Source organism: Arachis ipaensis, chromosome B5 (genome assembly GCF_059453495.1).
Source record: "Arachis ipaensis isolate K30076 ecotype BB chromosome B5, ASM5945349v1, whole genome shotgun sequence".
NCBI classification, from domain to species: domain Eukaryota; kingdom Viridiplantae; phylum Streptophyta; class Magnoliopsida; order Fabales; family Fabaceae; genus Arachis; species Arachis ipaensis.
In genome coordinates this window covers 123,735,871-123,807,959 of record NC_142440.1, presented here as the reverse complement: position 1 = coordinate 123,807,959, position 72,089 = coordinate 123,735,871, and the positions used below count along the sequence as shown (strand labels likewise).

Sequence of the window (72,089 nt, the reverse complement as noted above, 5' to 3'; positions counted from 1 at the left end):
TTACATTTAGATTTTGAGCTTTCAACCACAACAAACCTAGGATTGTGTTACCAACCACTAACCATCTCCCTCTTACTCTTAAAGCCACAAAGAGCTCTAAGCTGACCATCTGTCTCAAGTAAACCATATTCAAGTGGGAGAGTAAAGGTCAAGGATAAGAATTTTACCCACTTGAATGTTGTATTGGATGGTAATGGCTTTGGGGGAGAGGTCTCCAACAACTTTGGCAAGGTGATTTCAAGCTCCATTCCCTTGTGCTATTCCTTGACAACTTCCACCTCTTTGCAAGCTTCTTCAACTTCAACCTCTTCCTCTTGGTAGCTTTCTTCCAATTCAAACTCTTCTTCATGGCTTACCAAGGGCATGGGGGGTTGTGCTTCTTCTTCTTTAATCGACATCTCTTGATCAACCTCTTCAAAGTCTTCAACCATGATATGCCTTGGAAGTTGTACACCCTCCTCAACATCAACATCAAACACCTTGGAAGGAGGCTCTATGACTTGACTCTCCCATGGAGGTTCCGCATCTCCTAAGTCTGCAACCACTTCCTCTTCTGGGATAATTTCGGCTTTCTCCACTTGCTCTAATACAAAATCAGACTCCTCCTTGATGTCTTCCCCTTCATGACAACTTTCCTCAAGGGTCTCTACTACCTCCACCTTTAGGGACTCCTCTAGCCTCTTATGAAGTACTCCTTCATCTTTAAGGGTCTCTGCTACCACCACCTTTAGGGCCTCCTTTAGCTTTTTATGAAGTATGAATTCACGAAGACGATCCCTTCTCTCTTGTTCCATGTCAATAGCATAATTGGGATCACCTTGCTTTTGGATTGATGGACGTGGGTATTCTTGCACAGAGGGTGGTGGTGCACTAAAGCTTGAGGGTTGAATATTAGAGGTAGAGGGTTGGTTCCTACGGGATATTAGATATTGGAGTTTAGAGGTGATACCAATGAGATTAGAGATAAGTGTGTTGTTATCCAATGGAGGTTGGGGTAGATATGAGGGTTCATTTGTTGGGAGAAAGGGCTCATAATACGGAGGTGGTTCTTCTTGATAAGGATATGGAAATGGCGTATATTGAGATGGTGATTCTTGAGAGTAATTGTGTTGGGATTGGGGTGGTTCTAGGTATGGCTCATAAGGTTCTTGGTATGGCGAGTAAGGATTAGGGTCATATGGGGGTGTTTGGTGGTAAGGAGCTTGTGAGTATGGTGGTTCAAAGCTATGTTGAGGAGGGGGTTCATACGCGTATGATGGTGGTTGTTGATAATCAGAAGGGTGCTCACCATAGCCGTTATCTTGGTATGCTTCTTGGACTGGCTCTTGGTCATAGTATGTTGGTGGAGGTTGTTGCCAAGAGGGTTGATCAAATTCTTGTGGCTCCTCCCATCTTTGATTCTCCCATCCTTGATGCATATTTTCATTGTAATCTCCTCTTCCTGCAACATAATTATAACCAAACTCATAGCCAAAGGGGTGAGAATTCATAGTAGCTAAAGAAAATAAAAACAAAAACTAGTAAAAATAAGCAACTAAGTCCTAAAACTAACAAAAACTGACAAATAAGCAAAAAGCAAATATTTACAATAACCAATAATAAGGCACACGTTTGCAATTCCCTGGCAACGGCGCCATTTTGACGAACGGATTTTTGTCGGTAAATAATTCACAATAAATTCTTGTTGCAAGTATAGTTTCTAAACTAACAATAATCCTTTCATACAAAAATTTGGTTGTCACTTAAGCAAACCCAATAAAAATAAACCGAAGTATTTAAACCTCAGGTCGTCTCTCAAAAAATTGCAGGGAAGTGTGTTATTATTGGTTATGGGTTTTTCTGAGAATTTTTAGAGTTGGAGAATGGGAAAATAAATAATTATAATTTAAAGCAATGAAAATAAACAAGAGGTTTTATGTAATTAAAATAAAAAGCCTTAGCTGGGAGAAGATTAATTGGAATTTCTATCCTTGTTGGATTTTCCAAGTTTAATAGTAATAGGTTGTTGTTTCTACTTAGTTAACCCTTAAAAAGTCAAGTAGGAAGCCAACTTCTATTCATAAATCCCAATCCTCTCCCTTGGGAAGGATTAGCATTAGTGGCCAGAGAGCCAGCCAACAACTTCCAATTATAACTAACACTTGAGTCTTCCAACTCAAGGGTCTCCAAATATTAATCAACTCCAAAGTCAAGTTGGAAGCCTACTCCATTGACATGGATGCCAATTTCGCATACATGTAAAGGGAGTAGAAAGAAGACATAATAATTGGATTGAATTGAGATAATCATGCAAATAAAGAAATTAAATAGAAAAAATACTCTTTGCATTAATAAATTAACAAGAGAAGAGAATAAATTAAAGTAATAGAATAAATAAAAGTATAAGAAAAACTAAATTAAAGGAACATTGAACCTGGAATTGAGAAGAAGCAAACCTAAAACTAAGAGAAATCCTAAAACCTAGAGAGAGGAGAGAGCCTCTCTCTCTCTAGACAAATACATCTAAAACCTAAAATTATGTGAATGAGAAGTGTGAATGAATGTGTGTATGGATTTCCCCACTCTGTAGCCTCTAATCTGTGTTTTCTGGGTCGAAAACTGGGTCAAAAACAACCCAGAAATCACTGGGGCGAATTTTGATACGCTGAATTTTTGCAGATGCACGTGTGCACGTCTCTTATCTTTAAAGCAACTATGGCAAATTATATATCGTTACGAAGCCCCGGATGTTAGTTTTCCAACACAACTAGAACCACCTTATTTGGACCTCTGTATCTCAAGTTATGATCAATTTAGTACGAAGAGGTCAGGTTGGCAGGTTTGCAATTCCTTCAGTTTCTCGCATTCCTTCCCCTTTTGCATGCTTCCTTCCCATCTTATATGCCATTCCTGCCTTGTAATCCCTAAAAACACTTAACACACATATCACGACATCGAATGGTAATAAGAGAGGATCAAACATAGCAAATTTAAGGCCAAAGAAGCATGTTTTCAATCATAGCACAAAATTAGGAAGGAAAATGTAAAACATGCGATTTCTATGAATAAGTGTGAGAATAGTGGATAAAATCCACTCAATTAAGTACAAGATGTACTACAAAATAGTGGTGCATCAGTGAGTTTCGATAAGCCCACAGTACTTGGCTTAAAGTCTCATGCCACGTTCGAGGCTTATTCCCGATATGCTTTTTGATCAAATTTATCAGAATTTTATTTGCTGCCTCTACTTGCCCATTAGCCTGCGCAAAATAAGGAGTTGAAGTAACCATATTGATACTCCTTGACGCTGCAAAATTTTTAATTCGTTGACCAATAAATATCGTTCCTTGATCAGTACTTAATGTTTGAGGAATTCCAAATCGATGGATAATATGTTCCTCAATAAAGTCTATTATTTCTCCTAGAACCAATTTCTATTAAGGAAATTGCTTTAACCCATTTTGTGAAATAATCAATTGCTACCAAGGTAAACTTGTGTTGTTTTGATGAATGAGGGTGAATTAACCCAATTAAATCCAAAGCCCAACCCCTAAATGGCCATGGTTTTATTATCGAATGTAATTATGATGCTGGGATTTGCTTTATCGAGCCATGTTTCTGGCATTCTTGACATGCCTTTGCATAATCGATGCAATCTTTTATCATGGATGGCCAGTATACATGATTGCGATATAACACCCATCTCATTTTCTTTCCAGCCTGATGGGTACCGCATATCCCATTGTGGACTTCACCTAAAGCAATATTTTGGTCATTTTGGCCTAAGCATCTCAATAAACTCCCATCGAGCCCTTTCTTACACAACTCATCAGCCATTAAGACAAAATTTATTGCTTGTAATTTCATCTTTCTACTGACTGGAATATTAGAATCCTTCAAATACTAAGCAATAGGCTTCCTCCAATCAGTATCTTCCCATTTGTCCATGCACAAAACTTCTCTTTCACTTGCAGGTACTAAAATCTGATGAATACTGGTCAACCTCTTAAGAGTTCCTGGACCGATTTTATATCTCGAAGCAATTTGGGCTAGTTCGTTAGCAATTTCATTATGAATCCTTGGAATGTTAACCAAAGAAACTTTTCGAAAAGAGGTTAACAACTCCCAAGCAGTTGTCAAATACTTCTGCAACCTCTCATTATTGCACTTAAATTCCTTCGATAACTGCTTCAAAACCAACTGGAATCCCCTAATATCTGGACTTCTAAAACTCCTTTATTAATTAATATTTCGAGGCCCAAAATCAAAGCTTCGTACTTTGCCTCATTATTCGAACAAGGATATTTTAATTCGAATAGAAATTTTGATGGAACCCCCTCTGGTGAAACAATTAGAATTCCAACTCCCGCACCATCTTTGTGCTTCGATCCATCAAAATATAACTTCCAATAATCAACTTCAACATCAATTACAATTGTCCCCTGGTCATTCAGATCTTTCGAATTATCCACAAGAAAATCTGCAATGACTTGACCTTTTACAGCCTTGGTTGGGACATATTGTAAATCAAACTTCGTTAATGCCAGCATCCATTTTCCTAAACGCCCTCGTAACATTGGAAAACTCAACATATATTTGATGAGATCGGTTTGTGCTATAACCTTCACCGATTTAGCCACCATATAACATTTTAATTTCATACAGGCATAATATAAAGAAAAACATAATTTTTCTATCAGGGAATACCTCGTCTCGATATCAGTTAGAACTCGACTAATGTAATAAATGGCCCGTTCATGCCCATTTCCATCATCTTGGGCTAACATACACCCAATTGTGCTCTCAGAAGCTGTAATATATAATTTCAAAGGCTCATGTGGACGAACATTTGCCATAATCGGAGCCTTAGACAAATAACCCTTAATCAAATTAAACGCTAATTGATGCTCCTCTGTCCATTCAAACTGTGAGTCCTGCTTTAACTTTACCAAGGGGACAAACACCTGAGTTCGATAAAAAAGATTTGAAATGAATCTTCGAAGATAATTCACCTTGCCCAAAAAGGACTGCACTTCTTTTTTCGATTTGGGTGCAGATAATGCCAATATTGCATCTACTTTATTTTTATCAATTGCAATTCCTTTTTTATGAACAATGAAGCCTAAAAAATTTCCAGCCGATACACCAAAAGCACATTTTAAAGGATTCATTTTTAATCCTTTCTTCCTCATGGTACCAAATGCTTTTCTCAAGTGGTCGATGTGTTGACTCACCGAAATCGATTTGAGCATGATGTCATCAATATAAACTTCCTTAAATTTTCCAATAAAATCATGGAAAATAGCATTTATTGCTCGCTGATATGTTGCACCAGCATTATTCAAACCAAAAGGCATAACTACCCACTCATAAGTGCCTAACGCCCCAAGACAACAAAAAGCAGTTTTGGACACGTCATCTTCCGCAATGAAGATCTGGTTATATCCTGAATAACCGTCCATAAAACTAAGTATTTCATTCCCTGCTGCAGAATCAATTAACATATCTGCAATTGGCGTAAAGTATTCATCTTTTGGAGTAGCATTATTCAAATCTCGAAAATCAATGCATACTCTTAACTTCCCGTTTTTCTTCATCACTGGGACAATATTCGAAACCCACTCAACATAGCGTGCAGTTCGAATAAACTTTGCCTTAATCAGGCGCTCTATTTCTTCTTTAATTTTTTTCATTGATTTCTGGAGCAAAACGTCTTGGAGTTTGCTTCACAGGTCTAGCATTCGGTTTTAATGCTAATCGATGTTCCACAAGTGAACGATCGAGAACAGGCATCTCATGATAATCCCAAGCAATGATCTTTAAACTCATGTAAAAGATTAAAGAGTTCAATTCAAAAAGGATCAAACAGATCTTTACATATATATGTAATTCGAACATCGTCAAGAGTCCCTAGGTTAACTTCTTCTAAAGGATCTTGAGATTCAAACCCTTTATAATGATCATCATCTTTCACTGAATATTTTTCAAAACCCAATGGTTCCAAATCATAGATGTAGTCAATTGTGAAATCAATAATATTATTAGAAATAGAAGATACTGAATTATTTATTTCATTAACATTACTTCGATTCTCAACACAATGCGCTTCTGCTATCAAGTCAGCCATTGGATTCAAAGCTTTACTTTTATTACATATAGTTGAAATATCTAAATCAGAACAAGACTCGACTGAAGTAATCGAGCTAATACAATGATAATAAAAAAAACTAACAACCCTATATGATTCAACTTCATCAGAAGAACCATCTTTATTTTCTACAAGATGAGAATTACTTAAATAATTACGTAAAGTTACCAGGTAATCGAAAACTCCCTCAACCTGGTCCATAGGTCAACCTTCAATAGATCTTCAAGACAGATAGTCCCAACCAATTGGTTCAAACCCCAACTCTGGGTAATGCAACTTTACCGAGAGGCCTTCCGAAGACAGGTAACAACCTTCACAATTATAAGAATTTAGTGTCCAGTCAACATTCAGAGGTTTTAATTTAGGATTGTACATCCTGAAATTAACATGCAGTTGTTCGATATAAAGGTTCGAGTCTACTTTGATGACTTTAGGTTTGCCATCCTTTGACCAAAGAAGCACGCTTTGATGCACAATAGAAGGTACAGCCCCTACACCATGAATCCAGTCTCGCCCCAACAAAGCGTTATAACTTGCCTTTGATGGAACCACCACAAACACAATGTTTCGTTCGGATGAACCAACCTTCACAGTCAGAGTAACCAACTCTTTTGTGGGAGTTGAAGCCCCGCTAAATTTTGTCACAACAATATTTGTGGGGACCAAACCATCAAGATGCTTCCCCACCTTCATTAGCATCCTCTCGGGCAAAAGGCTGATTGTCGCCCCACCATCAATCAAAACCTTGTTTACCTTGATCCCACTCAAGGTGGTGGTTATATGTAGTGGGCAGAGTTGTGACATTTATTTCTCAGTAGGCCGAAGAAAATACCCCGGTTCATCTTCGATTCGGATAAAAGAAAAAGCTTCCTCGTCCTCCATGTCATAATCTTTATCTGGATCACCTTCATATTCACCCAGATATTCTATTGGAATGATCGAAATCGTTCCAATCATGTCATCATCTCCTTCATCAAAATATTCTTCATCAACATCAACTTATTTGTTTTTGTCAACTCCTGAAAATTAGCTATCGCTTTGCCTTTTTCCATCTTAGCGGGGGATGGAATTCCTTTTGGACAAGTCTCTCCATTAGAAGGAAAGACAAGTCTAGAATGCACAGAGGGAGTTGCCCCCTTGCTTACTTCCACCTGAGGTTTTTTACTTTGATTGGAATTTCTCCTACCTCCTCTGCCTCTCGGATACCCTCTGGCCCGACCACGATAATAGGGGTACTGATTTCGAGGAGGACCCCAATGTCCCCATTATGGATTACGTCGATACAGAAGATCACTTTTCTGAAACTCCTGACAGTTTCGAATCCACTGAACACCTATGGCCTGAGATCGGCTTAAAGGTGCAGCAGTACTTTGTTGAGGGGTCTTAGAACACTAACCCTCGATGCGCCAAATTGGTTGCCTCTGGCGCGCCTGCTCTTCTCTGTGAGCTAATCTTTTCTTCATTCTCTCTTTCTCAAAGATTGCCGCTGCTTCGGCATCAAGCACAACATTTCACCGTGGACACAAGGATACATCATGGTTTTTAATTTTTTGTTGAACCAGAAAGTCCAACAAACCAACCCTTGCCCTGGGATACACAGATCTCACTTGTGACTCAAAATCATCAAGAGCCACATCAAAATCATATGACATGCCAACCATGTTTACCCCAAAGCACGGCTCAATAAAGCTGGCATCAACATCGAAGGGATCGACATCAACCTCCATTTCTTTCTTGCCGTCATTGAATTTCAACCTTCCTTCCATTATCGCTTCCTGAATTAAATCCCTAAAACGAACACAACTGTTAGTCGAATGACTTGTTGCTTGGTGAAACTTGTAATAAGGTTTTCCTTTTAAATCTTTTACCGAAAGTAAGGTTCTACCCTCAGGCAATATTAACTGTTTATCTTTAAGCAACACATCAAAAATTTGATCAGATTTCGAGATATCAAAACTATATTTCTTTCCACTTTTCAGTTTTGAATCATTTGACTTTTCATTACTAGGAAGCTTTTTGAGCAAAGAACAAACATAAGGAGGGCCTTTCTTAAGTTTGAACAAATCGACCTCTGTTTCGAAATCAATTTCTTCCTATGAGGACTCCATAGTCACATAGGCAACTTTTTCTTTTCGAGTAAAAGGTTTACTCTTCGATCATTGCTCACTCCTATACATCTCCTTCTCCTTTTTCATAAGTTCGGTCTGACGAACCTTTTCAGCCAAATGGGCTAAATCAAGGATATGCACATTAAGCAACTTCCTGCGCATATAGAAACCTAACCCCATGGTTGCTATTTTCACCACTTCACTCTCAGGTAATGAAACATAGCATCTGCTCTTAGCATTCTTGAAACGTATCATGTAATCATCAATAGTTTCACCATCTTCGCGTTTCAAGGCTACTAGATCAGTAACTGCCGTATTCATTTCCCCTCGATAGAACTGAGCGTGAAAAGCAGTTTCTAACTGATTCCATGTTGTCACCGAATTTGGTCTAAGATTCGAAAACCAAGTAAATGCATTCCTCGTTAACGAAGAAGGAAAAAACTTCATTTTCAAATTTTCATCATTGGCTAAGTTTCCGATTTCAACCAAATATCGGGCAACATGTTCAGTAGTTGATTTCCCAACTTTCCCAGCAAACTTTGTGATTATCTTTGGATTTTTCACCCCTCTTGGCAATTCAGCCATTTGAACAACTTGGGGAAAAGCATACACAAAGTGGGGTCGATTCATAAAATCAACATTCAGACCAACCCGATTAAGAACTTCTTCCACAATTCTGGTGATCTGATAATGTTCACCGCCATGATTAGCATGTAATCTGGCTAGAAAGTCATCAGCATTTTGCCTACGAGGAACTGTATGAGGATTTTCTCCATTAAAAACATTATTTTCATTTTGAAATTCATTCTCGAATCCTTCATTGTTTCCTCTGGCATTATGCCCTTCACCCTCATCATAATCAACAATTCGAGCAATTCGTTCGACTTGTCTAGTAAGGCGTTCAAATTTTGATTCGTGATCAGCCATCATAGGGTTCAGAATTGTAGTCATTTGTTGAGTCAATAAATTGACTAAGTCATGATGACTTTTCTCTACTTGTTGTCGATATACTGCCATTGAATTAGCAGCATTCGAAATAGAGCCCACATTATAATCACGAGAATACTCAGAATGCTGTTGTAGGTTTTAAATGTTATTCACTCCACTTGTATTTCCAAAACGAATAGGTGGAACAAAACCACCCACGGGTGGGGTATAACCAGGAGGAAGACCGTATGGAGGCCAACCAGCAGTTAGTGGAGGCTGGAATGGTGGCAAAGTGCCACGTGGACGAATGTTTCGTATAACGTTTTCAGTTTGAACAGTCGTAACTGCCATATTTTTAGTTCCAATTGCAGCTTCCGAACGTGAAATCACGACTGCTTGTTGCATAGACACTGGTATGCTATCAATAGTGGATGAACCACTATTCACATTTGATATTTCATCAGCCATGTGAATAATCTTTCCACTCCGTAATCGCATACACTGGATGACACCACAAAAATACTTATTTGACACACTTCGAATTTTTAAAACTGTCCCACCGGGTATGCCGATTTGTTTTGTCGATTTTTTTGCAAATCGATGGTGGTTCGATATCTAATGGTCTGGGAGCAAAACCTAGTCCTCTTTGCAGGTACCAGTTTTCTAAAAATGCATCAAAGTGTCTTCGATTAGATGGAAATTGGGAATAAAGATAAATAAAAAATTTATTATTCAAAGAAAGAGATAAAAAGATAAAGTTTTCAAAAAGGAAATATGCTAAAAACGGAAAGGTTTGCGTTGAAATTAAAAGAAAATAGTAAAATGCCTTCGATTAAATCAAAGGACTTTAACATGAAAAATCTAAAATGTAGGAATGTAAGTTGAACAACAAAAATAAAGAATACTTGCAAGATAAATTTACTTGAAGAAATAAAGTTTACAGAAAGATAAATTAAAAGAATGAAAATATGGAAGGAACCCTACAGAAAAGTTACTCGATCGCAGACTCAAGAATTCGTGCTTGAGTGTTTTTCTGAGTTAAAGTTCCAACCACTAATCCCTAAGACCTCCTGGTATTTATAATCTACTTTTGGTAACTGGCAATTAATTACAATTAATTACAAAATCACAACTTTGAATGTGTTCTCCTTGGTAACCGTTCCCGCCTAAACGTTTTCAATGATTTTCTCGTGTGACAGAAGCCTCTAACTTCTCCACTACCATAATTACTCGAATCACTTATTCGAGTAACTCATTTCGATTACTTGACTCGAGTACCTTGTTCGATTTGACTTGCTCGATTTATCGAAAGGCCTTGAAATCGAATCCGTGTCGAGAACCTCCGTCTAATGCTTGCGCGTGTGTCTTTTCGAAAACTGCTTATGTCTTCGACTGTTTTACCACTTCGAACAATTTACTTTCATCGAAAATATTTTTTTCGATCAACAGTAACAATAACTAATTATTGTTACGAAAAAACTATAATTTGTAACAAATTTAAATTTGATACAAATTTTTTCTTACAAATGTTCCATTTTCTTGTAGTGGCCAATCTACTAAAAACCTGCTCAAAAACCTTTCTAACTTAAGTATCGGAGTCTCTTGAGGAATCACCCCCTACCTCCTCACGAGAAACTCAGACGATGACACCTCATCACTAGCACAAGTCGGACGTTTCCTCAAAAGGAGTCTGAATCTCATGTTCAGGTCCAAATCACCGTCTCAAATAACTCTCAAAACAAGGAGCATACAATTGTGAAGGATCTAAGTTCAAATCACATCTTCAACAAACACTACTTAGAGTTTGGTAAAAATATAATAGGTTTGAAGAAAAATTTAGATTTGAAATATAAAATTTATCTTGTAATCATATAAAAAATCTTAACATAGAATTTTTATGGAGATCTTTGACAAACATTACATGCTCTAAATGAGTAAGAGGTAATGTGTTTACATAAATTTGAAAGATACAAAAAGTTATTTTATAAAGCTTCAATTGCAATAATCTACTTTTAAAGAGCTTTGGTTTTTCTTCTTGTGTGTAACACAAGTGTATAGAAAGAGTTATGTACCTCTTCCTTGTTCTTGAAATTGAGATTGTTTTGAGTTCGATGAAAATTTAGAACCTGTATCTCTAAAGGTTTGATCAAAACTGTATACATAATTGGAGAAAATAGAGTTAACTGTATCAAGTATTCATTTTTGTGAAAAAAGGGTGAAGTATTTCTTTCTTATTATTGAAGTTCGGATTGTTTTAAGATTCACTTAGAGCCAGTATCATTAAGAATTAAGACTTGATACAATATCCAAGACAAGAGTAATTCATATGTATATAAAGTGCTTGTTGTTGGAGCGATTAGTTAATAACTGATTTAGGTTTGTCTAACTACCTTGGCTAACTACAGGAGCCCCGTCAACCATCGGGCCTTCCAGTTCGACTGTGGCTGATGTCGGCCAACACCTACTTGACAGCTCTGACTGCCTGTCGATCTCCTGGTCGGTCGATCGCTGACCAAGCTCGGCTAGTTGCAATTATTGGCAGTAATGAATAATTGCATGGTAAATAAAGAAAAAAAATATAAAAAATAAAATATCATTTTTATCTTCTAATGTTTAAGATAAATTTTAAATTTGTCTCAAACATTTAAACGTTAAATTTAAGTACCTAAAATTTTAAATTCGTCACTATGTTAAATTCGTCACTGTGTTCAGATATTGTCAATTCTTTTAACAATTTTGTAGCAGAAATGTAAACGTGAATATTATAATACACTGTGAAGAATTGATCTCATATTAATGTTAGCGAACAATAGAAAATTAAACAAATAAAAGAAAAATAATATTAGAATATGTGAGAATAAAATGTAATTAGGATTTTATATTGCTAGTATACTTTAAAATATTATGGATTTAAATAGGATGTTTGAAAATTTATATTACTAGTGTATTTTTATTTGATTGATGGTTGTTAATGTTGTTCAAAATGATCGTTATTTACCAAACACTCCCCGACAGACAAAAACGATATTTTACTCAAATATAAAACTAAATCTTTATTTTCACGCAACATGATTGGACATATAATGATAATTTGTTGTTTTATTTATATTGGAAATTTGCAACTCTTGGTATAGGCAAACGGCACAAAGCAAAGGAATCTTCAACTTCTAGAACCTTATATGTATATAATAACTTACACTTCTCTAAAACTTCGAATAACATAAACTTGTGATTGCAAATAAAAGAGAGAACTATGGGTAGGAATAATAATGTACCTTATGCACTACTAGTAATATTGATGATCGGAGTGATTATTTGTTCTACCGTTGCTGACTTTTCTGACGCTATTCGTCAACGACCTCGGGCTAAGCAACCACAACCTTGGCTTCCAACTTATCATGATGTGTCTGATATGAATGTATGTTTCAGAAACTGTTATAAACACTATGAGAAAGACGAAAAAGGGAAGATGAACTGCTATGATAAATGCTTTGAACTAAAACAGTGTGTCAATTTTTGTGAAGTATTCTATAAGGACAAGAAAAAGCTCGATTCATGCAAAAAAGGCTGCAGGGTCTAACTAGTACCCTAGTAACGGTAGGTATATATAAGTTTATTGTGAATCTTTTGAGTTTATATTACCTTACATAAATATTTATTGGGTGGCATGTATTAATGTCTATGTTATGGTAGTATGGTAGCTAGCTACTATTTTTAAAAAGTGTTACTATAATTAAAATAATATTTTTTTATTATTTAACAACGTTTTTTAATTTAAAAATAAAAGAAAAAATATTACCGAGATGTAAAATAAATGTGATTATTTTACTTCTAATAATAACAACTAGTATATGTTTCCGTATTCTGTAGGGGATAATACATAAAATTATATAAAAAAATTTATTAAAAAATTAAATAAAATATATGTAATAATTATTATTATAAATATTTTACAAAGTCATAATTAAAATCAAACTAATATTAAAAATAATTAGTATTTATTTTAATCAATTTGAATTTGTTGAGCGATCATCACACTCGTCCGCTTAAACAACTATTATGAGTTAGAATCTTGTCTTGTGTGTGTAGCAATTCATTGGCTAGCGGTAAACCCTTAATAAATGGAGCATCAATACGTGGTTAGATTTGACAAGAGTACCCCAAATACGCGGGTACCCAACCCGTCCATACCCAGTTGGGGAGGGTAATAACTTGACCCGAGTCGGGGCTGATTTTGCTCAGGACAGGACATGGTCGGGTTTAGGGTGTACCCACCCTAGATATATACATATAAACACTTTTTAGTAATTAGGATTTGCCTCAAATCACAGATTCAGTGATTCACAGTTTCAGTCCATACCCTATAGCCATGCAAGAGAAACTCGGTCATTCTCACCCAGAGTCTTTTTCTTCTCGGCTTCTTCACAAAAATCCTCAAAGCTCCCGTCATTGTCGTTGCTGAGCCCATCGATATCGCCGCCTACCCCTTCACAGCTCATGTCGTCATTGCTGCTTATCCCGTTACCGTCGCTATTGAGCCCGTCGCCACCTTTTCTCCTACCGAGTCCCTTTTTTCTAGGTAAATTCCTCTCTCTGAGTCTGTTAAGTTCTTCTCTTCTTCTTCTTCCACAAACTCATCACTTAGTCGCCGTCGCTATGAGCCTGGGCGTTGCCCTAGCAGTTTCATCTGAGTTTGTCACCGAATAAAATAGAATTTTTATTCAAGTTGGACCAATTGAAAATAGGCATGCAAGAGATCATTTTTGCATATAATTTCTAAATTTTCTCATCCAAATTTGATTTATATGGTTGAGTATTTTAGAATAGCGATCATCGTGGTTTTGTTGCGACACTAATGTGATAAAAGTTGCGATAATTTTATAACTTATATATGAGACAGACCAGATTATTAAAGTAATCAGGGAAATAACATTCAGATGTGCGCATAAAATTTATAAGATGTGATTATCTCAGGAAAATATATATATATATATATATATATATATATATATATATATATATATATATATATATCCCAAATGAAAGATTGTTAGGAAATTATTATTTCTTAATATATTTATGGGCAATACATATATTAATTATAATCGCAAATTAAGTAATTTCACATTAAATGACTTATATAACGGTGATGTCATTTATTGTCATAAATATTGAATTAAATAAGTCATTATTACTTTTGATTTAGATAAATGAGATTAAAATCATAGATACTATTTTATTTGAGTTTTAGGGTTTAATGAGTATCACACTCAAATATAAATAATGACTTCAGTATTTTGGTCTCCAACACATCAAACTCGCTTCCGTAACTCTTTTTCTACAGTAAAATTGTGATTAAGCTCTATCAGGGATACAGAAGATTTTGGTTGACAAAGATCAAAGAACCATAAGAGCCAAGCTATCTAATCTCAAACATGCTCTCGAATGAAGGAACGCTTCCGCGCTCTCAGTTATATTTCTTAATGATTTAACATTGATGATCTTGAAGTTGATAAATCCTAAAATTTTCAGATAAAATATAATTTTTATTCAATCAAATAATGATAAAAAAATTTATTGAATTAAATTATACTAATGTGATCATTGGATGATAAAGAATGCTAAAATAATAAATAAATAATATTTTAAAAGTATAAAAATATTAAATTGTCATTTCAATTTACTTTTTTAATCAACGACAATGAATATCTTAAATTAATTTAATTTTTACAAAAAATTATATACCTAAAATTATTTCATTTTTTCAAAAATCTTTTGAACATACAATGGTTCAATGAGAGGTTGACTATTGATAATTGAATATAATATTTTTAAATTTATATTTTCAATAAAAAGATATACCATAGTTCTATCCATCCTAAATAATTCTATATTCACTATTACTTATCCATCTAAATAATTCTAATATTGATAGAATATTATTTTTAGATGCAAAAAATTTAAAATATATTTATTCTATTTCAAAAATCAATATTCATATTTAACTTAAAATTTCAACCAATATGACAAAAAATATTACATTTTTTAGTTAAAAAAGTAAAATATTTATAAATATATTTTTGTGCTTTAGCTTTAAATTTTTTTAAAAAATTTAACAAGTTAATGGAATCAAATCATATTTCTATAACATATATAAGAATGTATATTACACATAAATAAAAAATGTTAGGTGTAATAAGAATAAATACATAAATTAAAGTAAAATTTAGAAAAATAAAAACTAATAAAATATTAAAGGAAAGAAATATAAATAGAAGAGAAACAAAATTATTAGACGGTAGAAAAATAATTTAATAAATTTTATGTGTATATAAAAGAGGAATAAAAAGAATATATACAATACCTTATTTAATTTAGCAAGATTTATGAGAATAAACACATAGAATAAGAGAATAAAAAATAATAATAATAAGAAATTAAATAATATCTTAATTAATATAAAAAAATAATAATAAAATAATGATAATCCATCAAAATCTTAATTTTTAATATAATTAATTAATAACAATATAATTAATCTACCATAATATTAATCTAATTTTTTAATATACTTAATTCTAATTAAGTAATCAAATAAATTGAATATATATATATATATATATATATATATATATATATATATATATATATATATATATTAGGGATAAAACGTCACTTTAAAATGAGATTATTATTATTATTATTATTATTATTATTATTATTATTATTATTATTATTAATGACATATAAAAATTAAAATTGTATTAATGCATTAATTGAAATACATTATTAAAATAAAAAGTTACAAAAATTAAAATAACTGAAATTTATTAACTTTAATTAGTTAAATTAGCATAAAATAAGAAGGAGATGATTAATCAAATTAAATAAATTAAAAAATATTACTGATCAAAGAAAATATCACGATAATTATATTACTAATTGAAAAAAATTAAGTCAATCAATTCAAATTTTTATTTAAAATAGACAATTAAAGATCACTAAGAATAAAAATGAATGGAATATAATAAAAAATAATTTTGGTAGTATAAATAATTAAATTAAATTATTATATATAACTTTTATTTTTTATCTTATTATAATTTAAGTTAACATTAATGGTAAAAAATAATTTTAAATAACGCCAATTTGTATTTTACAACATAATTTAAATACCATTCATCATTTTTTATTTTGTGATTAATCAATAATTTTTAAATTTTTTAGTTAAGTCTTCTTATTTTATGGTGGATAAATTTTCTCTATAAAACATAAATTTGTGATAAATTATTACAATCATAATTAATTAATAAAATAAAAAAATTATAAAAAATCAAATAAAAAATAAAAAATAGAGTAAAAATTTATTTTGAAACTAAAACTTTGTCAATTGTGCTAGACATTCTAAAAATTTGTATCTTATTATATAATCAATTTTGTTACTCACTTCAACTTCATTATCCCTTTGTATCAAAAAAGTATATAATGTCACACACTTATTTCAAAAAAGATGAAAATCTTCAAATACATTGTATAATGTATAATTTAAGAACAATAAGACAAAATAATATCTTAAATTTTATAATAGTATTTAAAATTTTCAATTATGATAATACAAAGAGTTTAAATCTACCAAATGAATTCAATAGTTACTCTTTGCACATCTTATTTAAATTTTAATTTTAATTTGTATCTTCCTTTTTTCTCCTAATATAAATTATTTTTGACAAAAAATAGGAAAAAAATCTTAGACTAAAAAAATATTCTATCAAAAAATTATTATAAGGAGATTTATAATTAGAGAAGAAAATAATAAAAGCTTTAATAATAATAAAAAAAGAAATGAAGCTCATATTAAAGAATGTTAGAAAAGAAATAATAAAGTTTATATTAATAATAGTAATAATAATGCTGAAGAATGATGTTACTGCTTTAGGCTTCTAGCCTCCGCCTTTTGCCATCGTTTTTTTTTTTCTGTCTTTGCTTTTTAATTTAAACCACACTTCGTACAACTAAACCAGCAAGTGCACTGGGTCGTCCAAGTAATACCTGAGCGAGTCAGGGTCGATCCCACGAGGACTATGGTTTGAAGCAAGCTATGATTATCTTGTAGGTCTTAGTCAAGCAGATCAAGAAGTTATTGGATTTGTTTAAATGCAGTTTGATTGTTTGGAATGTTAATCTTAAATCTTAGATGGTTAAGGGTTGGAGTTGCTTTGTCCTTCTGGATTAACTCTGGTCTTACTGTCTTCTTCAATTGTGAATGATTTCTTCTATGGCAGGTTGTATGTGATTGACGCTGGTTTGAGCAGCCGCCAATACTCCTCCAGATCTAAACCCCAGGGTTAGTGTGGATCCATTCTCCTTAATGATCCTACTCAAAACACCACAGACAAGGTCGAATCTTCTGGATCAGAGAATGCTGCGCCTTTGGGTTCTAGCCTCTACCACAGAGACCATAATCTTCCCGTAAATCGGCTGAACTGGTGTCTTGAGAAGTCTCCAACGAAGTCGTGGATTAGCTGTCTAAGAGATCTATAATCAAGCTGGTGGTTCAATGCTTTCCACTAAAGTATTCACACGAACCCAAGTAGACACAGATGGTTGTCAGGCATGCGGTCCTAGTATGATGAATGGAGCTGGGTGTCATGGACCATCCCATTCACCATGTTGAAGAACGAATATACATCTTAGAATTAAATCAAATATGGATTGAAGAGAAACAATAATACTTTTATTAATTCATATAACTCAGCAGGGCTCCTCCCCTCAACCTAGGAGGTTTAGAAACTCATACTGATAGGAATTACAATGATAGAAATGAAAATATGGTGAAAACCACCGAAGATCATGTAAAATATCCCTTAAATACTAAACTAATGACTAAGGATTACATAAGAAAGGGTAAAACAGTATTTTAGTGCTAAAATCCACTTCTGGGGCCCACTTGGTGAGTGTTTGGACTGAGCTTTGGTGAGATCCATGTGCTATAAGGCCTCTAGGCCGTTGAACACTGGCTAGGGGATCCTCTTTGGGTGTTTGGACGCTGGTCTCTTCTCTTTGGGCACTGGACGCCTGGAAGGGGGCAGGAGGCTGGTGTTGGACACTAGTTTTGGGCCTTCTAATCTAAAGTAAAGTATAAACTATTATCCATTGTTGGAAAGCTCTGGAAGTCAACTTTCCATAGCCGTTGAGAATGCTCCATTTGAATTTCTGTAGCTCTAGAAAATCTCTTCCGAATGCAAGGAGGTCAGATCCGGACAGCATCTGTAGTGCTTTTTCTGTCTCTGAATCAAACTTTTGCTCCAACTCCTCAATTTCAGCCAGAACATACCTGAAATTGTACAAAAATACACAAACTCAAAGTAGAATCAAAAAATATGAATTTAACACTAAAACCTATAAAAACTTAATAAAAATTAAACAAAATATGCTAAAAACTATATGAAAATGATGCCAAAAAGTGTATAAAATATCCGCTCATCATTACCCTTTGCACATCTTATTTAAATTTAAATTTTAATTTGTATCTTCTTTTTTTCTCCTAATATAAATTATTTTTGACAAAACATAGGAAAAAAATATTCTATCAAAAAATTATTATAAGGGAATTTATAATTAGAAAAGAAAATAATAAAAGCATTAATAATAATAATAAAAAGAAATGAAGCTCATATTAAATAATGTTAGAAAAGAAATAATAAATTTTATATTAATAATAATAATAATAATAACGCTGAAGAATGATGTTGCTGCTTTAGGCTTCTAGTCTCTGTCTTTGGCCATCATTTTTTTTCTGTCTTTGCTTTTTTATTTAAATTATCATGTCATAAAAAAAATAAAGAACAATTCAAGAAAATGAAAACAGCAAGATCAATAGTAAATATACAAATCAAAATACATAGGAGAAAAATAAACTATTATATGATAGAATTAATATGAGTATATTTCATCATTAAATAAATAAAGCTAACGCAAAATAAAATTACACGTAAAGAGAAAAAAAAGAAAAAAAGAGTTAAAATATCCAAAGTGATAAAAAGATTATTTGTACAATTTTATTCTGTCATGTTTAGGGTTTAGGGTTTAGAATTTGTGTGTATTATTATTAGAAAGGATAAGAGAAAGTAGTAGAGAAAAGGTTTGTGTGTATTCAAGTTGTGTAGAATGCTACAATATAGAAGGATATTTATAGGTGTTAAGAGAATCGAAATAATAAAGATGTAATATCCTATAATAAATATTCAGATATGTTAAATAGTGTTAATTGATCCTAATTATACTCTAAAATCTCCCCTCAAACTCAACTGGCAACTTGAGTTTGAAACTTATTTGAAATAACTAAATAAAAAATATATAAACTGATAAAACGGGTGCTAATGGAACTACCTGAAGAAAGAGCAGACAGAACTGTCGGAAGAAAGCACAGACGAAACTGCCGAAAGAAAACGCAGACGGAACTGCCACAAGGAAGCGCAGACGGAACTGCCGGAAGGAAGCGCAGACGAAATATCAAAAGGGAACACAGATGGAACTGCCAGAAGAGAATGTAGACAAAACTGCCACAAGAGTGGCCAACTGCAAAAAAAAATTGCTGAAAAGATGGCAAACTGCCGAAAAACTACTGAAAAGTGACAAAACGCGAAGAGATGACAAACTATCGGAAGGTGACGAAAAGCATATAGTTTCTCTATGAGAACAAGTAAGTAGTGGATGAGATAATCGGTGAGGTCAGAAATGCATCAAAGCATTAACCAAAGAGAAGGAAAAAAAATGGCACGGAAGAAAAGTATGAAAAGTACGGTGATTTTACCAGAAGAAAATCAACTTAACCTCCTCAAGGAGGATACCGTGGCTCTAATACCATGTTAGAACGGGGAGAGAAAGCAATAGGAAAAAGGTTTGTGAGTATTCAACTTATATAGAATGATACAATATAGAAGGGTATTTATAGGTGATAAGAGAATCGAAATAATAAAGACGTAATATCCTATAATAAATATTCAGATATATTAAATAATACTAATTGATCTAATTGATTTTAATTATACTCTAATAATTATATTCAGTTAATTGATATACATAATATTAAATTATGTGATACTTAAATATCTAATCAAATAAATTAGTTGATATAATTAATCCACATAATGAATTATATTTAATGAGTTAAAAGAAATAAATCAAAAAATACTTTCAAAAACATGCCACATCAATTTTATCATTAAGTGCAAAAATCCAATTTTTATATAACAGAATAGATTGTATAGCTATTAGAGCTATCATAACCATAGGTAGTATAGACACCACCTATTTATTATGATAAATTTTTCAACTCTTTATAATATGTTAATAGATAAATGAATTATCAAGTAATATTCTAAGAATTAGACAGGTTGGTAGAACCACCTCTCTAATTTAAATGTTGATAAGAAAAATCAGTTGACCACAAATTGGTTAAAAATAATACACCATTTGAATCTTGGTTGAAAATCTTTGAATCTTTAATTTGGTAGCTTAGCGATTTTTGGACTTATTTTCCATTATAAAAAATATTTTATTTTGGTTTCAAGTTTAATTTCAATTAGACTATTAACCTTATTATATACGAAGATGATTAAGAGGAAGATTTAAAATTTTTAATTATTTTTTTCTAAAATTTTTAGATTGGTAAAAAGCCAATCTGAACAATTATTTATAACTAACAAGACTAGAAAATGATATTTAAGATTTTAAATTGAGTTCTAATTCAATTTTATTCAAAAAGAATAATTATAAAGGATCATGAATAAGATTTTTCTAAAAAAAAGATTATTTATATTAAAATTATTAAAAAGATTGGTTTATATATTATTTAGAGAGAAAAACTAAAAATAAAAATTGAAATGACAACATCTCCTTTAATTCTATTCTTATTAAATTTTGGGTAGCAAAGAGTATAGAAAGATAAAGATGTGTAATGTTATTTTTCTTGCTTTATTATATTGCATGTTGTTGTAATATATATACACTACTATTATCTTTTTCCAGTTCATCATATCTACAATCATATCTAACAAATTTTTTTAAATATGTGAAATATTCTAACAAAATAAAAAATATATGCTAAACTCATACACTTTAGAAGAATAGAATAAACATATGATAAAATAAGAAGAGTGCAGAATTATTGATCATTTTATCTGGGCCTTTTTTTATGGAGTGCTCTTGGGCTAAATGGTTTAATACTTCTCCACTAGCTGGAGGATGATATATGTAAAAATTTCTCAATTTAGATAGATTAGCCTAAAAAGAATGTGTTGAAAGAGGATTGGTAAATATATCCATCAATTGTCGCAAGATAGAACCGGAAGTAACTTCATCACTTCGGCTTGATCCTTTTGACGAACGAGATTGCAATCCACTTCCAAGTGCTTGGTCCTTTCATGAAACACATGATTGGCAGTAATGTGTAAGGCACTTTGATAATCACAAAACAAAACAGGTGGACGATCACAAGACGCACGAAGATATTGTAACAAATTCAAAATCCATAAAAGTTTGCAATTAGTATTAGCCAATGCGCGGTACTCAGTCTCGATAGAAGAACGAGCAATAGTAGTTTTCTTCTTAGTCTTCCAAGATACTAAAGAATCCCCCCAAAAGAAATAGTAACTGAATGGCGAGTATCTGGGAAACCCGTGATGATTGGATTTTTGATGGTATAGAATTTCACTAATGAAATCTCGTTGTAAAGTATAGTTTCTAAACCAACAATAATCCTTTCATACAAAAGATTGTTTGTCACTAAAACAAACCCCTAAATTTATAAACCGAAGTATTGAACCTCGGGTCGTTCTCCCTAGGAATTACAATAAAGTGCCTTGTTATTGGTCATGAGTTATTTTGGGGTTTTGGATAAGAAGCATGAAAAGTAAATGGCAATGAAAATAAACTAACAACTATAAAAGGCTCTTGGTAAGGTGTGAGAACTAGAAGTCCTATCCTAGTTATCCTTCTCAATTGTGATGAGAAATGTTCATTGCTACCACTTAGTTAACCCTTACTAATTGAAGGAAAGTCAAGTGGATGAATTGACTTGAGCCACAAGTTCTAGCCAACTCCCAAGGAAAGACTAGCTTTAGTGCACTCTAAACCAATTAGCAATCTCTCCAATTACCAATCAACAAAGGAATTAGATAACTCAAGTGTCACTAATTACTCTACCTAGGCCAAGAGGAACAAAATCTATACTATATCTAGAAGAGGCATTTCAACAAACACATAAAAGGCAATAAAAGTAAACAACATAAATTGCAAGAATTAAAGAGAGATCTAACTACAAAGGCAAGAGATCAACAATAGAAAAGCAAAGAAGAACAATTATTATGAATTACCTCTTATTGAATTGAAAGAAAATGGAAGGAACAATAGTAGATCTACAACAAAGTATAAGAACAACATAAAGAAAATTACAATAAAAGAATGGAAGAAGAATGAATGTAACAACAAAGAATTGAGAGGTAGAAGGAGATGAAAGCATGAATTAAAAATCTAGATCTAAGAATTAAACCTAATCCTAATCCTAATTCTAGAGAGAAGAGGGAGCTTCTCTCTCTAGAAACTAACTCTAACTACTAAACTAAGCTAATGATTAAAAGTATGATTGGATTCCCCATTGCTCTTCAATCCTTGGCTTTAAATAGCATCTTTGGCGCCAAAGTTGGTTGGGATTGGGCCCCACAACCCTTGAGAATTCGTTGGTCACGTTTTCATTAAAAATCATAAACCAGCACCGACGCGTACGCGCACAGCACGCGTACGCGTCCATGGGGTGATTCGCAGGTGCGCGCGCGCGTCCATGGGCGAGTTCAACTTCTTTGAATTTTCATGATTTCTCCACTTTGCATGCTTTCCTCTTCACTCCTTTGATCCATTCCTAGCCTTTTCAATCTAAAATCACTAACAAACATATCAAGGTATCTAGTGGAATCAAAGGGAGATTAAAACCATCAAATTAAGGGTCTAAAAGCATGTTTTCACATCTAAGCACAAATAAGGAGACAATCACAAAACCATGCTATTTCATTGAATAAATATGGGTAAAAGGTGATAAAATCTCTTAAAATCAATACAGGATAAACCGTCAAAACGGGGTTTGTCAACCTCCCCACACTTAAACCAAGCATGTCCTCATGCTCAAACCAAGAATTAAGCAAAGGGCATGGCATTTATTCAATGGAACTAATTAAATGCAATCTACCTATATGCAACTATCTAAATGAATGCAATTGCTTGGTCAAAATAAATCAATTCCCAAGAAGTATATATGCACAAGGGCTAAGGACTAGCAAGCCTAATCCACAATTGAATTGAGTTATTAAATATTTTTACAAACTTGCATGAAAAGAGATGATCATAGGTGAAAACATGTAATTGAGCATCAAACCCTCACCGGTAGTGTTTGCACTCTATTCGCTCAAGTGTTTAGGGTTGATTCTCTCAATTCTCTCCTAATCATGCTTTCCAAGATTTGTTTTTCATCTAACAATCAACATATATCTTATGCATGCATACAATTATCATGAGGTCTTTTCTTTAGGTTGTAATGGGGTTAGGGTCAAGGTATGATACATATTTGGTCAAGTGAGCTTAAAATTTGAATCTTTGATAAGCTTAAACTTCCCACCTAGCCTATGTCATCCTATACAATTAAGCTCTAACCTAACTACCCATTTTCTTCCTCACTTTGTCACATACTCATGCATTTTCTTTTCATTTCACAACTCATATGCATTGATCTTATTGAGCTTCACTTTGGGGCATTTTGTCCCCTTTTTATTTCTTTCTTTTTCGTTTTCTTTCTTTTTCCATTTTTTTCTTTTCTTTTCCATATTGTTTTTCTTTTTCTTTTGTTCTTTTGTTTTTCTCATTTTTTTTTCTTTCTATATACAAGAGCATCAATGCATAAGATTTTACATTTGATCAATACATGAGTATGTACCCAATTCCCAATATTTCCAACAACATTACAAAACTACCCTTTTATTCACCCAATGTCCCAAGGTTCCCACACTTGAATGATACTCACACACACTAGCCTAAGCTAATCAAAGATCCAAATTGAGGACATTTATTGTTTTTCGCTTTAAGGCTAGTAATGTGCTAAATTAAAGAATAGGTGGGTTAAGCGTAGGCTCAAATTTGGCTAACAAAGGAAGATTGAAGGTAAGGCCATTTGGGTGAGTGAGCTAATGAAATGATGGCCTCAATCATATAAATGCATGAATACACCAAATAATGGACATAAAGAATCAAACAAATCAAAGATCACAATCATAGAAAGAGAATAATGCACACAAGAAGGAAAATAAGTGGTTATAAGATGTAACCACACCGTTAGGCTCAAATCTCACAAGCTTGTGTTCTTAGCTCAAAACATGTTCCACAATATATATAATTCAAGCAAGTTCTATGAAAATTTTTCACTCAAATCAATTGAGATGCCCTATAGATAGAAATCTTTGAAAAATTTCATTATTTTGACTAAGCTTATTGCGTATACATATGCAAAAATAAGAAAATGAAAGTAAAAATCCTAAAAACCTAAAATGAAATGCAAAAGTGTTGGGATTAGAAATTTGTCACCCAAGATTGCCGATCGGTCGGACGACCTCCCCACACTTAAAAGTTTGCACCGTCCTCGGTGCACTCAAAAATGAGCAAGGGGGTACGACGACTCTCCGGATTGCTATGTGTTCTTTCTTCCGCTTCCATGGTTGCTTGTGGTGCATTCGTTATGAAAAACAAAAATATAACACCATAAGATGAAAAGATATAAAAGCAAGGAAGCATACATTGTTGGAATGAGGTAAATCACTAGAATGAGGTGAGTGAATTAGTGTGACATTAAGAAATATTAGGTGTGTGAATTCTAAATTGCGCGGTTTAGAATACACATTAGCATAAAGAGCTATGTCACAAAAGAAGCATGCACGTCACTTATCCTAGTGTGCTTGAGATGCTTTAAGTAAGCTTGTAAGGTAAGACAAGCATTAGAGAAGCATGAAAGCATTCAAGTCAAACATATGGATGGATATAATCATGAAATACAATGCATTAAGGTAAATGCTCAACATTATCCATCAAGAGATTGCCTAATCAAAGAATACGGTTCAAATCACATGGTGGCTAGCTACAACATGCAATTCAAAAGAGTTATAAGCTCGAAGACAATTCTCATCACTTGGTATTTTTCAAAAGGTAAGCATGAAGAACTCAAAACCAAGTAACAAAATATACCTCAATCATAGAATCCAACAAAGATTATCTAAAAACATTCATGCTAAAATAGCATTTAGGCAATAAGGGATATAGCAATGTATAGTAAACAAAGTCAATACTCCAACACTTATGATGAAAAGAGAGAGAATAAAATGAAAACTAAACTAAAAACTAGCTAATCAACTAACCAACTAACTAATTAACTAACTAACTAACTAACAACCAACTAAAATAAATGGTTATCGATGGTGTTTGGAAGTGTTGGATGAGGGGTAGGAGGAGGGAAGAAGAAAGGAAAAAGGGAGAAATGGAAGGAGGAGAAGAAAAGAAATGGATGGAAGAAAGGGCATCCACACGCACGCACGCATGGAGCGCGCGCGTCGTTGGCTTATTCCGAGAGTGACGCGTACGCGTCATGTGCGCGAGCGCGCAAATAGGTTTGTGCCAAAGGCACAACGTCGGCGCGGCGCAGGCACAACTCTCTGGAAAATGTATGGAGGTTGGAACTTCTCAATCCACGCGTACGCACGCATGGCGCGCGCGCGTGGATGGTCGAAAATGCTGGAAGTGCGCGTACGCGCCATGTACGCGTACGCGCCATGTACGCGTACGCGTGGATGGTGCTCTGTTTTTCAAAAAAAAATTTTCTATGTTTTTGCACCAATCCAAGCATTCCAAACCTCCAAACAGCTACCAAAACACCATAAAACCTTATTTAACATACTAAACTACCAATTAAACTCAACTATCTAAACAAAATATGAAATTAGACTAATTCTACCAATATATACAAAAGAGAAAATGAAAGGATTTTACCATGGTGGGTTGTCTCCCACCTAGCACTTTTGTTTATTGTCCTTAAGTTGGACTTATGGGGAGCTCCTCATCAAGGTGGCTTGTGCTTGTATTCATCTTGGAACTTCCACCAATGCTTGGACTTCCAATAAGCTCCATCATTCAAGATTAATATCTCCAAGCTTTGATGGAGTTCTTCACAAACCATGGGCTCCCAATGTTGATCCTCATGTGTTCCCGGATCCCATATTTTGTCTTCACACCCATCTCCAAGTTGATTATCATTAATCCATGTGGGTGGTGAGCAAGGTGAATTCTCAACAAAGTGACCAAACATCCTTCTAGACCCATGTACTCTAGTTATACACCAACCTTTGCTATCAAGCTTTGGACACGTGACCATAATGAACCTAGAATGATGCTTCCAACCCCTAACCATCTCCTTTTTACTCTTAAAGCCACTAATTTTTCTAAGTTGATCATCCGTCTCAAGCAAACCATATTCAAGGGGAATAACAAAGCTTAAGTATAAGGAATTTACCCACTTGAATGAGAGAATGGATGGTGGTGGCTCGGGGAGAGGTATCTCCAATGTGCTTGCAAGCTCTACTCCCTTATTTGCTTCCTTGTCAATCTCCACCTCTTCATAAACTTCTTCATTTTCAATCCTTTGTTCATCAACTTCCTCTAACTCTTCAACATCACTCAAGTCATAAATGGGAGGTTGAGAGAAATCTACCTCCACATCACTTTTAAATTCATTGGGAGAAGGTTCTTCAAATTCAAAGGATTCTTCACCAAGAAGATTAGATGCATGATCTTCATCACCAAGGGAACTCAATTCTTGCTTCATTCTCTCAAAGTCTTCATATAGAATATGCCTCGGAGGTTGTGCACATTCCTCCTCAACATCAAATTTACTCTTCTCGGAGGGATTTTCTTTGATTTTAGCTTCCCATGGAAGTTCCGCATCTCCTAAGTCTTTAACCACTTCTTCCTCTTCTTCAATGGTCCTAGGTTCCTCCAATTGTTCTAACACAAAGTAGCATTCCTCCTTTTCCACCGGAGTTTCCAATCTTTCCTTCATGCTATGCTCTTTAATTGGTTCTCCACATGTGACCATGGGAGTGCTTTGAGTGCTCAAGCATTGGGAGGCTAAAATGCTTACTACCTTGGTCAAGGTAGCCATAAATTCTAGTGTCTCCCTTTGCATTTCTCCTTGCCCTTGAAGTATAAGGCTAAGGGTTTCATCCATTGAGAATTGGGGTGGATAAGAGGGTTCATTGTCTTGGAGAAAGAGTTCATTATAGGAAGGTGGTTCTTCTTGGTAAGGTGGTGGTGTGTATTGAGGTGGTTCTTGGGAGTAGTAATCTTGGAATTGTGGTTCCATGTATGGCTCATATGGTTCAAAAGGAGGTTGGTATGGTGGGTAAGGATCATGGTCATATGGAGGTGTTTGTTGAAAATAGGCTTGTGAGTGTGGTTGAGGGTCATGTTGAGGATATGACTCATAGGCATATGGTGGTGGTTCTTGAAAATCACAAGGAGATCCACCATAGCCATTTGATTGATATGCATCAAAGAATGGCTCTTCCTCATAGTGCATTGGTGGGGGTTGTTGCCATGATGATTGATCATAAGCATATGGCTCTTCCCACCTTTGATTGTCCCATCCTTGATACACATCTCCATTATAGTCCTCATCACCTACAACATAGTTGTAATCACACTCATAGCCAATATGAGAATTCATAATGGAAAGAGAAAACAAAAATCAAAAGATAATGGAAAATAAGAGAAATAAAATTCTACAACTAGCAAATAAAGCAAAAAGCAAGATATTCACACTATTCACATATATACAATAACCAATAACATAACACCATTGCAATTCCCCGGCAACGGCGCCATTTTGATGATTGGATTTTTGATGGTATAGAATTTCACTAATGAAATCTCGTTGTAAAGTATAGTTTCTAAACCAACAATAATCCTTTCATACAAAAGATTGTTTGTCACTAAAACAAACCCCTAAATTTATAAACCGAAGTATTGAACCTCGGGTCGTTCTCCCTAGGAATTACAATAAAGTGCCTTGTTATTGGTCATGAGTTATTTTGGGGTTTTGGATAAGAAGCATGAAAAGTAAATGGCAATGAAAATAAACTAACAACTATAAAAGGCTCTTGGTAAGGTGTGAGAACTAGAAGTCCTATCCTAGTTATCCTTCTCAATTGTGATGAGAATTGTTCATTGCTACCACTTAGTTAACCCTTACTAATTGAAGGAAAGTCAAGTGGATGAATTGACTTGAGCCACAAGTTCTAGCCAACTCCCAAGGAAAGACTAGCTTTAGTGCACTCTAAACCAATTAGCAATCTCTCCAATTACCAATCAACAAAGGAATTAGATAACTCAAGTGTCACTAATTACTCTACCTAGGCCAAGAGGAACAAAATCTATACTATATCTAGAAGAGGCATTTCAACAAACACATAAAAGGCAATAAAAGTAAACAACATAAATTGCAAGAATTAAAGAGAGATCTAACTACAAAGGCAAGAGATCAACAATAGAAAAGCAAAGAAGAAAAATTATTATGAATTACCTCTTATTGAATTGAAAGAAAATAGAAGGAACAATAGTAGATCTACAACAAAGTATAAGAACAACATAAAGAAAATTACAATAAAAGAATGGAAGAAGAATGAATGTAACAACAAAGAATTGAGAGGTAGAAGGAGATGAAAGCATGAATTAAAAATCTAGATCTAAGAATTAAACCTAATCCTAATCCTAATTCTAGAGAGAAGAGGGAGCTTCTCTCTCTAGAAACTAACTCTAACTACTAAACTAAGCTAATGATTAAAAGTATGATTGAATTCCCCATTGCTCTTCAATCCTTGGCTTTAAATAGCATCTTTGGCGCCAAAGTTGGTTGGGATTGGGCCCCACAACCCTTGAGAATTCGTTGGTCACGTTTTAAAAATCATAAACCAGCACCGACGCGTACGCGCACAGCACGCGTACGCGTCCATGGGTTGATTCGCAGGTGCGCGCAAGCGCCAGGTGCGCGCGCGCGTCCATGGGCGAGTTCAACTTCTTTGACTTTTCATGATTTCTCCACTTTGCATGCTTTCCTCTTCACTCCTTTGATCCATTCCTAGCCTTTTCAATCTAAAATCACTAACAAACATATCAAGGTATCTAGTGGAATCAAAGGGAGATTAAAACCATCAAATTAAGGGTCTAAAAGCATGTTTTCACATCTAAGCACAAATAAGGAGACAATCACAAAACTATGCTATTTCATTGAATAAATATGGGTAAAAGGTGATAAAATCTCTTAAAATCAATACAGGATAAACCGTCAAAACGGGGTTTGTCAACCTCCCCACACTTAAACCAAGCATGTCCTCATGCTCAAACCAAGAATTAAGCAAAGGGCATGGCATTTATTCAATGGAACTAATTAAATGCAATCTACCTATATGCAACTATCTAAATGAATGCAATTGCTTGGTCAAAATAAATCAATTCCCAAGAAGTATATATGCACAAGGGCTAAGGACTAGCAAGCCTAATCCACAATTGAATTGAGTTATTAAATATTTTTACAAACTTGCATGAAAAGAGATGATCATAGGTGAAAACATGTAATTGAGCATCAAACCCTCACCGGTAGTGTTTGCACTCTATTCGCTCAAGTGTTTAGGGTTGATTCTCTCAATTCTCTCCTAATCATGCTTTCCAAGATTTGTTTTTCATCTAACAATCAACATATATCTTATGCATGCATACAATTATCATGAGGTCTTTTCTTTAGGTTGTAATGGGGTTAGGGTCAAGGTATGATACATATTTGGTCAAGTGAGCTTAAAATTTGAATCTTTGATAAGCTTAAACTTCCCACCTAGCCTATGTCATCCTATACAATTAAGCTCTAACCTAACTACCCATTTTCTTCCTCACTTTGTCACATACTCATGCATTTTCTTTTCATTTCACAACTCATATGCATTGATCTTATTGAGCTTCACTTTGGGGCATTTTGTCCCCTTTTTATTTCTTTCTTTTTCGTTTTCTTTCTTTTTCCATTTTTTTCTTTTCTTTTCCATATTGTTTTTCTTTTTCTTTTGTTCTTTTGTTTTTCTCATTTTTTTTTCTTTCTATATACAAGAGCATCAATGCATAAGGTTTTACATTTGATCAATACATGAGTATGTACCCAATTCCCAATATTTCCAACAACATTACAAAACTACCCTTTTATTCACCCAATGTCCCAAGGTTCCCACACTTGAATGATACTCACACACACTAGCCTAAGCTAATCAAAGATCCAAATTGAGGACATTTATTGTTTTTCGCTTTAAGGCTAGTAATGTGCTAAATTAAAGAATAGGTGGGTTAAGCGTAGGCTCAAATTTGGCTAACAAAGGAAGATTGAAGGTAAGGCCATTTGGGTGAGTGAGCTAATGAAATGATGGCCTCAATCATATAAATGCATGAATACACCAAATAATGGACATAAAGAATCAAACAAATCAAAGATCACAATCATAGAAAGAGAATAATGCACACAAGAAGGAAAATAAGTGGTTATAAGATGTAACCACACCGTTAGGCTCAAATCTCACAAGCTTGTGTTCTTAGCTCAAAACATGTTCCACAATATATATAATTCAAGCAAGTTCTATGAAAATTTTTCACTCAAATCAATTGAGATGCCCTATAGATAGAAATCTTTGAAAAATTTCATTATTTTGACTAAGCTTATTGTGTATACATATGCAAAAATAAGAAAATGAAAGTAAAAATCCTAAAAACCTAAAATGAAATGCAAAAGTGTTGGGATTAGAAATTTGTCACCCAAGATTGCCGATCGGTCGGACGACCTCCCCACACTTAAAAGTTTGCACCGTCCTCGGTGCACTCAAAAATGAGCAAGGGGGTACGATGACTCTCCGGATTGCTATGTGTTCTTTCTTCCGCTTCCATGGTTGCTTGTGGTGCATTCGTTATGAAAAACAAAAATATAACACCATAAGATGAAAAGATATAAAAGCAAGGAAGCATACATTGTTGGAATGAGGTAAATCACTAGAATGAGGTGAGTGAATTAGTGTGACATTAAGAAATATTAGGTGTGTGAATTCTAAATTGCGCGGTTTAGAATACACATTAGCATAAAGAGCTATGTCACAAAAGAAGCATGCACGTCACTTATCCTAGTGTGCTTGAGATGCTTTAAGTAAGCTTGTAAGGTAAGACAAGCATTAGAGAAGCATGAAAGCATTCAAGTCAAACATATGGATGGATATAATCATGAAATACAATGCATTAAGGTAAATGCTCAACATTATCCATCAAGAGATTGCCTAATCAAAGAATACGGTTCAAATCACATGGTGGCTAGCTACAACATGCAATTCAAAAGAGTTATAAGCTCGAAGACAATTCTCATCACTTGGTATTTTTCAAAAGGTAAGCATGAAGAACTCAAAACCAAGTAACAAAATATACCTCAATCATAGAATCCAACAAAGATTATCTAAAAACATTCATGCTAAAATAGCATTTAGGCAATAAGGGATATAGCAATGTATAGTAAACAAAGTCAATACTCCAACACTTATGATGAAAAGAGAGAGAATAAAATGAAAACTAAACTAAAAACTAGCTAATCAACTAACCAACTAACTAATTAACTAACTAACTAACTAACAACCAACTAAAATAAATGGTTATCGATGGTGTTTGGAAGTGTTGGATGAGGGGTAGGAGGAGGGAAGAAGAAAGGAAAAAGGGAGAAATGGAAGGAGGAGAAGAAAAGAAATGGATGGAAGAAAGGGCATCCACACGCACGCACGCATGGAGCGCGCGCGTCGTTGGCTTATTCCGAGAGTGACGCGTACGCGTCATGTGCGCGAGCGCGCAAATAGGTTTGTGCCAAAGGCACAACGTCGGCGCGGCGCAGGCACAACTCTCTGGAAAATGTATGGAGGTTGGAACTTCTCAATCCACGCGTACGCACGCATGGCGCGCGCGCGTGGATGGTCGAAAATGCTGGAAGTGCGCGTACGCGCCATGTACGCGTACGCGCCATGTACGCGTACGCGTGGATGGTGCTCTGTTTTTCAAAAAAAAATTTTCTATGTTTTTGCACCAATCCAAGCATTCCAAACCTCCAAACAGCTACCAAAACACCATAAAACCTTATTTAACATACTAAACTACCAATTAAACTCAACTATCTAAACAAAATATGAAATTAGACTAATTCTACCAATATATACAAAAGAGAAAATGAAAGGATTTTACCATGGTGGGTTGTCTCCCACCTAGCACTTTTGTTTATTGTCCTTAAGTTGGACTTATGGGGAGCTCCTCATCAAGGTGGCTTGTGCTTGTATTCATCTTGGAACTTCCACCAATGCTTGGACTTCCAATAAGCTCCATCATTCAAGATTAATATCTCCAAGCTTTGATGGAGTTCTTCACAAACCATGGGCTCCCAATGTTGATCCTCATGTGTTCCCGGATCCCATATTTTGTCTTCACACCCATCTCCAAGTTGATTATCATTAATCCATGTGGGTGGTGAGCAAGGTGAATTCTCAACAAAGTGACCAAACATCCTTCTAGACCCATGTACTCTAGTTATACACCAACCTTTGCTATCAAGCTTTGGACACGTGACCATAATGAACCTAGAATGATGCTTCCAACCCCTAACCATCTCCTTTTTACTCTTAAAGCCACTAATTTTTCTAAGTTGATCATCCGTCTCAAGCAAACCATATTCAAGGGGAATAACAAAGCTTAAGTATAAGGAATTTACCCACTTGAATGAGAGAATGGATGGTGGTGGCTCGGGGAGAGGTATCTCCAATGTGCTTGCAAGCTCTACTCCCTTATTTGCTTCCTTGTCAATCTCCACCTCTTCATAAACTTCTTCATTTTCAATCCTTTGTTCATCAACTTCCTCTAACTCTTCAACATCACTCAAGTCATAAATGGGAGGTTGAGAGAAATCTACCTCCACATCACTTTTAAATTCATTGGGAGAAGGTTCTTCAAATTCAAAGGATTCTTCACCAAGAAGATTGGATGCATGATCTTCATTACCAAGGGAACTCAATTCTTGCTTCATTCTCTCAAAGTCTTCATATAGAATATGCCTCGGAGGTTGTGCACATTCCTCTTCAACATCAAATTTACTCTTCTCGGAGGGATTTTCTTTGATTTTAGCTTCCCATGGAAGTTCCGCATCTCCTAAGTCTTCAACCACTTCTTCCTCTTCTTCAATGGTCCTAGGTTCCTCCAATTGTTCTAACACAAAGTAGCATTCCTCCTTTTCCACCGGAGTTTCCAATCTTTCCTTCATGCTATGCTCTTTAATTGGTTCTCCACATGTGACCATGGGAGTGCTTTGAGTGCTCAAGCATTGTGAGGCTAAAATGCTTACTACCTTGGTCAAGGTAGCCATAAATTCTAGTGTCTCCCTTTGCATTTCTCCTTGCCCTTGAAGTATAAGGCTAAGGGTTTCATCCATTGAGAATTGGGGTGGATAAGAGGGTTCATTGTCTTGGAGAAAGAGTTCATTATAGGAAGGTGGTTCTTCTTGGTAAGGTGGTGGTGTGTATTGAGGTGGTTCTTGGGAGTAGTAATCTTGGAATTGTGGTTCCATGTATGGCTCATATGGTTCAAAAGGAGGTTGGTATGGTGGGTAAGGATCATGGTCATATGGAGGTGTTTGTTGAAAATAGGCTTGTGAGTGTGGTTGAGGGTCATGTTGAGGATATGACTCATAGGCATATGGTGGTGGTTCTTGAAAATCACAAGGAGATCCACCATAGCCATTTGATTGATATGCATCAAAGAATGGCTCTTCCTCATAGTGCATTGGTGGGGGTTGTTGCCATGATGATTGATCATAAGCATATGGCTCTTCCCACCTTTGATTGTCCCATCCTTGATACACATCTCCATTATAGTCCTCATCACCTACAACATAGTTGTAATCACACTCATAGCCAAAATGAGAATTCATAATGGAAAGAGAAAACAAAAATCAAAAGATAATGGAAAATAAGAGAAATAAAATTCTACAACTAGCAAATAAAGCAAAAAGCAAGATATTCACACTATTCACATATATACAATAACCAATAACATAACACCATTGCAATTCCCCGGCAACGGCGCCATTTTGATGATTGGATTTTTGATGGTATAGAATTTCACTAATGAAATCTCGTTGTAAAGTATAGTTTCTAAACCAACAATAATCCTTTCATACAAAAGATTGTTTGTCACTAAAACAAACCCCTAAATTTATAAACCGAAGTATTGAACCTCGGGTCGTTCTCCCTAGGAATTACAATAAAGTGCCTTGTTATTGGTCATGAGTTATTTTGGGGTTTTGGATAAGAAGCATGAAAAGTAAATGGCAATGAAAATAAACTAACAACTATAAAAGGCTCTTGGTAAGGTGTGAGAACTAGAAGTCCTATCCTAGTTATCCTTCTCAATTGTGATGAGAAATGTTCATTGCTACCACTTAGTTAACCCTTACTAATTGAAGGAAAGTCAAGTGGATGAATTGACTTGAGCCACAAGTTCTAGCCAACTCCCAAGGAAAGACTAGCTTTAGTGCACTCTAAACCAATTAGCAATCTCTCCAATTACCAATCAACAAAGGAATTAGATAACTCAAGTGTCACTAATTACTCTACCTAGGCCAAGAGGAACAAAATCTATACTATATCTAGAAGAGGCATTTCAACAAACACATAAAAGGCAATAAAAGTAAACAACATAAATTGCAAGAATTAAAGAGAGATCTAACTACAAAGGCAAGAGATCAACAATAGAAAAGCAAAGAAGAACAATTATTATGAATTACCTCTTATTGAATTGAAAGAAAATGGAAGGAACAATAGTAGATCTACAACAAAGTATAAGAACAACATAAAGAAAATTACAATAAAAGAATGGAAGAAGAATGAATGTAACAACAAAGAATTGAGAGGTAGAAGGAGATGAAAGCATGAATTAAAAATCTAGATCTAAGAATTAAACCTAATCTTAATCCTAATTCTAGAGAGAAGAGGGAGCTTCTCTCTCTAGAAACTAACTCTAACTACTAAACTAAGCTAATGATTAAAAGTATGATTGGATTCCCCATTGCTCTTCAATCCTTGGCTTTAAATAGCATCTTTGGCGCCAAAGTTGGTTGGGATTGGGCCCAACAACCCTTGAGAATTCGTTGGTCACGTTTTCATTAAAAATCATAAACCAGCACCGACGCGTACGCGCACAGCACGCGTACGCGTCCATGGGGTGATTCGCAGGTGCGCGCAAGCGCCAGGTGCGCGCGCGCGTCCATGGGCGAGTTCAACTTCTTTGACTTTTCATGATTTCTCCACTTTGCATGCTTTCCTCTTCACTCCTTTGATCCATTCCTAGCCTTTTCAATCTAAAATCACTAACAAACATATCAAGGTATCTAGTGGAATCAAAGGGAGATTAAAACCATCAAATTAAGGGTCTAAAAGCATGTTTTCACATCTAAGCACAAATAAGGAGACAATCACAAAACCATGCTATTTCATTGAATAAATATGGGTAAAAGGTGATAAAATCTCTTAAAATCAATACAGGATAAACCGTCAAAACGGGGTTTGTCAACCCGCCCAATTAGAATCACTAAAGCCATATATCTGAAGACTTAAGAATCTGGGAAAGAAAAGACATTTTTCTGAATTATTTTTTAGATATTTGGCACTCGAAGAGTTGTTGTATAATGAACCAGAGTAGCGGCGGCCATGAATTGGCTAAGTTATTAGGTCACATAGATGATATCCGGGCGAGTCGTGGTGAGATAAATCAACCAACCCACGAGACACCGATAAATAAATGGATCAGATAAAGGAGGATTATTATCTTGGTAAAGTCTAGTAGTACTATCCATAGGGACAGTAGCGAATTTCGCACCCAGAAGCCCATAATCGTTCAAAAGGTCTAAGTAGTATTTGTTTTGTGATAAATAAATCTTCTGGAAAGAATGAGCTACCTCAATACTTAAGAATTACTTCAATGCACCAAGATCTTTAATTTTGAAATTAGAATCCAAAATTTTTTTTATGGCTACTATCTTAGAAAAGGAACTTCTAATAATCACAATATCATCAACATAAACCAGTATAATGCAAACATTAGTGTCCAGAATTTTGAAGAACAAACTCTAATATAAAATTTTTTACTGATATCCATAAGAAACAAGAAGAAGAGAGAGTTTCTAATATAACATTATATTAGATTGTCTTAATCCATATAATGATTGGAGCAATATGCAATACTAATTCGACTGAGAAGATTTGAGGGCATGAGGTAGAGCGATATAGACAATTTCTGTCAAATCTCTATGGAGGAAGGCGTTGTTAACATCAAGTTGCTAAATCGGCTATCCCTTAATCGAAGCTAGCGCAAGAACAATTCTGATGGTTGCGGGTTTCACTATCGGTGAGAATGTCTCAAAAACTTTACCCTTTTTGTCTGTGTGAAATCATTAGTCACTAAGTGAGCCTTATAGCATTCAATACTACCATCATGTTGTCATTTAATCTTGTAAATCCACTTACACCTAATAGGTTTCACAGTCGGAGGACACTCAACTAGAGCTTAGGTCATGTTCAACTCAAGTGCAGCAATCTCCTCTGTCATAGATTTTACTAGTGAAAAACCTTAACAGCATCTCAAAAAGTCTTCGGTTCATAATCAAAGTATAAGGATGAGAGAAATTTCTGATGTGAAGGAGAAAAAGAAGCAAAAGAGAAAACTAAAGACAAAGGGTACCTTGAGCGTGAGGATGAATAAATTTGAAGGGTAAGAAAAGTATTACAGACATAATCAGAGATATGAGTGGAGGGCCAGGTTTGACAATGGTTGCACCGGATAATGTGGCTGGATGGAGGTTCAGTGGCTAGTGGCGATGACTCAATGGGATGAGGGGTTATATGAGAGTTAGAAAGAGAGGATGAGGGAAAGGCCATCAGTGAAGAGGAAGAACAAGAGTCACCGGAAACAGAGGAGGAAGGGGTTTAAGAACAAGGTGAAAAAGATGGGAATGAAATAGAATGGGAGAAAGAGGATAAAGGGAATTTAGAAGAGAGAGGGAATTTGGTGATTCCAAGGGAGGGGAGTTTGTGGTTGTAGAGTGGGTTGCAAGTATGTGGTGGTTCATTGGGTAAAAGAGAAGCCCTGATAGAAATGGAGAGTGCTTCTGAATTATTTAGTTGGGTGGTGCATTGGTAGTATTTGGGCCTAAATCATGTGGATGTGGCATAAGGGTAGGATCATTTTGTGTGGGTTGCTGATTGATTTTGGCTAAGAAAAATATAAGTTCATGGAAGATCATGTTTTTAGAAATTGTAATTTTTGTGTGTTAAAAAAGATAAATAATAAATCCTTTAAAATAATTTTGATAGAAAAAAAAATATGTTTGTGCTCTTGAATCAAATTTAGAATGATTGCTTATAATAGTTGAAACAAAACATAAACAACTGAAAATTTTGGGATCATTGTAATTGAATTGTTTATCAAATAAAGTTTCAAAAAGAGTTTTAAAATTAAGAATAACGGATGGAAATCTATTTACTAAATAAACTGCATGGTAAATAGCATAAGACTAAAAAGTAATAGGTAAGTTTGATTGAAATATGAGGGCATGGAAAACATTTAAAATGTGTTGGTGCTTACGTTTGACTTGCCCATTTCGTACAGGGGGTTTCGATGTAGCTTCATTGATGAATAATGCCTTTTAATGAATAAAAATTTGATAAAAAAAATTTTGGACCAGTATCGGATCAAATAAATTTGATCTTAGAGTTAAATTGTATTTCAACCAAAACAATGAAATTTTTAATGTGTTAAGATACCTCACTTTTTTATTTTAACAAAATAACCCAAGTAAAATAGCTAAAATCGTTAACAATGGTAAAAAAATATTTGTGATTATGAATTGAGATTTGATGAAAAAGTACCATATATCCATATACATTAAGTCGTTAGGCCGTTGCTTAGAAAAATGTCATACATCACAAGTTTCATCCTTAGAAATTTAACTATAGGCCTTGGTTCTTTTCAGAAAATTCATCAAGGCTATATGATAGACTTGTGTCAAACCAAGAATTGGTTCTGCCGATGCCCTTACAGCCATTTCTCCTTAAATTAGGTTCTGCAAAGAGGATGATGGAACGATGCTTGTGGCACCGTTGGAAAGTAGAGCAGGGTTGGCAATGGAGAAAGTGACGCTGTTGATGGAGGAAGCAGCACGGTCACCAATGCAAAGTCGTCCGGCGTAGCACAGGTGTCCAGGCGGATATATGTGCTTTGCATAACACACATCCACCGTGTGCCCTGTTATGCCGCAATGAGTGCACTGCTTGGAAGAACTTTCACCGCGTCCTCTGCCAAAGCTGTGTCCGTGGCCACATCCTGGTCGTTGACCTTCAATGGCGGTAGCGACGATTCTTTGCTCATTCAAAATGCCAAAAACTGCTTGTAGTTGTCTTTCTTGCTGAATTACCATGGAAAAAACTCAATTGGCTAAAGGTAAAGGATCAAGAAGAAGTAGTTGAGACCTTACCACCAAAAAACATTCATGGAGACTAATGAGCGCTAAAGACCAGTTTAAAAATTTACAAGTTTAAAAGATTAATTACATTGTAGATATAGTCCTAAACTGAAATTTAACATTATAAAAGTTTAGATTAGAATATCACAATTCAAATCAATAATCGAGAGTTTAATCTCGGGTCATTCTCCTTAAGAATCACAATCGAGTGTATTATCATTGGCTATGAAAAAATCAAAGATTTGACATAAATTGATGAAAATTTAAATAACAAGAAATTAAAAAAGCAAGCAAGGATTAAATAGCAAAGCGATAAGACTAAGAACAATTAAAGTAACTAAGTAAGAAATGAAAGTAAATTCAAATGTTAAAAGATCTTGGTAAGGACTGAGGGTTAAGGATCATTATCCTTGTCATTAACCACAATATGATAATTACAAAAAAAAAAAACAAATACAATTCATCAACCTTTACAAATTGAGAAAAGTCAATTAGGCTTAATTAATCTTATGTCATAAGTCTTGACTAACTTACTAATTGAATTAGCGAAAGATTAGCGTTAGTGGAAACAAGATTAATTAATATCTCTAAATTATCAATCAACTTGGACATTAGTAACTCAAGTTCACCAAAGTTCCCAAACCAAGCTAAGAGTGAAGATTTACTTTATAACTAGTTCAAGCATTTTGTCAAATATTTAGAGTGCATAAACATAAAATTTCATAAATTACAAGAATGAGTAAAATCTACAACTACACAATTCAAGAAAGCAATAATATCTCCAATAAGCAATAATAAAACATAAAATATCAAATTCATTGAAGAAAAGTAAAAATTTAACAATGGTTCATAAACTAAAATAACAAACTAGAAAAAATAACAAGAAATTTTAAGAGATCAACTAGAGTAGCAAAACAAGTAGAAATTATAAACTAAGAACTACAATTAAACAAACTAAAATCTAAAAATAAGAGATAAATTCATAAGAAATCCTTGAATTCTAGAGAGAAATTAGAGCTTCTCTGTCTAGAATTTAGGGTTCTAAAACCCTAAAAAAAAGAAATATGAGTGTATCTGAATGTGTGTATGTTTCCTTTCCAAGCTTGCTTCTAATATGTCCTAAAAATGGTATGAAATGGGTCAAAATGGCCCCCCAAATCAGGAGTCACGTGCTGTTTTAAGTGAGTCACGTGCTAGGTATGGTGCGTACGCACGCATGATGCGTACACATTTCTACCTACAGCTTTCTCGATTCTTCATTTCTTCATGAAATATCCACTTTTGCATGCTTTTCTTCCGTCTTTCCAAATCATTCTTACCTTCTAAACCTTAAACAATTTAAACAAAATATCAAGACATCGAATAAAATAAAAATAAAATTAATTTAATTATTTTAAAGGCCTAAAAAGTATGTTTCAATTAATTAAGCACAATTAGAAAAAAATTCATAAAACTATATATTTTTATTTTAAGGAATAAGTACAAGTTAAGTTGGTAATTTCACTCTTTTCAATCCAAAAATATTATAAATTATAGGTTTATCAACTCTCACACACTTAGACAAAAGCAAGTTCTCATGCTATACATTAATGAAGATAAAGTTAGGGGATGTCAACCCTCATTAATTACTCTACCTAATTCTACCTATTTCTATCTACTTAATTAAAATAAATCAATTTCTAAGAAACATATGAACATATAGGGCCAAAAGCAATATAGCAATCAATTCAATCCTATTAATCTATTTCAATTCTAAAAAAAAATTACAAACTTGCAAGATTGAGCAATCAAATCCTCACTGACGTGTTTACTTTCTTATCGCTCTAGTATATATGGTTCAATTTCTCAATTCTCTTCTAACATAGCTTTTTAAGACTTGTTCTCCTTCTAACAATCAACAAATATTCAATGCAAGTATACAAATATCATGAGAACTTTAGAGGATTGTAATGGAGATAGGACAAGGTGAGGATATATTTAGTTAAGTGGATTAAAAATTTAAACATTTGATTAGTTTAAACTTGCATCTAATCTATAACTATATGTTCAACTTTAATACAAAATCCTATTACTATTGTATTTTGTCCTTTATTTTTCACACACACACCCATGCATTCTTAATTAATTCACATCACATATTCACTTATTACTCCTAGGAATGCCATATAGAACAATATTTATTGCTTTCATTTTTTTTCTTTTTTTTCCTTCTATACACATTTTTTTTTTTTTTGAATATATGCATATGCTTTCACAATATAACGAAGGTATGTGTTTTGCCCAATTTCCATAATTTTCAATCAATATACCCTTTTTTCCACCAAAATTTTCCTTTTTTTCTCATTTAGATTATTCAACATCCACTAGTTTAATCTAATCAAAAATCAAATTAAGAGCATTCATGATTTTTTGCTTAGGAGAGTGTTGTGCTAAAAATTAAGAACAAAGAAAAATTTATTAAGCTCAAAATTAGTTAACAATGATAGATGGATAAAATAAGATTATTTAGGTATGTGAGATTATATGAAACAATAGTCTCAATCATATAAATACATGCATACACAAGATATTGGACATCAAAAATAAAATAAGTCAAAGATTACAATTGTAGAGAAAATAATACATACAAAAATGAAATAATAGTTAAAAGCATACAACCACACATTAAAGGCTCAAGGCTTACTAAGTTGTGTGTTCAAACTTTAATCTATGTTCCATAATCGTTGTTCAAGCAATTTAATGAAAAAAAAAATTCTAATTTAAGTTAATAGGATGTCCTAAAATTATTTTTCTGGAAAATCTATTATTCTAACTAAGTACCCTAAGATTTATTTTTTTTTTTCTAGTTGGATGAAAATAAAATTCTAAATTTTTTCTCTATTCCCTACTATTCTCAATTTAACAAATTCATAAAGAAAAAAAAACCTAATTTCTATCCTCTATATTCATCCAATCACAATTAAAAATAAAAAGATGTATATACAAATTATATTAAATAAAAAGATGGTACTAAAACTAGAATACAAGTTATATACAAACTAAAATAATATGCAAATAAACTATATAAGAACTCAAAATAAAAAGATATATATACAAATCATATAAAATAAAAAGATGGTACTAAAACTAGAATACAAGTTATATACAAACTAAAATAATATGCAAATAAACTAAATAAAAACTCAAAGTAGCAAAATAACTAAAAAGAAATCTAATAATAATAATAATAATAATAATAATAATAATAATAATAATAATAAAAAGTAAAATATGCAAGTGTTTGGAATGAAAGTTTTTAACCAAAAGGTGAAGCTATGAAATTTTTTCCACACTTAAATGTCGCATGGTCCTCTGTGCGCTAACTAATTATGCTTTCCATTATGGGTATCCTCTGCATCCATGTCCATTGCTTGACTCTCGTCCTCTGAGTCATTCTCATCAGTCTCTGGCAAGTCAAACTCCTCAAGGGTTGGATCCCACTCCTTGCTCTATTTATTGATATTCTCGTAGCATTGCTTGCTTTGTGTAACACCTTAATATTCAAATCCTTATGCTCAAGTCATAAGTCAATGATAATAAGGTGGTACAACTCTTAAGATGGATTACAATACATATTTATAGATATAATTGAAAGGAAGTATTAAACGAGAAGGCTGAAAAGGAGTAAAACAAAATCACGAACGGATAATACTCAGATATCGATAAAACAGAAGATAAAGCGTGATCGAAAGTGATATAAGGATAAAGCAGTAAAGAAGGATAAGATAATGACAGAATATAGTTATATAATATAAGTAAATAGCCACTAGTCGCGACCCGCAAAGTTTAGGCCGGCTAGGGTATAAAATAAAAGCAGTTTGACAACAATATCTCCTATCTCTCCTAAAAGATACATAAAGGCCTCTATAGGTAAGTTTTCAAAAGAGTTAAATACATAATATAAGTTTTTCAAAACAAAAGCAGAGAGAATCTAAACAAAATAAAGCAAAAATCTAATGATCTTTGCCATCTCTTAGATGAAGCACATCTCACTACTGAGCACCTAGACCTACATCTGAAAAACAAGTGATATATATAGAATGAGAACCTCCAACCCATGTGTTCTCAGTACGGTAAAAGTGCCAAATAAATACTGCATACGACAACATGAACTCACTAAACAATCTTAATTCTCCACACATCACTATGTCCAGCTTAAATTATTTCTAATCCATAATCTTGGCAACTAACATAGATTCTAAGTCTAAGTCCACATTCTCCATCTTTCCTCAACACTTCATTCAACAGAATCATAATCATAACCAGCATCAACCCTCAGCGTCAACCAACATCAGCATGGGGGGATCTCTCAGTTGTAGAAGAACAAACAAAACTGACAAGTAATGGTAGATACAAATAATGCAAGTAGCATATAGTCATGTAACATAGCATATACAATTAGACAAACCAAAACAAGTAAGCAAACCCAAACAAGTCAAACATATACAAATGATGAATGCCTGCCCTATGTCCAATGATATCATTTGTCGGTTACATAGCCAACCCGACATGTCCTGGTAGCTAACCATTGAACAATCCCTGCGAGCGTGCATCCCAAGCTCAAAATTATAATCATTTAATATATATATATATATATATATATATATATATATATATATATATATATATATATCCATGAGTGAGAGCTCATCCAGAAAGGTATAAGTGTCCGGCCACACTTGCGACACAGGGTCAACAGAATCTCGGATCTCAACCTGGAGCAAGTAGAACCGACCCACTACATCTACCCAAGGAAATCCGAAACTCAGATAATTTTACAAATCTCAAATCATTCTCGACTGGGAGCAAGTGGGGGCAAGTATATCAATGCCACTACATCTTGTAACACCCTAAAATACACATCCTTATGCTCGAGTCATATGTCAACGATATTACGGTGGTACTACTCAAGATGGAACAATAGTAAGTATATATGTGTGTGTGTGTGTGTGTGTGTGTGTGTGTGTGTGTGTGTGTGTGTGTGTATGTTTTTTTTTAAATGAAATAATTAGTAAACGAGAAGTCTGAAAAGGAATAAAGTAAAATCACGAACGAAAAACACTCTCGTATATAGATAACAGACGAAAGGTAAAGCGCATTTCATAAAGCGATAAGAATAAGATAAGGACAAGATATATATATATATATATATATATAACATAAGTAAATAGCTACTAGTCACGACCTGCAAAGTTTAGGCCGGCTAGGGTACAGAATTTAAAACTAGTTTGACAACAATATTTCCTATCTCTCTTAAAGATACATCATCGTCTCTATAGGCAAGTTACAAAATAAACATTTGTGTACATCATATTGAAGGTTTTTCAAAGTAAACAGGAGAGATTCTAAAAGTACAAAACAGATTCAAATAAACTTCTCCACCTTCTAGACGAATCCAGCTCACTACTGAGCACCAGGACCTGCATCTGAAAAACAGATAATATATATACGGAATAAGAACCCCTGACCCCTGAGTTCCCAATACGGTAAAAGTGCCAAATAAGTACAATGTACTATAACATAAATTCACTAAGCATTTTAATCTTCTTACCTCGTCATATTCATCCTAAGTTCTCACCAACCCATAACTTAGTAACTATCATAGGGGATTCTAATTCTAATCCAATATCCTTCATACTTTCACTACCTTCCAACCAAATAATCTAAAAACCGAACCATCCCTCAAGTAATTCAACTTTTATACAAACACAAATAATATAGACAAGTAATGCACAAGTAAGGCAAGTAAGATAATTAGCTAATAATCATGAAACATGTACAATTAGGTAAACCAAAGCAATTAAACAAACCCAAACAATTCAAACATATGCATATAATGTATGTCTTTCCTACTGGCCGTGAGCTCATGTGTCGGTTATATCGCCAGAACCCGACACATCCGGCAGCTAACTCAGATATCATCTCTCTGACATGCCTCCACACTCTTGGGATATAGTGCCCGTCACACTCTCGGGATATAGTTGCTACCACACTCATGCGATATAGTATCTGTCGCATTACCCGGAATAAAGTGTTCCCACACTCTTGGGATATAGCGCCCGTCATGCTCTCGGGATATAGTGCCCGTCACGCTCTCGGGATATAGTGCCTGTCACACTCATGGGATATAGTGTCCGCCACGCTCTCGTGATATAGTACCTGCCACACTCATGGGATATAATGTCCGACACGCCTTGCAATAGAGAGAAACTCAAGATACTCATCAATATCAGCCATCCCTCAATCATGTCTCATAATCACATTTATTCATTCATATCTATCTTAATATTCCACACTTCCTCAATTAATCAATCATAGCCACAATCACTATCTACTAGGGATATAGTGCCCAGCACACTCTTGGGATATAGTGCCCGTCACACTCTCCAATCACACTCACTATTTATCATACCGCCCTTATACCCTCTCTCGTACACTCACATTTCATCAATTCATATCTCAATTCAATCTCAAGTTCATCATTTATCATCATCATCATCCTTTACATCTCATTCAACATTTTCATCACCTCATTACTTAGTTACTCACTTTATCCACACTTTTTAATTCAAATCCCCCACTTCAAAATCTCTCTTCACCTCTAAGTCACCATCCCTTCCTAGTTCAACCCCCTTTCATTACCATTACAATTCAATTCTATGCTCTTAGAGAGTAGAAATAGAGGTTTAGAAGTTTCAAATTATGTTTAAAATTACAAAATTCAACTTGTTGAAAAATAGGACCCTGCGTATGCAAACCATGTCCTGCGTACGCGGAAGTGTAATTTTTCCCATCTCGCGTACACGACCTTTGCTCGCATACGCGAGTCTTGTAACACCCTAACTACCAAAACTCACACTTCCGGCTGCGCAACTCTGATAGTTTAGACATTACGACGACTCTTATACTATTAAATACTAAAATATGGGCCTGTTTAAAACTTTAAACCGCAGAACCGATCCAAAAGATACTTTTGCTATACAACGTACATCCATACATACAATACAACTTACAAAAACTCATAAAGAGTACATCCATATATATATATAAATAATATTACGGCATTAACCAATACAAATCCTATCCCTCTTACAGCATATATCAAGATAAAGGCGAGGGTTCAATACACCATAACTAAAACAATACAGAGCATCTCAACAACAACTAAATAAACTTCTCGTGACTTCTGCGCCTATATCCTAATAGGGGAAAAATGTGGTGGGGGGGGGGTGAGAACATCATCCTCGAAAGGGTTCTCAGTAGAGGGTTTTTGGGAATTACTATAATAGGATACGTGAAGATAAACCGTACCAGTGATTAATAACCGTCTTATGCCTCTTTTCAAAAACAACGGTTTACAATAAAAGTAAAGTCGAAAACCTTTTCTGAAAGAGGAACCGTTCAATTCTCAAAAACATTAAAAGCCTTTCAAAAAGGTTTATCTATGCTGATCCAAAATAGCCTTTCATACTTTTCCAAACCAGAACACAAAACCAAAACCAACCATCGGTCTATCTCATTTCAACCACGGCCCTCGGCCCAAACAATCCAACCAACAATCTAATCACCACAGTCCAACAGAATCTCAGTAGCAAACACAAATAGGAAAATGCAAGCACAAGCAAACAGTTATTGCAAGTAGAACAATTAGCAGTTAATCACAAGTAGTCACAAAGGCAAACCAAGTACAATATGCACACCCAAACAATGTCACATAGATGCATATGATGCATGCCTGTCCTAGTGGCTGATGATATCATCTGTCGGTTATATAGCCAACCCGACAAGTCCTAATAGCTAACCATTGGACTGTCCCTCTGTCGTGCATCTCCAACTCGAGTTATTCTCGATCATTATCATGATCATAATCATAATCCATATCCAACACCCTTACTGGTGTATATTCACGGGGGCGATCTCATCCGGGGCTTTCACAGTGCCCCACCACCCTTACGACATAGGGTCAATAGAGTATCAAGTCTCAACCTGGAGCACGTGGTGGCTAGCCACTGCTACTACCTAGGAAAACTCGTATCTCAGATAGTGAAAGTACAACATTCACATTTCATTCAATAGCATATATGCATTTCATACTTAGTCATAATTCAATAATGGCACCGCCGTAACATGGCAATAACTCAGCCATCCGGCTCATGGTTAAATCCATAACCAGCCAATGTTCATAATCATACACAGCCATTCCGACCCATAACAGAACAGCACTTCCACCATTCAACATCATCAAATTCATAAAATCGACATTTAAGCCATAAAGCACTTTTTCTCAATTTATTTCACTTTAAAATCAATTTTCAACTCTTTTTAGCCTTGGCTTTAAAGATCTCATTTCTCAAATCATCTCAGGCTCATAAGCCACTTTTACTCAAGGTAGATTCTCCTTTTAAAACAAAGCCACCATCGGCATTCTCTTTCCAAAACTTCCAAAAACATGGCAAGGTAAGGATTTATTTTGAAATATTCAAAATCATCCATCCAACAACGGGATTTTATATCAAAGTTCATCGGCAGAGTCCCAAGTCTTTAGGGGAGATTAACATAACTCATTTCCTCAAATTCACTTAAAATCATTAAAACCATGGCTTCCTGATTTGAGCAACAAAATAGGATCTAAGCCAAACTGAGTCATGTAATCAATTACTCTTTTCAAAGAAGTTTTCTTTACTTAGACAAAAACTAACTTCAACCCCATGAGAAATTCTAAAGCGTTTCAAACTGTTCAGAAATTATTTTAATCTTACGAAAATGCAGAACTCAAGGAGTATTTAAAACTTTTTCCAAAATATTTTAGAATGAAACTTGTCAGTAGACATTCAGGTTCTTTCAAAGTCACTGAAACTTCTCTAATTAAAACCCTCGAGCCAAATTCAAAGGCATAAACCCTTTTCACATTTAAAACAGTCTTAAAGCATAAGTTTCATCTAAATAACTTGTTCACAAGGAAAATATAATACTTTTCTTAAGAAACAAGACTAAATCACAATTTCCTTTTTAATAATTCATTTCAAAAGCATAAGTCATCCCTTTCTTAATAATTCAGATAAAATAGTAGAAGCCATTAACTCATAAGTTTCCGAATAACATTTCAGTAAAGTCCCGGATTCTACCGGAATTTCGGCAACACCTCCCCTAAAACTTGGACTTTGCCACCCAGTTCGGGTCCCAACAAAACAGTCCACAATCTTTTTCAACAGCCCAAAATTCAAAATCAGTTCAACGCAAGCCAAATCCAACAGTCATCTCAATTTGATATTTCAAGAAAATCGTTTCAAAATTAAATCATTATCAGCCGAATAAACTCATTTCTAAAGCTTTAAAGAAACGGTTCAGCAACCATCATTTATCAAACCAGATCATTTAAAGCAAACCAGGCTGAATTCAAGAGTGTATTCTATTTTTCACATTCTCAAGAAAATTAACTCAAATCAATTCTCAACGGATTAAACTCGATTTCAAAGCTTTAAAAGAATCAACTTCAAAAGCATTTCGTTTCACAAAGCCACACAACAATCGAGACAAAATCAAACCATACATAAGGCCGATACAATCACCAAATACATATTCTCTCACCTCAGTATCCATATGTAATAATTTCAATATATATAAAAATATAGTTTTCGGAAAGCGCCCCTACCTCAAAACGCAAATCCATAACCCAAACATCTCACAAAGTCCTTTCCGCCTCAACCTGAACTGACGGCAACCAAAATCTCAGCTCCCAGCCACTTTCGCAATAACCATAACAACTCTAATCGTAACATATAATAACCGAAACTCAATTTTGTAGCAATTAACGCCATAAACCTCAACGTGAGATTACAGAACAGTAACGAAAGGGCTTTCAAATCGAAAAGCTTACCGAACCGAAGAAGGAACGGCTGAACCGAAACAGCGGCGGTCTCCGAGCCAGTTCGGCGGCAGCTCAGCAGCCACCTCAAGCGGTAGCGGCAACAAATTCCAATGACGACAACTGGAACCAACACGCAGTGACTATAATATTCTTGGAATTCAAAAAGGACAGAAACCACAATTAAAACCCTTACCAGAAGAGTTCTCCGGCGACGGAAGCGAGGTTCTCCGGTGACAGAAACGGGCAAAAGCTTCGGCGGTGCTAACCGAAGCTTGCCGGCGGCAGAAACGGCGGCGATAGCTCCGTGCAGTGGGTTGCGCTCCTGCACGCGCCACTGGCCCGCATCTCCCACCCTCAACATCGCGCAACTTCTCTCTCTCCTCTGGGCTCTCTCTTCTGCGACGGGAAGGGCAGCGGCATCCCGGCTCCTCATGCGCGGTGGTCTGGCGCAGTGACGGCGCGATAGAGTCTCCCTCTTTGTCTGCCTTTCGCACGACTCCTCCTTCTGCCCTGAACGGCGCCGGTGGCGTCCTTCTTCCTCGGTGCTTGTTGGCAGTCACAGAAATGGCGACCACAAACCCTAGCGGCGGCGGGTCAGTCGCGATGGAGGCACGGCGACGACGACTGGGAACGCCCGATCTCCCCGTCCTTCCTCTTCCTCCCTCGCGGCAGCTCTCTGTCTCTCGCCTCAGGCCTGACTTGCGGCAGCGGCTCGTGGTGGATCGACGGTGACAAGCTCAAGGTATGGCCTCCCTCCAAACCCAGCGATGACGCAGCGGCGGCGGTATTGGGCTCCTCGCCGGCACCGCTCCTCCTCTCTTCCCTTCCCCCAATTTCTGCCTTCCCTTTCTTTTTTTTCCTTCATTGGTTTCTCAAGGAACAGCGCGTGTTTGTGTTACTGATGGGGGTTGGGGTGGTGGCTGTTGGGTTTGGGGAATTAGGGTTTCACTATTTTGAAAATTAGGGTTAGGGTTAAGCTAGGGGTAGTTTTGTAGTTTCAATTAAAAATAGGAACAATATGGTAATTGAAACCCAAATTAAATCCAACTCTAAATATATATAGAAAATACTATTTGTTCATCAATTTTATAAATTACTTTCATAACTATCAACTTTATAATTTAAATATAGAAAATAATCCAATAATTATAAAATTGGATAATAATCATAACTTATCTCAAATTCAATAAATCAAAACTTGCCTTAATTATCTTTAATAAAATAATTTCTGAAATTAAAGCTATAAATAACTATATGATTTGAGACTTGATCATAATAAGACTTTTCAAAAGTTCTAGGTCTTACAAGTCTCCTTGGTCCGAAAGGATTTCTCGCGTCACGTGAATGCGCCCACATACACAAGCACGTCTGGCCGAACCAAACGGCCGCGTTGGGTGTGACCTCACGTACTCAAACCCTTTAGAATTCCCAAAAAGTTGCTAAGTATTGCAGAAATTTCTTTTTCTCAGCCAACTTCTGATGCGCATAACTCTTTTGTTAGAAATCATTTTTAATCCGTTCTTCAAACGGCGTAAACTTCACGGACTCAATTTTCAAATGAAATAAGTTTGGAAAGGATTAGAGGTCCGGAAGCCGAGTTATGGCTTGCCGAAGTTCAATCAAAAATCAAGTTTTCATTCAAAATCATAAACCTCCATTTCTACAACTTCCTAACTTATTTCCCAAAATTCCATGCTTCACAACATTACCAATCAAATCAATTCCTGTCCCAAAATATACCTAAACAATTTTCATTTATTTCATAACCCATCGTCATCCAAACTCATCAAATTCAACCCCAACGGTTCATACTCAAAACAACATCATATTCAATACATTGTCTCATCAACCTTCCACTATACTCGTATCATTAACCAACACAACAATAATTCACATTCAACCAACACAACATAACTCATAAGCAATCTTATAATCAATCCTCAATATTCACATACATATATCAATATATTCAAATATACCATTCAAGCTTAGTTCTAGGAGCATCTAACCTAGGAATTCACATCACACCGCACGGTACCTAAATGAAACTTAAACCGTACCTTTAGCCGATTTTTCTTAAAATCCAAAGACACTTCAAGGTCAACGTTTCTCAAGAGTCCACAGCCTCAAAACCTCCCCGAACCGAATCTCAGCCATCAAGGTCCAATATTCAAGCTCCTAACATCATCAATGTACTCCAAATCAACAATATTCAATCTAATCCCATAACATATCACTATAATCAATATTCAAGCTTGCTAATTTACAAATCAACAAGAGCTTGAGGTTCTTACCTTATTTATGCATCAATTGAGCAAGACTCACTTATTTTCTCTAGTTAATTTGACCCTAGAACATCAAAACAACTAAAAATCTCAACACCCAAACATTAAATTTTCAAATTTGTGAAGGAGATACTGAGAGTGGGATTGAGATTTTCTTACCAAATTAATTAATGGATTTTGTAGAGAATTTTGAGACGAACGCGTGGCCGCTGACGACTCGTCAATCGGAGCTCCGGATCAAAAGATATGAAAGATTGAAGTTGGACAAGGGATTAAGCTCTCACTCTCCTTTCCCGTTTGCTTCAACGTGATTCCCCTTTTGTTTGGGGAGGAAGAGCCGAAGCTCTTCACTTAAATGGGTGTTCGGTTGGACCTTGGGTCCAATATAGGCCCGATTTATTCGATTTAGTCCGTTCGACCCAATCTTGGATCAAATTCTTTAAAATTAATGTCAAAATTTTTATTTTAATTAGTTCTATCTCATTAAACTATACAATTCTATTTTTTAATTTTTTTTAAACAATAATTTATTTATTTATTAATTATTTATTAATTTTGTGAATTTTACACATCTACCTATACAGATGTATTAAAATCAGAATCAAACTCAAATAAACAATCTCATAATCATCATCATTCTCATTATCAATCTCATAATCATCAACATTCTCACTTAACATCTTGTTCATTTCTCTCAATCTCAATTACCCTATGATGATTTTTTTTTTTTTTGGTACTTAACTACTGTTGCGTGTTTTGCAATGTACTTGTACAATGAATTACAAGAAATAGTAGCATAGAAGAATTATAATGGTCTAGTTTGCTACTGCACAATTGTTTGTTGGATCTTTGACTTTTAATGAATTTATACGTATTGAAAATTTTATAGAACGTAAGATTGTTTTCTTTTGTTCTACTGATTTTTTTAATGCAGAATTGCATAATTATATTCTTAGTGTAAAATTATATAATTTTATTTTCAAAGTGCAGAATTACATAATTCTATTGTTTAAGAAAAAAATTTAACAATGTTAGAGCATAATTGCCAAATTTTAATGCAGAATTTTAATTTCTAAGTGCAAAATCAAACAATTTTAGAGCATAATTATAAAATTTTAATGCAAATTTATAGAAATACAGAATTATAGTGTAGAATTATAGAATTTTAGGATTTAACTTTTTCGTTTAAGTGTAGAACAACACAATATAATCAAATATGTTGTAATAATATAGCTAAAATAAAACCTATTGCATAACATAAGTGCATAATTGAGAAGATCTGAATTCATAAAACCAAAAGAATGAAGAGTACAATTAACAAGGTATGATTCTATCTGTACATTTTTCTTATTACAACTAAGGATTTATTAGTTAGAGTTGTGTTATTTATAATTTATTTTTCTATTCTCTATTAATTGTTCTTCACTCTCCAAGTCCTAGGTTATTGTTAGTGACCTTAGCTATTTCCCTCCCATCCTCCAAAAAAATACAATAAAATTAGGCGTACAAGTTCTTTTAAATTAAGTATTTAATTAAGTCACAACGTGCTTCTTTTTCAAATATATGTACATATGCATTGTCGCTATTACTTCTTTTTGTTCCTCTTCTTCTTCCGTCATTATCATTCGTCGACGTCAACGTGGTCGTCGTCTTTTTCTATTTGAATTTTAATGCACATAACATAAATTTTTAAAGGGCCACATGCCTAGAATATTAACATAAAACTAACAAAATACGTATATACATGTCTAAAATATTGATATCCAACCAACAAAATACATACAACACAAAAATTTCAATACACATTACACAAATTTACAAAAAAATAAATAAATAAATAAATAAATAATTTAAGAGTATATTTATCTTTTTTAAAAAAATTTGATCCTTCTCTCTAAATATTTCAAAAATTAATCCTTTTTAATAATTTTAATAGAAGTTCTTTTAATAATTTTATTATACTAATTTTTCCTTGATTCAAAGTTTAGGTTAAGAATGAAAAGATAAAAAAATGTATACAAAGAAAAAGAGTATATACATAAATATACATATGGTATGACTTCGTTAAATTTAATTACTAAAAATTTTAAAAGTAATTAATCCCTCATTCAGACATTTTAATGATTTTATCAACATTTTTAGTAGAGATACTTGATCCAATGAAACATAACATTAAAGCTTACACGGGAACTAACTAACTTTATTGAATTAAGACCGCCTGTTTTAAACCAAGCGCATCACGCAAGAGATTTCCCCAAAAACCACACGCGTAAAATATGGTTGTGTAAATTAAACGACCTAGTCAATTGACAATTATACACATACTACTCAATTTACAATTAATCAAATAATACAAATACATTTAGAAAAATTTCAAGAAAATATCCAATAGTGCCATTATTTTCTTTTTTCTTTTCTTTTTTTTCCCCCTTCCCATTAAACAATATGCACCAACCAGAAATCGCATTTATTTAACTTGTCCTCAACATTGAATGGTCATCACTACCCAAATACGGCTCGTCCGAGACAATAACAGCATCAGCATCCCACCAAGTATCCGCATCAGATTCCGTTACGTTGCCTAACGGCGTCAACACTTTCCTCATGTCACCAACCGTAACGCCGTAACGGCCTTCATCAGTGACGTAAACCTTCTGAACGCCGCCAGATTCAACCCGCACATTCTTTCCCACGCTCCGGCCCCACTCCGCCACCACCGTCGGCTTCCGTTTCCTGAGGCGCGTGTCCCAAATCTTAACCGCCAAATTACCACGCGCGCCCTCTCCGGCGGAGAGAACCACAGAGCGCGACGCTGCAGCCGTGGAACCCGACGGCTCATCGTGGATGTCGTAACCCGAAACGACGCCGTCCAGCCTCTCTTCGTAATCATCGAAATCGAGACCCAATCCAAACCCTATGCTGTCCCACAATTTCACGACGCTCTTGCTGTTGGCGATTTCCGAAAGGGAAAAAATATCACCAATGCTACGACGTCGTTTAAGCCAAGTGTTGTCGTTTTGATTCTGAACATCGTCCTCATCGACGACGTCGTTTCCATTTGCGCCTCTCACTCGAAAATACTCGTTCACTCGTTGAAAACTGGAAAACACGGAGAGTTCATTTTCGTGTCCGTCTTCAAACTCCGACGACGATGACAAGTCCGAAATGGCATCGTCGTTGTCGGAGCTTGTGTAATCATCGTCGGAGCTAAACGAGATTGAGGGAAGTGAAGGGGCTTTGTTGCGGAACCTGATGATGAAGATGGTGACTCTGTTGAATATGCCGCCAACGGTGGCGACTAGAGCGAGAATCAAAGCGCCCCATTTGCAGAAACTGTAAGCTATGGAAACAGATTGGATTCCGGCGATGGAGGTTGAAGTGATCTGAGAAGGGAACGATGGGTTCTGGAGTGTACTGAGACCTGCTTGGAGATCGTTGAGCCTGTCTATCAATGGAACTTGCATTTTTTATATTTTTTTATTTTTCTGTATGTTTGGGGTTTTTGAGAAAAATAAATGATGGTTTTCAATTTGAGAAGGTGCACCTAAAACAGTGACTACTGGAAAGAGAGAAATTTGTAAGGAAGGGGCGAGGGATATATAGAGGAAGAAACAACAAGGACAGATGTGGAACGATAATGTTAAAAATTAAATTTATCGATTATTAATTAATTATGAGAAAGAAAAAGCCTCGAAACTAACGAAAAATAATATACAAAATTACAAACTATTAATTGAAATATTAATTAATTTTAAACAACAATAGCCAATAGGTAATAGTTAACATAAAAATAAAAAAAATTATTTAGAGGTCAATATTATATATCTTATTTGAATAATATTAATTAAATTTTTATTTAGAAACTATAAAATATTTTTTTATAAGAATAAAAATATTTTAAAGCTTTAATAATATTAAATCTATAAATAGTTATATCATAAAATAATTAAATATTATATTTTGATATTTTAATCACTTATTAATAAAATTATTTTTTTATTTTAAAAATTAATAAAATTTATTATTTTTTATCAATTATTAATTAATAATATTTAAAAATATAAATCAAAATTATATTATTAAATTATTAAAATAAAAAATTAGATTAATAATTAATAATATTAATAAAAAATAATAAATTTTACTAATTTTTTCGCATTTTTTTATTTCTTATTAATAAAAATTAAGATTGGAATAAGAAAAATGGTTGGAGCGAGGGAAATAGGGAATGGTGATTCCACGTGGGACAAAAAGCAAAAAAAGATTGGGATGGCTGAGTCATGAGATGCTCTGTAAATGGTAGGACCAGTTTACTGGGAACAGGTCATTTCTCGAACCTGGAATTTGTGGTTGTTGAGGACTTAAGGTCACTGAATACTTCTCCTGTAGGATTTTGACACGTGGTGATAGGCCTTTGCCCTGTCTGTGTTTACAAATGCAATTATTAGCTGCCGCTTAATTGAAATAATTTTAATATTTTATTCTTTTTAAAATATAATTTTTAAAATTTAATTTAATATACCTAAAATTTGTACATATATATCTAATTATATATCGTTATATTAATAAAAATATTTTTTTATACTATTATTATTTGAATAATTATCCAAATAAATAAATACAATTGAAAAATTAAATAAAATAATTTACTAAGAATAAGTTACTTCTAACAATAATTTACTTTCATTTGTATATTTTTAATTTTTAAAGTGTCATGTTGCTAGGATTTTTTAAAAAGTGCCCTACTAGAATTTTTGAGGTTAATCCTTATTAAATTTTTTTTGAGTAAGTTTCATACGAATTGATAATGGCAACATCTGCTGTATTTCAAGAGTTAGGAGGAGTATTGAAGGTACTGGAGGAAGATCAAATTATTGAATTTGGGGAGGAGGATATAAAGAAAGGTTTGGAGAAGTGTACAAGAACTCTAGTTGGGAGATTAATGGCTGATCATAAGTTCAGTGCTGGTACGTTAGAGGTTGCTCTACTTGCGATCTGGAGACAGCCGGTGGGCTTCAAAGTTTTGGATCATGGTGGCAATGTGTTTCAATTTTTCTTTGAAAAGGAGATTGAGATGATTAGGATTGAGAATGGAGCTCCTTAGCTATTTAAAATTATATTCTCAACTTAAAGAGATGGAAAGGAGAAGATTCAATTGTGGAAACTGAATTCTTACAAGTGCCTATATGGATTCAGTTGTGGGATTTATTGAAACATTGTAAAACGAAAGAATTAGGTAGGAAGTTGGGGAGAGTGATGGGGAGAAGTGATGGATGTTGACTTATTTATTTTAAGAGGAAAAGAGGAGCAAATAATTAAAGTTCAGATTGGATTGGATGTCACAAAACTATTGCGAAGATCGATGAAGATTGCAGGGGGAGATAAGAAGGTGATCAAACTGCAAGTCAAAATATGAAAGAATAGGAAAATTTTGTTACTATTGTGGATTCTTGGGACACGAGGCTCACGGATGCAGCAAATTCCTTGAGGATTTACCGGCAGGGAAGGTTGAGGAAGAAAAATGGGAACATTGGGTCAGAGTTGAACAATTTGGAAGGAGGGTCAGCTCCCAAAAAGAGAACCAGAACCCAAATTCTAACCAACAGCCAGAGAAAAAATACCAAAGAGATAGAAAGCCAACTCCGTTAAGCCTGATTACGTCAGGGTAATCCTCTCTCCCCCTATCTATTTTTGTTCTGTGTAGAGGGTTTTTTCCGTCTGCTCCACAGAGGAGAACGGAGGCTAGAATTTTCTGATTTGAGACTGAATTCCAGATGCCCTAAGGTCAGTCATTTATTCTTTACAGATGATTCTATTTTGTTTAGTAAGGCGACAATGAAAGATTGCGAAAGTTTATTAAAGTTGTTTAAAGACTATGAAGAAGTGAGTGGTCAGATGATAAATTTAGATAAGTCTTCTGTTTCTTTTAGCAAGAACACTCCTCTATCAGTCCATGATCAGTTGGCTGCCCTGTTATCTATACCACATGTTGGATGCCAGAACAAGATTTAGGACTTCCAATAGTGGTCAATAGATCGAAAAAAGAGACATTTAATTTTGTCAAAGACAAGGTTTTGCAAAAATTACAACATTGGAAGCGAGCTTTGCTTTCAACTAGTGGCAGAGAGGTTTCAATAAAAGCAGTGACAACTGCAGTGCCTCTATACATACTGAGCTGCTTTAAGCTCTCCGAGACACTATTAGAGGACATCCAAAAGTCAATAATGCAATTTTTCTAGGGCCAAAGGAACGCAGAGAAAAACATGCAATGGATTAATTGGCGGATTGCTTGTAGACCAAAGAACCAAGGTGGTCTAAATTTTAAGGATCTTAGGACTTTTAACTTGGCTATGTTAGGAAAACAGGGATGAAGGTTGATCTTTCGGCCTCACTCTAATTTACAATGTCTATCAAAGCAGATATTTTAAATTTTCAACCTTCATACGCGCAGAAATAGGTAATAATCGATCTTGGGGTTGGAAAAGTATTCTGGAAAGTAGAAAAGTTTTGGAGAAAAGTATTTTTTGGAAGATTGGAAGGGGACATTCAGTTAAAATCTTAGAGGACAACTAGATAAAGCAAATTCAACCAAATAAAATTCAATATCTCAACCATTCACACAATTACCCGATTTGGGTTTTTGAACTAGTCCTACCAGATTAAAATTGGAATCAAGAGCTAATCACCTCAACATTCACACAAAGCGTAGGGCAGGCAATCATAAACACAAGCATCAGAACAACAGAAGATATAGTTACCTGGAATAAAGAGAAGAATGAATGCTACTCGGTTGTCTCTGGATATACATTGGCCTTTCAGTTCTAGCATGCATTAGTTGAGTTTTTGTCGGAACAATGCAGAAGGAGAGAAATCTGGAGTTTAATTTGGAAGTTGAAATGCCAGTCCAAAATTAAAATTTTTCTATGGAAAGTAATGCATGAAGGCTTACCAGTCAAAGAAAGATTGCACTCTAGAATCCAAATGGTGAACCCAATCTGCAATCGATATGATGCTACAGTGGAATCAACTCTCCACTGCCTCACCCAATGCCCGAAATCAGAGAATGCTTGAAAAATAGCAAGCCTTCCCTTGATAAACCAAAAAACAAAAACATGGAGATGGTGGTTATGGCTCTAAGAACAACTCAAAGGGAGAAGGCAAATGCAAAAAGAAACTCATTTGTCAGCAATACTAACCTATACTAACCTGGCAGATTTGGAAGATGAGAAACTTGAGAATCTTCGAAGCCAAAGTCATTTCTCCTCAAGAAGTAATAGCTATTGCAAGGTTCGGAACTCTGGAAGCAGTGGCTAACCTCTATTGATGAAACTCCAAGAACGAAGCTCCTTCTCCAAAAAGTCAAAAAGTCAAAAACTCTTCTTTTTTTTTCACTTTACCCTTTTCACGCCCTTCAGTAACATTTCTTATCTTAATTAGGAGTTAATATCTAGCACTTTTGTTTAGTTGAAAAATTCTTGTTTTTCTGTTGCTGTAAGCTCAAAATGAGTTTTTTATTTTATTGCACCAATAAAATTTGTCTTTAAAAAAAAAACAATAATTCTGTGTCAAAAATTAAAATTTTTATTTCTATTATAAAATTAGGTATTTGATATGTACAATTACTATTACATCTTTATTTACTATATTTCTTATCAAATAGTTCTTTCGGTTCATATTGAGAAAACTTACTTTTAAATACTTTTCATAAGTAAGCAGTATAATATTTTTTGTTAATTAAATAAATTTTAATTTTGTATTTATTATGTTCTATATTAATAATTTAAATTTAAAATTTAGAGTTTAAAATATTTTATTTTTTTATTTTTTAACCTTTAATAACAAATTAATTTGCAAAAATTACTACACACTTATTTGGAATAGTTTGAAATAAAAAATTTATTCACAAGAATATGTATAATAAACAAATATATTTGTATTTTATTCTTCAAAATATTGAAAACCATTCTCGACAATTTGTATTATTAAACAAATAATTTTTTTTATAATAACTACGTAGAGTAATACTCAATTTGACACCTAAAATTTAAGGTTGAATTTAAAATAATTCCTAAACTTATAATTGATTCAATTTGAATTTCAAAATTTACAACAGTAATAACTCTTGTTAACTTTTGAGCTTATCTCCATTAATGTTATGTTAATTTTACCCATTAACTTGTCATGATTTAGACTCTTCACCTAGATTTTATGTGAGTGAGATCTACTAGAGTGTTTAAAAGCTTAGTTAACTTTGCATAACATCCTCACAAAAACGATAATAACAAGTTTAATTCGTGAAATTTGAGATTTCGGAAGCAGCGCCGTCAACCTTCTAAAAGTTTTAATAGGCCTCGACCATATGAAACTTAAATGAAGAATCCAAATCGCGACTAATTAATATACCAAATCAGCACGCGGTAATAGAGATCAACTCAAAAATTAATATGAATTATGATTATAAAGGCCAAACTAAAATTTTAAAACTTAATTTGAGCCTAACTTTAAATTTTAAAGGCTAAATTAAATATTAACTCTAGCTGTATATAATATATTTGAAAATATAATTAATTGGAATATATTCTTAATTTTAAAACAAATGATTGAAATGATGACTTAGAGTCTTATTAAAATGTGTCAAACACATATTTTAAAAATACTAAAATTTAAAATTTTACATAAAAACTTAAAAAATGTAAAATTTTGAAGTTTCTTATACATTAAACAAAATTTCACTTTCATTCCGTTATCTAATTTTTTTATGAAACATTTTGGTTAAATTTATTATAATTATAATTATTTTATTGTTATTATTGGTTCTACTATATGGTGGTCGGTTTTAAAAACTGAAAACTTTGTCGCCTTGTGAAGTGGTTGAGTGTGCTTGTTTTGCTAGTTGTCTGGTTGTTAGGCGGATGGTCACAACTCTCTACACATGACTCGGATTTCCCTTATCAGACTACATATAATTGTTGATCTTTAGAATTTTCTGTAATAGAAATCTAAAAATTCAAAAGATATCGTAAACACTGAATTTGTTGAGTGCTAATGAACATTAAAAATTAGTCATTAGAATACATGTAAATATCTGAATAATATTGTACGAGATATCTCTGATACGGGTTGAAGGGTGGATCGGGAACCTGCGGATCAAGGCCGAAGCCGGGTCGCTTGACTGGAGCAATGGGGGGTGGTACCTGCAAAGACACTCCGATGCTCAAGTCAGAATGGATCTAAGAGGTAGAAAGTGTGAGGAATGAATGAATACCTGGAGGGACTTGGGTCCTCAATTTATAGGTGTTGGTGAGTATCTTATCTTATCTTATCTTATCTTATTTGGCTAAGATAAGGGAGACGTTTGAATTCGAAAGTCGGTTAGGAGCTCTGGAGGGCCGGTTCTTGGGCCTTTTGAGCGAGGTGCGGTTTGGACCCGGGAAGCCGAGGTTGGGTGCAGTCCCGGGTCTGGGATCTGTGGTTCAGATCCGTAACAGTTGTCCCCGCAGCGGGAGAGCGAGCGAGGTCGGTCTGTCGCTGGGAGATATTATTCCTACCGTGGGCTAGGCCTCTTTGGCTTTTCTCGAGTGGTCGTTTTTGAGAGGAGGTTGGTGCCTCGGTTTTGTTTCGTGGAAGATACGTCTGACCGTTTTGGTCTGTCATGACTCTTCCGTGTCTGCTGCGCCCGTTGCGTTCTTCGAGGCGTGATTTTATTAGTTTCTCTTTTCGAGGGGGCATTTATTGTGAGGGGGCGTTTTTCCTTTATTACCCTTATGTTTCCTTTGCTTTTCAGGGGTATTTGCGTTATTTCTGCCCTCTTTTCGAAACCGTTTTTTGGCTTTCCGCTTTCTCTTCCCTCTATCACTTCACTTCCCTCTATTACTTCATTTTCTTTTGTTTTTCTCTCTTGGATAATTTCTTCTTCCTTCTGTGGATTCCTCTCGGTGCCGTTTTTGTCAACTTTCTCAAGCTTTTTCCAGGCTCACTTTCTGCATTATCAGGTTGGTCTCTTTCGCTTTTCTTCTTTTCGTTTTATGGTGTATCTGTTTGTTCTGTTTCTGCCATGTCTTGTTCTGCCTGTTTCCTTTGCTGCTTTCGTTTTTGGACCGTGTTTTGTGTTTTGGGAGGTGGTTTTCGAGTCTTTGGAGGGGCTGAGCACCGCCGTGTGGGTTGGTAGTGGCGGTAGGTTTTGCCTTGCTTCTGTATAGGGTTAGTAGGCTGATGGTGGTGCTCCTCCCTGTTTTAGGTATGCACCGGCGGAGAAATGAGGGTGTGGGTGCCCCAATAGCCCCTTCCAGGGGCGTTCCCACTGGCTATACTTGGGTGACTAGCGATGTGTGGGGCGTTCCGTCACGGATGACGGAGGACGATCTTCAACGGCTCCGTAATCAGGGGGCGATTTGTGGTGGTGGTGATGAGGAGGGGCGGTACGAGCTCGTCCTCCCGGACGCCGACGAGCGCGTCTGTTATCTGAACCTTCATTCGCCCACTGTTCCGGACTGGATGTGGGTTTACGAGTCGATGTTCACTCGGCTCGACGTGCGGTTTCCTTTCTCGCCATTTGTTCAGGATTTGCTGAGTCGGTGTTCCGTGGCGCCGTCTCAGCTTCACCCGAATAGTTGGGCTGCCGTGCGGTCTTTCGAGTTGGTGTGCCGGTATCTCGATCTTCCGGCTTCTGTTCCTGTTTTTCTTTTTCTTTTCTTATGCACTCTCCCGACTAAGGAAGGGAAGCATAAGAAAGGATATATGTCATTTCGTGCTCAGCCTCATCGCCGAATTTTTGGGTTGTTTGAGAATTCCTTTCACGGTTTCAAAAGGGAGTATTTTAAGGTGCGCCCCATCCAGGGGCATCATCCGTTTTGGCTGTCGCCGGAGGGCGTACGCCGGTTTTCGACATACTGGAATTTCCGTGCTGGACCGTCGGTTCTGACTAAGTTCACCTATGACGGTTTATCTCAGGAGGATAAGGACGTTGCCAACGTTTTGTGGCATTTGTTTGGTGAGCGTCCGTTGAATCCTCGAGATGTCATGGGGGATCCCGAGGCTTGTCGGGTGTATATCGGTGTGTGCCTTGTCCCTTTCTCGATTTTTTATGTTTTGTTTTCCCGACTTTGTAACTTGATTTTTCTTTGGTTTCTTTCAGTTGAGATGGCTGGTGGGCTGACTTCTCTGGCAAGGTTGAAGGCAGCGATGGGTCGGGAGGAGGGGTCTTCGTCTCCTTCTACCCCTGTCTCCAATCCTGCCGTGGATTCTCAGCCGGTTTCTCAGGAGGTGATTTCTTCGGGTGCGCGGGCCGACGCTCAAGTTTCTCCTGGTCCTGCGAATTCGCCTGAAGTCGTCGTGGTGACGGCTGCTGAGGCTTCTCGGAAGAGAAAAAGGCCTGATGATCCGAGCAGCGAGACTTTCGAGGAAGAGGGTTTGGTGCCTAGTGTGATGGACCGTTGTTTCGATGCCCTGGGGTTTATCGATCAACACTTGATGCCTGGTACGGAGCCATTTTTTTATGGCTGCGATGTTTTGTTCCAGGCCAAGTCGGTGTATCGTGCCCTTCTTCGGTCTACCGTCGTTGTTCGGAAGGCTGAGCCTGTGATGGCTCAAGTTAGTTTGTTGGATAAGAAACTCCGCCATTCTCAGGCTGAGATGGTTAAGCTGAAGGAGAAGCTTGAGGCTGCCGAGATTGCGAGGGAGAAAGTAGTGAAGTCTTCTGAGGAAGCCGAGGCAGAGATTCTCTGGCTTTCCGAGGTCGAGACTTCACTTCTTTCCCAACTGGGTGAGGAGCGGAAAAAGGCTTCTAATGCGGGTTCCCAGGCTGCCGTGCTTCTTGGTGAGTTGGAGGCTCTGAAGGCCGAGGTTGCTGCCTTGAAGAGGGAGAAAACGGAGTTGCTGGCTGATGCCAAGGATGCGATTACCGCCACTGAGGAGACGATGAAGGCGCAGGCCCTGGTGTTGGCTCCGGGTGTGGATGTGTCCGTGATGGGAGCTTTCAAGACCGTTCGTGATGGCCAGATAGTCGACCTCGAGTAGCTTTATCTCTTGTAATTTTGAATTTTTGCTTTTAGACTTGGTTTGTTTTTTTGGATATTTTGGTTTGGCCGTGGGCCGTGTAACCGTGACTTCGTAATTTCGGGTTTCGTTTAACGACTTTTTCGGCCGTTCGGGCCTCTTTTGTATATTCCGTTTAAAGCTATTCCGTTTTTTAGTTTATTTCACTCCCTGTTTGGGATGATCGGACCGTCGTGTGGTCGGATTTTCGTGGATATCCGTGTTTTGGGCCTGGATAGGGTGATCGGTCCCCCAGTCGTGGCCGTGATTTTGTTTCGTATTTGGGACACTTAAAAAATAAAGAATATAGGGATAGCTTTTAATGGAATTTTATTGATGGGTGGGCCTCGTTAAAACCCTCCGTGTGTGGCGGGAAAGAGTACCTGGGATTGATACTTAAGCGAAATTAAAAAAGATTTTAAGATTCGTTAAAAATGGGAAGATAAGTGAAGAAAAGACGATAACCAAAAAAGAAAGGGGGTGACCTAGCGAGGTCGGTCTAAGTGTAGTATTGTCGTAAGTTGGCGGCGTTCCATGTCCTCGGGACTTCATTGCCGTTGAGCCGTTCGAGTTTGTATGCTCCATTTCCGATTGCAGCCTTGATTCTGTATGGTCCTTCTCAGTTGGAGGTGAGTTTTCCCTCTCCTGGGGTCGGAGACCGATGTCGTTTCGTCGTAGGACGAGGTCGTCAGTTGCGAATTCTCGCCGGATGACTCCGTGGTTGTATCTTAGGCTGATTATCTGTTTTAGGGCTAGCTCTCTGAGATGGGCTATGCTTCTTACTTCGTCAATGAGGTCTCGTTCTGCTCCCTCATCGTTACCTTCGACTGTTTTTCTGGGGCTTGGGTCTCCGATCTCTACCGGGATGACCGCCTCCACCCCGTATGTTAATCGGAAAGGTGTTTCTCCTGTGGTCGTTTGAGGTGTGGTTCGGTATGACCATAGGACCGATCCGAGTTCGTCGGCCCATAGTCCTTTGGCTTCGTCGAGCCGCTTTTTGAGTCCTTTGACGATTATTTTGTTTGCGGATTCCACCTGTCCGTTTGTTTGGGGGTATTCTACCGAGCTGAAACGGTGAGATACACGTAGCCCTTCCAAAAATTCTCTGAACTTTTTGTCAGCAAATTGGGTTCCGTTGTCCGAGATAATGATCTCGGGGATCCCGAATCGGGTGATGATCTGTCGCCAGAGGAATTTTCGGCATTGGGTTGCCGTTATGGAGGCCAGGGGTTCGGCTTCGATCCATTTGGTATAGTAGTCTATGGCGACGATGAGGTACCTGAGTTGACCGGGTGCTGTAGGGAAGGGTCCGACGAGGTCAATCCCCCAGGTGCCGAATGGCCGTTCTGCCGATATGATGCTGAGCTGGTGTGGGGCGGTTTGGTGGATATTGGCGTGCCTTTGGCATTTGTCGCAGCTTTTGACTATTTGTATGGAATCCCGGATAACCGTGGGCCAGAAGTAGCCCGCCCTGATGACTTTTTTGGCTAATGTTTTGCCTCCGACGTGGTGGCCACAGCAACCTTCGTGGATTTCGCGGAGTATGTACTCCGTGTTCTCAGGTTCGATGCATTTGAGCAGGGGTTACGAGAATCTACGTTTGTATAGCTGTCCCGCGACAACGGTATAGTTGGCGGCTTCCCTTTTTATTCGTTTTCCCTCTTTGGGATCCGGCGGCAGTGTTTCGTCGAGGAGGTATTGTAGGATAGGGTAGGTCCAAGATCCCTGGTTCGAGGATGTCAGATGAGCGTTGGTTGTCGTTGACACGGAGGGTGACTTAACGACTTCCTTGATTAGCGATTTGTTACTGTGTCCTGGTTTGGTACTGGCTAGTTTGGAAAGTAGGTCTGCCCTGGCGTTTCGTTCCCTAGGAACGTGCTGTATGGTAACGTGCTCAAATCCTTCTTTTAGTTTGTTTACCTTGGCAAGGTATTGTTGGAGTCGGGGATCTCGTGTCTGGTAGTCTCCGTTAATTTGGGAGCTGACTACCTGTGAATCGGTATTTACCTCTAGAACCTTTGCTCTGACTTCCCGGGCTAGGGCTAGGCCTGCCAAGAGGGCCTCGTATTCTGCCTGATTGTTTAAGAATGGGAATTCGTATCGTACTGACTGTTCGATCATGACTCCGTTTTGGCTTTCGAGAATGACTCCGGCGCCTTCGAAAGTGATGTTCGAGGAGCCGTCAACGTGTAGTTTCCATGATTCGGGGGTGGAGTCTCCTGGTGTCATTTCGGCGATAAAGTCGGCCATGGCTTGTGCTTTGATCGCGTATCAGGGTTCGAACTTGATATCGAACTGGGATAGTTCAATGGACCATGCTAGTATTCTGCCCGCTAGGTCGGGTTTTTGTAGTACCTGCTTGACCGCTTGGTCGGTTCGGACCGTCACAGAATGAGCCTGGAAGTATTGTCGTAGGCGCCGGGAGGCTGTAAGGAGTGCGAAAGCTAGCTTTTCTAAGCGTGAGTAGCGAGCTTCCGCATCCTGTAAGACTCTGCTTATGAAGTATACGGGTTTTTGTTCTTTTTTCTCGTTTTCACGGATGAGTGCTGCTGCGAGTGCCTCCTCCGTTATGGAGAGGTACAGGTAGAGTGTTTCTCCTGTCTGGGGTTTGGCGAGGATTGGTGGTTCCGCTAAGACTCTCTTGAAATGTTGGAACGCTTCTTCGCATTTCGTCTCCCACATGAAAGGGGCCCCTTTTTTCATTAGTTTGAAGAAAGGGATCGCTTTTTGAGCCGATACCCCGAGAAAGCGTGATAACGCCGTCAATCGGCCGGTGAGCTTTTGGATGTCTTTAAGGGTTTTTGGGCTTGTCATTTTGAGGACGGCGCGACATTTCTCTGGGTTTGCTTCAACTCCGCGTTGCGTGATCATAAAGCCGAGGAACTTCCCTGCCTCCATCCCGAAGGCACATTTTGCCGGGTTGAGTCGCATTTGGTGCTTTCGTAGGGTGTTCATTATGACCTTGAGGTCGTTGGTGAGTTGCTCGCCGGATTCAGTCTTGACGAGCATGTCGTCTATGTAGACTTCTAGTTTGCTTCCGGATAGGTTTTGAAATATCTTGTTGACAAGTCTTTGATAGGTGGCTCCAGCGTTTTTTAGGCCGAAGGGCATCACTGTGTAGCAGTATGTCCCGTCCGGGGTGATGGACGCTGTTTTTTCTTCGTCTGGTCGGTGCATCGGGATCTGGTTGTAGCCGGAATATGCGTCCATGAAGCTGAGGTATCGGTGGCCGGATGCGGCATCTACTAATCCGTCGATGTTTGTTAAGGGAAAGGCGTCCTTCGGGCAGGCTTTGTTGAGGTCCGTGTAGTTGACGCACATTCGCCATTTCCCGTTAGATTTTTTCACTAGTACGACATTGGCTAGCCATGTCGTGTAGGGGAGTTCCCTGATGAAGTTAGCTTCGAGTAGGGCTTTAACTTGCTTTTTGACCTCGGCGGCTCGGTCTGATGACATTTTTCATCTCCTTTGTGTCACTGGTTTAGCCTTGGGGTCCACGGCTAGCCGGTGGGACATAAGGTCGGGGTTTATTCCTGGCATGTCGGCTGGTGTAAATGCGAACAAGTCTCTATTTTGCTTCAGGAGTTGGGAGAGTTCTTCTTTAAGATCATATGGGAGGTTCCTATTAATGAAGGTGTATTCCTCCTTGGTTGGCCCTATTTGTAGCTTTTCCATGTCTCCTTCTGGCTCTGGCCTGGGTTGGTCGTCTTGGCGGGCATCCAGGTCGGCTAGGAATACCTCGGCCGCATCTCAGGATTTCTTTCTTAGAGCTAGGCTGGTTTTGTCGCATTCGGCTGCGACCTCCCGGTCCCCGTGGATGGTACCGACGGAGCCGTCGTCGGTTCTAAACTTCATGAGGAGGTATTTGGTAAAGATGACTGCGGAGAAGTCATTGATTATTTTTCTTCCGAGAATCACGTTGTAGGCTGTGGAGTCTTTTAGGACTACGAATTCCGATAGGATTGTCTTCTTCTGGTTGCTCGTTCCTATGGTGATGGGAAGGGTGACTGAGCCATCTGGTTTGAGAAAGTTGTCTCCGAGTCCCATGACACCGTTGCGGTGTGTTTGGAGGTTGTCGTTATGAAGCCCGAGTTTGTCGAAGGCTCCTCGAAAGAGGATGTTTGAGTCTACCCCGGTGTCCACCAGTATCCTTCGTACTAGTCCTGTTCCGATTCTGGCCGAGATGACGAAAGGGGCATCTTCGGCCGAGGTGCCGTGTTGGCAATCCTCTGGTAAGAAGGTTATCGTGTTGTCGGCCGCAGTGGTTGGAGTTTGGTTTCTGACAGCCATTACTTTGAGATCTTTTTTCATTGTTAGTTTTGATTTGCTCGATACGTCCTTGCCTGTGATGACGTTTACTATGATGGTCGGGTCTTCCTCTGGGCTTTCCCTGGGGGGTTGCTTTTGAGTTCTCGGGTTACGCCCTTCTCTTTTCGGCGACCTGTCTCTTTCCGTACGTCTTGGTTCTCTGATGATTTTGTCAAATTCTGGGAGTTTGCCGTCTCGTATGGCTTGCTCGAGGGCATCTTTAAGATCGAAACAATCTTGTGTTTTGTGACCGTAACCTCGGTGGTAGTCGCAATAGAGGGTTTTGCTGCCTCCCGTCCTTTCTTTGAGTTGTCGGGCTTTCGAAATGATGCCTCGATCTGCTATTTGGTGGTATATCTCGGTAATTGGTGCTGTTAGGGGCGTGTGATTGGCGAATTTGCCTATTCTTGGTGGTCGGCTTGTATTTGTCAGTCTGGGATGGTCCTTTTGATTCTCTCTGGGTGGTGGGTTATGGCGAGAAGCCGAGTTGCCGTGTTGGGTGTTACCGTGCTGCTGCTTGTTGGCGACGACGACCTGGCTGACTTCTTCGTCATTGATGTAATCTCTGGCGACGTTCTGGATCTCGTGCATGGTCCATACTGGTTTGGTGGTGAGGTGTTTGCGAAAATCTTCGTTCATGAGTCCGTTGGTTAGGCAAAGGCTTGCAACGGAATTCGTGAGTCCGTCGACCGTTAGGCATTCGTCGTTGAAGCGGTCGAGGTATTTCCTTGTGGATTTTTCTTGTTTTTGGGTGACCCCCAGCAAGCTGATGGGGTGTTTGGCTTTAGTGATTCTGGTTGTGAACTGGGCCATGAACTTTCGTGTTATATCGTGAAAACTGGCTACGAATCCGTTTGGGAGGGCGTTGAACCATTTGATTGCCAGCCCCGCAAGGGTTACCGGGAAGGCTCTGCATCGGACCGCGTCGGCCACTCCTTCTAGGTTCATTCTGGCCTCGAAGGCCGTTAGATGTTCCTGGGGATCCTTGGTTCCATCGTACTTCATGTCGGTAGGTTTGTCGAAACCTTTGGGGAGTTTCGCTCTTAAGATTCTTTCTGTGAAGGGTGTAGCTCCCATTATTATGTGGTCGTTTATTGTGCACTTGGTATTTCGGTATCTCCGATCTTCGTTCGAGTCGTGTTGACGACTTAGATCTCGGGAAGCGCTGCGGTTGTGCTTCTTGTTGTATCGCCGTTCTGGCGATTTCTCGTGCCCGTGGTCGCGTGAGGTACTGCGACCGTCTCTCCTATCGTGTCGCCGGGTTGGTGACCTGTCGTGGCGAGATCTAGATCTGGAAGTTGCCTGGCTTCTGTGTTCGTTGTTGTGTTTTTCTCTATTAGTCAATTTGCCTTCGAGTTCCTGGACCCGGAGGCAAAGATCCTGGATGATCTGTGCCGCTTTGTCCCTAGTTTTCTTAGGATGTCGTTGTTCTGTGACGATGTGATCGTTCGCGTGGTGCACAGTACTTGCTATTCTTGCTTGGTTCGTGACTTCCTGGTGTTCTGGGGTTGGGTGAAGCGGTCGGGAGTTATCCTGACTTGAGGGGGTTTCCTCCAGAACGTCCCCCATTCGGCTCGGCTTGGCGCTAGGGTTCCCACAGACGGCGCCAATGTACGAAATGTCTCTGATACGGGTTGAAGGGTGGATCGGGAACTTGCGGATCAAGGCCGAAGCCGGGTCGCTTGACTGGAGCAATGGGGGGTAGTACCTGCAATGACACTCCGACGCTCAAGTCAGAATGGATCTAAGAGGTAGAAGGTGTGAGGAATGAATGAATACTTGGAGGGACTTGGGTCCTCAATTTATAGGTGTTGGTGAGTATCTTATCTTATCTTATCTTATCTTATCTTATTTGGCTAAGATAAGGGAGACGTTTGAATTCGAAAGTCGGTTAGGAGCTCTGGAGGGCCGGTTCTTGGGCCTTTTGAGCGAGGTGCGATTTGGACCCGGGAAGCCGAGGTTGGGTGCAGTCCCGGATCCGAAATCTGTGGTTCAGATCCGTAACAAATATATATATGATTAGTATTTGTTGAATCCAAAAACTATATAAAGGAATGACAAAAATAATATTAAGGATAATAAAATATTGTGACTCGCAATATTTGTTATCATTATTGTTTGTCTCTATATTTTTATTGAGTTGTCATGGTATTTTCTTGAGAAAATTAATTATATAGACAATTAAGAATGATAATTTAGAAGAAGGACCATTATATAAAAATTATTAGTAAGGACCTACAAACTATTAATATAATTAAAAAAAAGTATTACACATATTTTATATATTACCATTTACCACCATAATTCTCTTTCATGCTTTAGATGTTACTCCACTTGACTGCATGATTGAATTTTCTGTATGCTTTGTTGAGTCATTGTTGTACATCTAGATTATTTGAGAGATATTGGATTATTGTGTAGGTGTTTATATGGCATTACTTGAACAAAGTATTTGTTGAGTGTATGTACAAAGTCAGAGAAATCTCCTGTTTTGTGTGTAAGGCAATGGGAGGTATCTACAAAGACACGTTATTGCTAAAGTTAGTAAGTGTTTTGGAAAAACTGGTGAAAGTTTTAGAGAGATGACATATCTTTAAAGATTTGACCTCCCATTTAACATAATCATGGCTCCTTACTGGGCCACCGGAATGCCCAGCTAGCCTTGATAAAGCTTCACTCGGACGTGGCACAAGAGAGATGTTAGGGCATGTCTGGAACAATTTCCCTTAGACATGTTAGTCGGCTAGCCCACCATTCATGTTTGTATAGTTGATTTTAGAGTTTTAGGTAACAACTAGTTTTATCCCCCGTACCAAGTACGGGAATTAAAATTATAATTTTAAATAAATATTATTCAATAAAAATATAAATTAAATTATTTTAAAATAATTGATTATATAGATATATATTATATAAATAATAATATTTAATATGTAATTTATTAAGAGTTAAATTAATTTTTAATTCTTTTTTAAAAATATAGTATAAAAAAATAATAATTTTATTTTTTTTAGTTAACATATTATTTGTATTTTTTATTATGTAATTAATTTAATGAATAAGTTTTATTATTACTTTTTTACTAAAAAAAAATATCAGCTTATATTCTTCTTATATTTAAATTGAGGTCAATTAATTTAGTTTTTATTTTCATTTTAAATTTTACATTTCAATTGGTGAACTCTAAACTTAATATGATTAAGCTAACCACAATAAACATTAATGATAAAGCAACTTATTTTTATATGCAATTCATCACTTATATTCTATAAATATATTATGAATATTGGTGCACTCTAAAAAAATGCTAATTTAAATATTGAGGTCAATTAACCTATCAGTTATGTTCATTTTACCTAAATAAATTAACAACCGTAAACACTAATCAGATAACGACTCTTTTATTTCTTTATATGCGATTCATAATCTATATATTCTATATATATCATGAATATTGGTGCACTCTAAAAATAATGTTTTAAAGATTGAGGTCAATTAACCTGATACTTATGTTCATTATAAACCCTATATCTCAATTGGTAAATCCTAAAATTTATATGAGTAAGTTAACTATCATAGTGATTTTTTTTAATACGCAATTCATCACCTATATTTTATAGATACTATGAGTAATGGTGAAGCATAAAGAAATACAAATTTAAACGTTAAGGTCAAATATGATAGTGGCTTAGTGTTATTTGAATTATTAAATCTACATATATCCTAATTGATTAGTGAATTATAAAAGATTGGTGAATTATAAAAGATACTCATTTAAATATTGAGGTCAAATATAATAGTAGTTTAGTGTTGTTTGAATTATTAAATCTACATATATCATAATTAATTAAATTATTTTTCTTAACCAATTATCTAATGTGAATATTAGATCCTTGAGTTGAATACTAAATTATCCAAACATAACTTTAATGGATAAATTTATAATACAAATAATAAAACTTATAAATTTTAGGTTGAGCTTAAGGAAAAAATTACTTAAAAACAAACTTGATAATGGCGAACACAAGAAAAAAAATTAGTACGTATAATGTCTAACAAAATAAAGCATTAAAATAAAAAAAAATCACTAACAAATATTTTTGTATTATTTAAGATATACATAAAAATTTAAAATTTGTTACTTTGAATTTAGATCCATGTAAATACATTTAAAAAAAGTTAAGATCATATTTAAAATTTAAAATAAAAAATTATTTTATTTAAATTTGTCAAAATTTAATAATCAAAATGAATAATGTAAAAACATTTAAAATGCAAGATATAATAATATTTTTATTTTAAATACTAAATTTTAATTTAAAAATTTAATGCAATTTTAATTTTTTTTTTTAGGACTTGGTGCCAACAAAGTTGACCCAAAACGAAAAAAATCAGAATACGCATTGAAATCCAACCCACCTGAGACTTAAACTATCTTGAAACCTTCCCCACCTGTGATTCTGCATCTTAAGTTTTTAACTAAATTCTTTTGTTGGGAGAGATACAACAAACCTAGATTCAGGCAACACAGCTGTTGCCGACCAGCCATCCTCTTCTCGGAGCCATCTTATAAATGACTATATTATGTTCTATGTCATTAGATTTATGTTTTTATTGAGACTTATGTTATTGTTAATGGATGAAATTGTTATATATGCTAGAATGCTGGATTGTTGATGGGATTGTTATAAAT

The 72,089-nt window shown here is 35.9% G+C and overlaps 4 protein-coding genes across 4 annotated transcripts; all 4 read right to left on the bottom strand.

Annotated features, from left to right (window-relative positions):
- Nucleotides 1-26,311: 26,311 nt before the first annotated feature.
- LOC148565655 (uncharacterized) lies at nucleotides 26,312-27,973 on the bottom strand. Its single transcript, XM_088487207.1, has one exon. It carries the CDS (start codon nucleotides 27,971-27,973, stop codon nucleotides 26,312-26,314), a length of 1,662 nt encoding a protein of 553 aa, XP_088343333.1.
- Nucleotides 27,974-32,614: 4,641 nt separating this feature from the next.
- Nucleotides 32,615-34,276, bottom strand: LOC148565654 (uncharacterized). Its single transcript, XM_088487205.1, has one exon. It carries the CDS (start codon nucleotides 34,274-34,276, stop codon nucleotides 32,615-32,617), a length of 1,662 nt encoding a protein of 553 aa, XP_088343331.1.
- A 19,085-nt stretch (nucleotides 34,277-53,361) lies between these two features.
- On the bottom strand, nucleotides 53,362-54,671 carry LOC107643850 (uncharacterized). Its single transcript, XM_016347599.3, has one exon. It carries the CDS (start codon nucleotides 54,517-54,519, stop codon nucleotides 53,527-53,529), a length of 993 nt encoding a protein of 330 aa, XP_016203085.1. The 5' UTR covers nucleotides 54,520-54,671; the 3' UTR covers nucleotides 53,362-53,526.
- A 12,167-nt stretch (nucleotides 54,672-66,838) lies between these two features.
- LOC148565653 (uncharacterized) lies at nucleotides 66,839-67,378 on the bottom strand. Its single transcript, XM_088487204.1, has one exon. The coding sequence runs from the start codon at nucleotides 67,376-67,378 to the stop codon at nucleotides 66,839-66,841; it is 540 nt and encodes a 179-aa protein (XP_088343330.1).
- Between the last annotated feature and the right edge of the window lie 4,711 nt (nucleotides 67,379-72,089).

Excerpts from the sequence above, each read along its gene's own strand:
- LOC107643850 (XM_016347599.3), bottom strand. The coding sequence starts at position 54,519 with ATGCAAGTTCCATTGATAGACAGGCTCAACGATCTCCAAGCAGGTCTC.
- LOC148565655 (XM_088487207.1), bottom strand. The coding sequence starts at position 27,973 with ATGAATTCTCATATTGGCTATGAGTGTGATTACAACTATGTTGTAGGT.
- LOC148565653 (XM_088487204.1), bottom strand. The coding sequence starts at position 67,378 with ATGGCTGTCAGAAACCAAACTCCAACCACTGCGGCCGACAACACGATA.
- LOC148565654 (XM_088487205.1), bottom strand. The coding sequence starts at position 34,276 with ATGAATTCTCATTTTGGCTATGAGTGTGATTACAACTATGTTGTAGGT.